Below are 72,089 nucleotides of genomic sequence, written 5' to 3' on the forward strand. Positions count from 1 at the left end.
ATTACTGTCCAGAACGGACATCGGCTTGATTAAAATAAGACAAGATAAACATTGTGTAAAATGTTCTCAACAACAGTCAACGAGTGTAACAACTGTCTAAAGTTAAGCGCATCCATAAGCAAAAACAGAAGTACGTGATGGGGAACCATCTTGCGTCTTCCGTAAATTTCCGTCCTCAACTGTCCCGCCCCTTTTGTGAGAAGAACGAACGTCATTGGTGGATGGTGATCGCTGTTTAGCGTTGTCACTCATTCGTCAAACAGTTACGAAAGCAGGCAGCGTGTCCTGTTGGTTCCTGTTTTTATTGTAGGTTACATTCATGTCAGTTCAAGGCCAGCAGACTTAGTCCAAATTATTGAAGCGTTATAGTAACCTGCGTCGATAAAACCGCAGTCCCTCAGTTGCAGGAATTGAACCTGCTGTGTTACAAACGGTTAACGTCAGTTTAGCAGTCCGCTAGCTAACGTGACGTTTCACCGAGGTTTGCTGAGAAGCTTGACACAGCCTTTCAACTGGTAAGGGCACCGCAGTGCACACCGTTATTAAATGGCTTATTGGAAACGGTATTATTTCGTGTCAAAACAATGGTTAAAACTCGGTGACGCAACCTCGTAGTCCCAGTGTCTTCTCGTGAAGGCTGTTCTGTTTCCATTAGTCCAGAGGAGTCAAGGTGAATGCACGTAACGTTGGGTTTCCACACTGTTACCCCCCTCCTCTCATTCTGCCTCTCTGTGTTTGCAGGTAAGTGTCCACCGGAAGAAAACAAACAATCCCTATCATCTCAATGACAGCTCAGGAAGGAGAGGGATGGGGAGGCATGAGTATCCTTTAGGAAACATGTCCGTTGCCTAAGTGTAGCGATGCTCAGTTGACATGGTGTATATAAAGCAGCGCTGAGATAAAATAGTCAACCAATCAATTAATAACCGGTGTATTAAACAAACACATGCCTTGGTTCCAGATATGAGAATATATCCTGCGTTTCTTTGTTTTTATGTCATTGTTGGGCTTGTGGACTACTAGCCAGGCAAAACGCAATTTGAAATTGTGATGAGACTTATGACACATTTAATAGACAAAAACAACAATGAAAATAACGATTTGTTGCAGCCTCAATATATTCTGCGAATTCCAATGCAACAGAGAAGTGCAGCAAAACTGTAGGCATATGAATATTTTGCCACCAAATAACAAATCTTCCAGTAATATTCATTGACCGTAACCGTCAACTCAATCCCCATCAATCAGTGCTCTTCTCGTTTGTGGATTTTCAGTATTGCCGCAGTGGTACAGCCCTTAACTCAGCATGCACCCTGACCTGTCACCTCACCTCCACACAGATGAGTGTAATGAATTGATAACTCGCCTGATGCAGTGTCACACGGAGGTATGCCACGCTCTAAATAATTGTATTGCTTTATCTGTCATATACACAAAAGACAAAGCAATGCAAATCTTGTTTCATCTCACCCGCAGCACAATGTCCTGAAGTTCTTTGGCACGTGTAATGATATGGACCGCGCTATGCGTCACTGCCTAAAGAAAGAGGTCTGTCAGTTGTTTTTTTGCACTTTGTGAATGGCCTGCAACAAGGTCTCTGACTTTTAAACTTTGGTTTTCTTTTTAAAAGAAAACCAAAAAATAATCAATTTCCTGGTTTGTTCACTATTCAACAGAGACTGGAGAAGCGGGAGCGCAGCAAGCAGCATGCACAAGAGATGAGACGGAGGCTGAAAGGAAAGCCCATGGAGCAGCTCTGAAGGACATTTTTACTGCAACTTTGCCACTATTCAGATAATGGGACATTGAATTAAGAATGACACGGTGAAACATGCCTCCCCTGGTGTTTTTATAAACCATCATGGTTAAGATGCATAGCTTACTCCTTGCGTGAGCCCTCCTTTTATCCCCTGTGAGGACTAAAACTTGCAGTGTTACAAAAACAATTTTAGAATTACATAAAGACAACAGCATCTAGTACTTTGGATCAAAGATTGCTTTATGGTATCATCATTTATTCCCCCTCTGCAGTATTGTACAGCTCCATCAAAGAGATAAGTGTAGCTGCTTATGTTGGCAGGACACATCAGGAATATTCTGGTGGCTGTTTTATTCATGGGAACAGGGAAAGTCAATTTCAGGGTATCAGATGCATGGAATAAAGACCCAAAACAGGACGGCCAGTGGCTGTGTTTTACTCTCAAAGTAAACATACACCCATGGACATGCATATCGAACACACTCATTGATGTGTGAAGGTTTTATTTGAACTGTATTAAATTGCGTTTTAATAAATTAAAATTATCAGTAAGTTTAAGAATCAATGCTTCGATGTAATGTGTCATTATTGTAAAAAACAACAACTATTAATCGGTATCTGCAAGTTTTGAAATGTCCTAAAAGCCCGCACAGATGATGGTGTAAAAAGAAATATAAGGTCACAGGTCCAGTTAATATTTTAGAGTTTTCAACTGCATCGCATGGTCTTTACTCATGTCACCTAAACGGGATCCTGTGGTCACATGTTAAGTCGTCGCACCGCTTGCTCATGGGAGTGTTTAGTCTCTGGAAATAGATTATGGTCTAGACCTGCTCTATAGTGTCGATTAGTTGGCACTATACAAATACAAATTTACTTGACTAGTCACTTGACCCCTCTTTGTCTCAGGATTGCCTCCATGGTATTTCTTTGGCTGTCTACTTGCTCTGGGTCGATGACCCAGAGCAAGTAGACAGCTCACAGGACTGAAGGTTCACATTTAGGTCATGAAATGACACCTGATCTATCTCCATTTGCTAAGTGAAGACCAGGAGACACTGTTGAGGGCTCAACATCATTAATAGTTGGACCTTTCAGCTTGGACCCTCTTCCTACATCATTAGGTATTGTTTCCAAAGGTCTTCCTCTGTGTTTATTCTTTTGCTATTTTAGTTATTTCAGAGTAGGCTTCAATTCCAACAATTGATTGCAGCAGGCCTGTTTTATCTACATTATTGGCTTTTACTTCCTCACACCTCAGGAAGCATCAAGTACTTCTGTCCAGCAACTGGTAAAAGACAAAGATGTTACCAGAAAACAGTCCAGAATGAAGTTCATGTCCTTAATATATATGAATAATCAGTATCGCATTCAGAGGCTGACTGTAAACATGCATTATATTGAGACAATTATTTTTGTGAATATTGGCTTGATAATTATTTCTAGGAGGTATCGTAGGGACTTGATGTGTGACCTCACTCTTCTAAATCAAAGTCATGTTGGGTAAGGTTAGGCTGGAAATTAATATCATTTATCAACAGACGCCTAAAACGTTAGGACAAAAGCAAATGGTGGAAGCACGTTTTCTTTATTGACGCAGCTCACTACCCATCACAATGTGTGGATCAATCTTTGACATATATTGAAATTGTAAGGCACAACCAGGTGTGCTGTTGGAAAAAAAACATGAATGATGAAACACACACAATATTGTGGTCATAAAAGACAAAACACAGAAACCTGTCAAAACCACAGTCATTTGCAATAAATAATGGAGCAAATATAAGTAGTTGTTTTTTTTCTTTTAACTTATTTACTTCAAATTTCAAGCACACTTCAAACATGCTCAGGTGGGAATTTGGATTAAATGCGTATAACAGAAACTAACAAGTAAAGAAATACATTCGATATCTCAGATGGCACACTGAAAATAATTTTAAATATTGTACATACTAAATAAAATGAATAAATACATAAAGACCCACGTGTTAAAGGATCAGTGATTAATGCTCAGTGAACCTGAGAAATGAACATTCTGACATTAGATGGGTTCTTCTCGCCTCTCCTTGGCATCCTAAAGGCGGGATTAAGTGTTCTTTAACAACAGAAAAGAAGTATAGTTGAAAAAGCAAATGTAGGAACCCCCGTGTAGAAAATAAAAATAAAAATCCCAACAACTACTGAGAGATTATTTAAACCTATAGTCTTTGGTCACCAAACTGCCTGTTAGTTTCTTCAGCTGATTATAGATCTGGCAAATTAGGATAAATTACCACTTCAAGTGCACTAAAAAGCAACCACAAATTATTGTATTTTTCATAAACTTAAGTGAATGTGTGCTGTTTTTTTAAATTGCATTTTAGTTGCGAACGCTATGATTTAAATGTCATAAATGCTTAATCCAACCATTGCAACCATTCCTTGCAGCCCCCTCAAAAAAATGGATGAAAAATTAATGATCCAATGTGCTTGAAATGGTCAATTCTGAAATACAATAACGAACATTTCATTGATCATCTGTTCAACTTCTAAAGCTCAGTAAAATACAATATTATACATTAAAATAAACATGGTTTTGATAATTTACAACAAAATACTTTATCTGAAAATGTAAAATGAAAAGGTAAACATTCAACTGACAGTAATGTTTACACATTTGGGTTTTGAAAATATAGGTATAAATTATCTGACCCATTTTGCCCTTCAAAGTCTTTATGGGATAATTTAGAAAGGGTGATTAAGAGAGCCGGGGGCTTCTGGAGCAAAAGGAAACCACGTGGCACTGCACATCCAAACAGTTATCTCTAATAAATACAAAAATACACTGCACCATTTCTAACAATACGTACAATGTTTATACAAAGCATACCCTGGTATTCAGGCAGGCAACACATTTATATTTACAGTATGTTACATGCAATTAGTAACACATGGCAGTCTACATTATATAATAGTATGTGCTGCATGAGTACCACTGCAAAAATTGACAAATATCTTCTGATTTTTACAAAACAATTTTCACAGACCTACATTTTTCGGCATGAAAAAAATAGATCCCTAGATATACTGTAATGCTCATTGCAGTACAACATGTCTTGATATCTTGACTCATCACATGCAGATAAGGACCAAGTTGTCTCCAGCTACATGACCGGACTGTTGCATTTGCACAATATCGAACACGGACAATTAGTGTAGTCAATAACTGGAGGACCAAGCAATTATTATCACTTTTGAATGCTCTTAAAAAAAAAATCACAACTAAGAAACAGTCAGGTAATATCAACATGATGATCACGCATTTCACACAATAACCGTCTGCATTGATAACTAGAAGCCATGTTAAACATATATGAAACACCGCAGTGCTGCATGTACTATATGTAGCTGAAACTATATGGGATAAAATCCACTATTAATCCTTCCATGTCATACGTGTCAAACCTTAATTGAATCCTCTAAAGTAATTTTGTACTCGACCCAAAATGCCATTTGATTCAAATTGGACACAGTTGTATATTTAGTGCGAGCATTCCCACGAGGCTTTCAGTATTCTCCATTTCCACTTAGCAATCTGATTTGCATTTCAATTCAAAGTCTCCATTGAGAGAAAAGTCCTAACCTAAATGATATTTCATTTGTATAAATAAAAGATTACTGAAACTCTTGTGGTTTTTGTTGAAGTTGATAACTAAAGACAGAGAGATGTTGACAACAGGAGGATGATATGTATACACTTCTGCACTAACAGAAGCAAATTTATGGTGATTATGATAATGATAACACAATATGTCTGTCATGTGTAATAAAGACTAACAGTTTGAACAATAAATCATTTTCTATCAATTATCCATTGTTTCATGAAGTTTCAAACACTGAATGTGATCCACTGACTTGAATGAGCTTGTACAAGCATCTGTGGCCATATTTCTTGCGTCCATACAGAGGATGGAATGAGCACGGAGGAAGAGAGAAACGGTGTCCTCATGCAAACTTTGATTTACACTTCAGCTCAAAACAAAAAGCAAGTGAAGAAAACCCTTATTTTCAAAAACTTTTTTTACACACTTGAAATTAATTTATAATAATATATATTACCACATGCTATCAGACATACATTGATTTCATACCTCCTGATAATTTCATAAACACATAAGTGTCACATATGTACTGAAACACCTTGTACCCCCCTGAAGAACCTCCGTCAGTGTTTATTCAAGCAATGCACATTTGGCCCTTTGCTCTTAGACTCCCAGAGAATAAACATCTGGACAACTCTGGTTCCAATAACTATGAAATACGAGTTGATGACAAAGGAAGAAGATGATGAAGTTGTTGCTGGAAGACATGTCAGCAAACAGAACTCCAGAGAATCCCCTTTCAAAAGACCCTTAATGCAACCATTCCTTCAGTGTGAGATCACGCCGTTGTCATCCTGGATATTCCTCTGTAGATAATCTTTGTCCCACATCGATTCAGCTGTCTGAGTGTGGATGATCACTTCTCATACGCCTTGTTCTGCAGGTAACTGAAGAGTGCCTCAAGTCCTTTGGTTGAACACCACAGCTGCTTCAGCATCTGACACTCGTTCTCATTCACTTCCTCCAGGACTGACATGAGGATACTCCTCACCAGGCATTTGGATTCTTCCAAAACCTTTTAATAACATACACAGAAAGGCGAGAGGGTCATTTGGTTATATATATTGAAACAAAAAAAGAAACCGTTGCCCTATGTCTCGTCTGAATCAGGACCTACCACTGCATTGCATGATGCCATTTCCTTGACACGCAGCATCACTTCTTGGTTAAATGTGGTCGGCCAGAAGACCTGTGACACCAGACCTCGACTGCATGCTTCTTGTGCTGTGAGTTTTCTTCCACAGAACAACATCTCGTTGGCCTGTCATTGGGGACAAGGAGGGTGATTTCAATATGACATGCAATCCAAATGTTTGATTTGGGTAAACTAATACCGGCTAATCAGGTGGTTCTAGAAATAATCAAATTACATAAAATGGAGTTTGCCAGAGGCCTTTGTATTGCTGTGACCCACCAGAGCTACGCCCAGGATCTGGGGGAAGGTGTAAGAGGAGCATCCAGAGGGGGTGAGATGGAGGGCTGCACATGGAGCTTGGAACCAGGCCCTCTCACTAGCCCACACCACATCGCACAGGGGCAGGATGGAGGCCCCTAAGCCCAGAGCAGGTCCGTTTATTGCTGCCACAATGGGTTTCTTGAAGTGGATGAATGCCAACACAAACTCCCTAAAGGGGCCACAGAACAATCAGTACCAACTCTGTCAGGTCGAATGGCAAGTGAAAAGAGAGTCAGTGTTCATAGCGGAGACTTTTTTTTTTACCGTACGGCATCTGCGATGCGGCTGCTCTCTTTTCTGCGATCAGTGGACAGACGGCCAATCAGGTACGAGGGCTCCAGGCCACTACAGAAAACAGTCCCTACGGAGCTGAGCAATAATAGTTTACTATCATCAGCAGCTGCATTACCCAGGGCTCGACACACTTCCTTCATGATCTGAAAAGAAATAGGAGGAGAAGCATATTATGTTCTAAACTCGATTATGTATCGATGAAACCCTTGAAATAAGGCTCCACATCCACTAAAAAATAAAAATTCCCAGTCAGGATGAGAAATAATGACAAACACCAGGGATGCATGCATGCTTATTGCTTAATGCTGGTGACTTTGTTTCTATCATGTCAACGTTTGCAGCTTTAACTGCAGATGAGATGTTGACATGACATTATTGAGGCAATTAACTTGTAAGCTGTAGCGTGAGAACAATTGGAGTAAGAAAAGTTGTACATCAGATGCAATATACGTCTCCAATGACCTTTTTCTTTTAATTAATTCTGAGCAAATAGTCAAAGAAAAAGCAAAGGAAATTAATCAATGGCCAGCACGTGCAGTATGATACCTAAACAAAATAGATTTCTGTGCAGATAGAGATAATTCAGCATCAACAAACAAGTTTGGCATTTATCTCATGTGAAGGAAGAAGAGCAAGCCGACATTGTCAGCCAGCCGGCCAGATGAGAAGTCTGGAAACCCACACCACTGTCTGCAGTCAATCTGCCCACACTCTTGCTGCATTTTAATCAGATTACCACCCGTCACCCAAATTAACCATTCAACCTTAAAGTGAATTTAATTCTATGTCTCAGAAAGCACATAATCTGTTCCATTTTAACTGGATGTGAGTGTGTGAGTGTGTGTGTGTGTGTGTGTGTGTTCTATAGCGAGGTGAAATAAAAATCACGCTCAGATTCTAGAAGCAGAGATGGGCAGATGCTGGTTCCAGTCTGTGAAACAGAGAGGAAGACGAGAGCAGTCAAAGTGAGATTCGTGCTCATGGAGCAGATGCCTTGAGAACATTCATAGACAAACAAAAGGTGGTATCCACAACAAAGGAACTTGCAACAGCAAGCATCAGCTCCCTAGAAATGAAAGCACCACCTTAAGGGGTGGGTATAAGTCAATCAATCATGTTTTTTACTTTTTATTTGAAGGTCTGAGATTATTTATATTTTTTCTGTTCTTTACAGTTTCCAGCATGCCTTTTGATATTATGAGCTAATTAATTTATTAATTTGTTTATTTATTTTCTGTAGGGTAGTTTTTGATTTCTCCAAGCAGAATTAGCTTGCCTTTCTCCGGTGTATACCCTTATGCCCCCTCGTTCACTTATTCACTGCTTCCTAAAGAACAGACAGTAGTTTACTCTAGAGAGCAGTAGAGTGCCATGAAGATGCCTGAACTCAAATACAATAATAATAGAATTGGATATGATGACACAGTGAATGGGGAATGATTGTGGACACAGTCAAGCAGTCTCAGAGAGATCTGAGCAATTTCCAATTTGATTTCGATCATTTCAATAAATAGTCAAATACTTCTCTTTTCACTGACATGCCAAAATATAAATGGCAGGTTAGTGTAGTCATTGTGTTGCTTGCTAGAAGAAAGTCATACAACAGAGGAATGTGTGTCAAGCCAGACAGGTGAGAGAAAGAGGACCAGTTAAGAGCTCAGGGCAGGGCGTGTTTGGATAAAAGATGTTCAGGGATATTTTTGAAGATTTTGAACAGGCATTCAGTAGGCACATCGGCAGACTCTCTTGTTCCTGTAGCTTCAAAGACTGAGCGACAGAGAGGGAGCCATCGGACCTGTTTGATAAACCCACAGCTTACAGGGCTTACTGTCACACATGAAAGTACACACACGTGCACACACAGACACAGTTTAGGCCACTTCAGTGCCTATGAAGTGCAGCCTGTTGTGCACACGTCACTGTATCAAAGCAAGAACCCCCCTCTGGAAGATCTGAGACACATCCTGCAATCTGAGGGGAGTAAAATCCTGTTTACCTAGATTTATGACCCAGAGGTGGATGGTTATGACATCTACCATTAGCTGTGGCTACTATATTAACAGACCTCAAAGGAATCTGTATCAAACTAAACGTCAACTTGCAATAGAATACATTTTCAAATGTTTACTAAATTTACAAGCTAGAATTGTCTTGATGACATGCTTCATTATTAAATCAGCAAAGTAAACTGTAAATATCGACCTGAATGGCATATGGCCTCTCCACTTTGCAGGGTCAATATCAGTTAGTGCAGAGGAAATGCAACATAAGGAGATGTTGATCGTTAAAAAGTAAAAATTCATAAATTATATCTTTATCAAATTAAACAGAAGAATACAAAATGTTGCAATAGTTACTATAAAGAGTCCCAAAGCAAACAGACTGGAGAAAGCCTCTACTGAACGGTGAAAGCAGTTCAGTAGAGGCTGCAATTTTAATGGAGCAGCTCGTTGTTGATTGGAGTGGAAATGAGCAACCAATCACAGGCTGGTAGTTTCCTGCAGGCAGCCTCTACAAGTGGATCATCACAATGCAAGAAGCTACAGCATCAGAGCAGAGAGACATTCAACCACATTGCCTGCTGCAGACATCCCAGCATCATTAAGCTGTCTTCAATGAGAATGGCTCACCTAAAGCGGCACATTGTGACAGTGGCATTGTGACAGTCATACGTCTACACATAAACACTCAAAAACAGGAATCGTGTTATAATTATAGGCTTTGATAAAACGTACGTACATCCCTGTCCATCACTGTGACATATTATAATAAATCACAGCACAACTCTTGAATAAAGAACACCCACATAGATTTCACCATGTGGGTGGAACAAACAGAGAGGTCTGCAGGTAAAATGGAAAGCCTAAATTGGGGAACTGTGTTAAATTGTGTGAGATTTGGTTCAAACCGCAACACCTGTGCCTCATTAGACGAGCGCCATGGGAACCCCAGGCAGTCCCTGTGACACAGCCATGATGTCACCAAGGAGATACAGCCCGGTGCTTGCCTTCACAAGTTGCTAAAAAGGGGGTTAAAAAACGTTGGTGCCTTTAAAGAAAAATAGTCTATAGGAAATAGTCCTACATTCACTGGTCGAACAACAGCTGTTACTGGATCCTGAAAGAGAAATGGTTAACTTGGCCCGTGCTCGCCCACTTTAACCTATTCTACATTAAACAAGTATGGCCGTGCTACCATTTTAAAGTCTTGCATGACCGCCATCTTGCTCTCTCTCTTTTATTCCTCCCCCCTTCTTCTATGCACACACCTTCTTGTTTTTTACCAATATTGTTTGAGATAAATAAACTCTATAACAGTTTCAAAGAGGAGTTTCCTGTGATAATTTCATGCATATATGTTGTTATAATGAGTGCTTGGATTCACTCTGAAGGTGGACTAGCACTTTCACTGACATTTTGAGTGAACATCGATTTTGAGACTTAATCCACAGTTTGGTTATTAGTTCCTGATCCCAGGATGGTGAACCGTTATTATTAATACATGTTAATAATCCTATTGATATTAATAATTGTATCAATATCAATATACAATTGTCATACTTAATAACTAAATCCTGCCGGATCCCAACATTACACACCCTAAATGTCTGCAGAGAAAACTCATCTCATCTCAATCATCAGTACTATGGATGTAAAGACGGGGGAAAGGCAAATAATAGAACAGCCTGGTAAGTTCAGAAAATGACATCACTTTACTGTAATGCAGCCTTTAAAACCCGGAAAAGACAACACAGATTACAATATTAAGATATCCAAAATCTAAGACAGTATCTACTAGATACTATCTAGTCTCATATCACTATATCCATATACTATTGGTATATTGCCCAGCCCAATCTCCATGTTTTCAAGGTAATAATAAATCATCAATCTCTCAATAATTTACTGAACACTTTTAGTATGTCAACATTTCATCAAACATGAACATTTGTTTTCACTTCTCATAAAAAAAATTTAATGCAAGAGCTAAAGTAATATTTTGTTGACATATCTGGACAACATTGTAAAAGTAAAGCAAACAAATGGTAAATATGTATTACAGTTTCATGATTCTCCTTTCTTCTCTGGTAGTGATCACTATATGTTGTTGCTAACTTTCTGTTTGAACCAAAAGAGCTGACACTAATTGGACAAAACAGAAATATTTGCGTCAAAATTGCAATCCCTTGCATAGCAAGCAGTGGAAATGATTGAAAATATGATCATTTCTAGGGTCTCCAGTTCTCTTGAAGAATAAGTACAGAACTTCTGCATCATTCATTCTCTAGTTCAACTGATATAATTGCTAAAATAACACCAGATGGCATAATGCTGGATTATATGTACCCCCTAATTACTCTACTTGTTTTGAAGAAATGATGTATCAGTATTAAGGACAGAGCCCAGCAGCTATGTCCTAACCTTCTTTTGCTTAGTACACACACTCTTTTCCAACAATGCCTTGTGTAGGATTCATGCAGCTCAACATATTCAAGTTCAGTTTTCTAAAGTTGTTGGCATATCTAGAACCCTCAATGAGGAAACTTTTCCCAAACCGAGCTCCATGGCAATGATACATACACTTGATACGTTGATGCATCCCGGAGCAACACAAAAACATACACTAGAGGACAAACGTACATTCCGGATCTCACCTCTGGTGTCAGAGCGTTGTTGTCTGTCGTTTGGCTGGAGAGCAGGACATGCGTGAAGCCTTCCTCCTTCCTGACCACGATATCTCGAAACCGACAGTTGCTCTCATTTTGTCGCACGTTGTACCTGAGCCGCTTGTCGAACACGTAGCCTTTCTCCTCGGCCATCTTCCGCTTTACTGAGCTGTGTAGATGCATCTTGCCATTGGCCAGAGGGGAGCCTGACACAGGGGGAAAGACAAAACAGGTCAATGAGTCTTCTCAGACGTGTGTAGCTGTTAAGACACCTGCTATTAGAGTTGAACATTAACACTCCCCCATAACAGAAACATTGTTTGAAATATTATTTTAAAAAACACTGTAAAATGCTTTGTATTTTTCAACCTGGGTTGTTTAGAGGACCATCATGAATCCAAAAACTATTGTGATTTACTACATTCAAGAAAGCTAAGTAACCACATCTCAGGTCTGCACTATCATCAGCTGAATGGATAAAAGACTAAAGAACCACGAGTTAAGTAGTGTGTGTGTGTGTGTGTGTGTGTGTGTGTGTGTGTGTGTGTCTTTTATCTAAGATATAACAATGCAGTAGTAAGAAACAAAGACCCCAAAATAAGCTATTCATCACTCAGGAACACAATCACAGTTGTTCTAACCAGAGTAAGTGATGTGATGCCTTTGTTTAAACAGTTCTGAAACATCAATTATGAGAATACTAATAGAAAAGCTGGAGTTTTAACACAAAAGTGCATCTGATATGTATGAAAAATGTCAGTGCAGACTTTAAACTCACAAAAAGCCCTCAATGGGAGCCTTCATCCATGTTTTTAAACCATGAGTGATTTCAAAATGAATAATGCAGTAAAGCTTTAGTCGGCCCTTCAAAAATCAGTAGAACTTGACTTTTGAGTTCGTCAGCAATAGCATACAAAAAAAATTAGAAAAGAACAGGTCGTATTCTTCTATAAGATATGATAAATTGTAATTAGATGTTGAAATTCTCAATAAAAAGGTTGGTACTGTATCATCCCTCTTTCTCAAACCTAACACAACATATAATAATTAAAAATTCCAGTTAAACTAAATAAATCTAACAAACAGAATTATCTGGAGTTTGACTGCATTACAACATTTATTATGAAAGTGAATTTCAGATGAAGAGTCTGTTTCAATTAAATTCTACAAAGGAAGACCATAAACAGGGATCCGCCTGGATACACGGCGCTTTTACTGGCAATAGTGATTTCTAATGGTAGTACTACAAGAGGATGTGGCTTTGGTCTCACTGACCGTGCTCCAGACACGTGACAACACCAGACTTTACATTTATGGACAATTAAGAGGTGCTTTTGGAAATTGGTGCAGAGTGCTACCATTAGCTAGCTGATTGTCACGGAGATGCCAGCATCTCAATCATTGTTGTTAAATGAATGACATTTGCAACATCCATGTGTGAGCTTCCAGCATTTATTGAAAGGTAACGGTGTAATGCCAGTATGAATTGATGTCCCCCTTAGGTTATGAACATTGTTTTTCTGTGGTGAGACAGAGATTTGAAGGGAATGCTTCATGAACAAAAGACAATTAAAATCGGCGTCGAGAATTACATCTGCTTGTTGCTGCGATGCAAGCAAATACTGTATATAGCACTCCTTTTCTTTCAATCCATTGCAAACAAATAAATAAATTGTATGACCTTGTGTGCACATTTTGCTGCAGTCGACAATCACAGAAACACCCTCTGCCAGTGCAGCAGATTAATGGGTGGAATGAGGGTGCAGAACGAGGTGAGCAGGTAGTCTTTCAAGGATCAGGTCATTAGGATCCATAATGGCTGCCAGACCAAAGCGATTAGGTTAGGTTGACAGTCCTAATGTTCTCACACAGAGAAGATGAGGTCTCACTATCAAGTTGTGGTGCTTTGAAATGAGAGCACATCGGACTCTATATAGAACTTTAGTGGACGTTTTCTATTTTCAACTTCATATTCTGAACACAAGTTATAAACATGTCTGAGGTTTATGGGAGTTTGTCAATAGCACATCATAGAGATAGCATCATAAACACAAAATTCATACCAATAGACACATACTCTCTGTATCTAAAAAGAACAGTTAACGGGTATTATGCACAGTGGGAATGGACAAACTCCATATTAATTTTACCACTAACGGTGTATTGTTATTGGGATATGAATGAAAACCGTTCTGATCCGGATTTTAGGTTAAGCAAGCTGTCAATGACTTTTCTAAAACGCATGTAATGATTAACTATAGTGGTGCAGGCCATGGACTGTGACCCAGAAGATACATTTAAAGGTGTTATCAGCGGCTCCTGTAGTAAAGAACCATAGTAGGAGCTTTTAAGAGTGTATCAGCACAAGTATCTATAAAAGTGTGTCTGCTAGAATATACTGAATGTATCTAACATGAAATAGAAAATACTCGTGATGGAAATTTAAGTTTATTTTAAAATGTCTATGTATGTAGCTACCTTATATAATAGGAACGGTTCGGGAACTGTATCATTCATATCCATATAGAAAGGTCCCGAGATATATTGAGATGTGCCTAGAAATGTATGACATCTAATACCCAACAATATCTTGCTATACAGACAGGTCAAATACGTATTAGAGTTTCTTTAGAAACCAGTCACCATAACAGAGATTGCTCACAGTTTCACTGAACTATAAAAATCGCTGATGTTAGAAGGTGGTAGAGATTCAGAGTTATGAACTGCGAGGGCATTGGCAATTGCTCTATGTTATAATCATAAAATGAGTTCTTTATTTACTAAATTTAAGTCCACATTTAAGTTCAAAAAGATGTTTCTATAATGGTAATTACTGGTGTTTAGAAACACCAAAGACAAGCTGGCAACTACAGCATTTGCTTTTTGAAATTGAAATCTCTTTGGGATTTTAACAAAGTTAAATGATTACTTCATGAGAATGCAAAAAAGATCCAAAGAAGATTTACCAGAACTTCTAAACCAGGGTATTTATGTCATTGTAGCATGCTTTTTGAATATCCACCAATACTCTCTTCTTATGTTTTAACTATAATCTCTGATGTCTACAAACTACCCTCATTCAGTAATCTCTGTCATGCTGTTATTACAGAAATGAACTAATCGTGGACAGTAGAAACACCTCTTTTGTTAACGGGAGAGACCGTGTCACTTTTAAAAGAAGAAAAACATATTCTCTTGGTAATGGAAAAGGGGAATTCTTGAGCAAATAATCCAGAACAAACACACACAACCAACCTTCTTCAAATCTGTAAGTGCACTCACAGATTTTGCCGCTTTACAGCTTTACGTGGTCTGCTATGTAGCAATACCAGTAGCTTATGGTGGCTGACGTTAACACACTATAGGTAGATATTGTTATGTAACTGACACTAATGAGTCAGGTTTCTGACTTTATGACTCCTCTCTACTTACATTTACCATTCTCCTGTACTAGTAATGTCACTTTCCTGTACTGTAATTGTGACAAGTCTTATTTAAATGTGTGATGGTTATGGGAGATGGTGTCTGTTAAAGGCTGCTAAAATACAAATATTGAATAAATACAAAAGTAGATAGCTTAAATTTTCATCATTATCTAAACATGTGGAGTAAACTACTTGACTGTTGAGTAAGGTTTTGTTCCTGAGCTTGATTTGTGTATTGTATTCAAAATTAAATTATCTTAATTTGGGAAGAATTTGGGGTGTACTTTGGCTCGTAAATATTAACCATCAGATGGCATTGTCATTATCTGTCAAAAGAAAAATCCAGCACCAGCTAAGCTGTATTTTTCTTATTTCATTTAAGTAATTAACAACTTACCTAGCTCAGCAGTGAACTTCTGTCCAGTGGTATCCATGCCTCCTAGTTCTCTATCCCCTCTGTCAGAGGGCAGTCTATGGGACCTTGCTGCTGTCCGGTACATGAGAGGATCCATCTCTCCATTCTGCAGTCCGTTATGAGGAACCCTCACTGGAGGAACAAAGTGAGGCTCTCCCGGTGGAGGAGCCTTATACGTCATGACTTTGATTCTGTCCCCTAGAGCATATTTCCCAGGTCCAACACCCCCCTTCCTCTGCTTCTGAGTGGGTCCTGACCCTCCACTTCCGATCCCTAGAACACTTCCTACTCTCACTCCAACAGCCGGGCCACAAGTCCTTTTCTTCTTTCGGGCCTCAGAACGAGCTCTGGAGTTTTCTGTAGCAGATGGCTGGCTGGTGATAAGGAGCTCTTGACGACTTTTTGGAACCTTGTGCCGTTTATGTGAGTGCAGTCTCAAGCTGTTGAACTGTTCAATGAATTCCTCACAGTGCAGCAGGTGGTGATCTGGCTCCCATGTGTCTTCCTTACTTCCATAACCTTTCCACCTTATCAGGTACTCCCACTTACCCTTCTTGTTCCGCCTCTTGTCCACGATCCGCTCCACCTGAACGCAGCACATCGAAAGTTAGAAAAAAGACAGTATTGTTATTACTAAAAACATTTTTTTACTGCTCAAATACTGCTGTGTTTAAGAAATAAAAAAACATGAACCGTATGTACGGATTAACCTGATCAGCACAAATATTCACATTGCATTAGACAAAGACATTTACATGTTCAATCGTTTTTGAAAAACAAGAAATGTCATTAATATCGTGTCGACAAAATGAAACTCATAACAAATATTTTGCTTAAAAGCAGGGCTCTGTGGGAGTGTGTGGCCTCCTTGTTAGTTTATTTTCATTGCACCACACACAGCTGCATTGTAGGTCTGGCATTCACAACATTGAAGTTTGCTGTGAATGTTCATGATCCCCTGAGGAAGATTCTTTTAGTTTTGGAATTGTTTTTATACATACATAGTAAATAATGGTGGATTGTTGAATGTGGAATTGTATTTGTATGTTGAATCATAGACATTGCAAAGGAGTGTCACATCTTACAAAAGGTACATTTTGTCAAGTTTAAGATAATAGCTAACTCCCTGCAGAAGAAAGATAAGAGACCAAGATGAACCAAGATGAGCTGCAGGCTGTTATCATGAAGAAACCTTAAACATCAACCTTTTGAGGTAAAACACAAACTGGGAATGCCTGTGTATTTCACAAGTATACAAGGCCAGCAGAAACACATCAGCAAATGTTACTATTTCACATGGGGTGGGACAACATCAGTGACTGTCTAGCTCTCCCTATCATGGGGGAGAGAGAGAAAGAGAGAGAGAGAGAGAGAGAGAGAGAGAAAGAAAGAATGAAAGAAAGAGAGAGAAAGAGGTGTTGATTGTTTCACTGTGGTTACATTCTACAGCACAATCAACTCACACCTCCGCACGACCCTGCACGAAGGTGCTGCATTGCCGGATTCTATGAAGCGAACGCTTCACCCTGTCAGCTCGACAGTGTGTCTGTGTGTGTGTGTGTGTGTGTGTGTGTGCGTGTGTGTGTTTCACCCTGCTCTGGGTCATACAGACACACAACCCCGCTTCTCACATCCTTGGCGCAGACAGAGAGCAGAGGAGAGACAGAGACAGCGATGTGACCTGGTCGCTATGCTTTGATTAAGTCCACTGCTATCGGCTGGGGGCTTCACACCCACTGCCCAAAGAAACAAACACAGCTAAATAAGAAGGAAAGAGAAAATACGTGCAGTCTATACATTGTGTGGACATTTTGAAAAAAGCTGCATAATATAAAAGACCAGGAATTATCATGTAAGAAAGATCAAAATCACACTTTAAAACGTATCCTTTATTCATGCATGGAGACTTGTTAATACTGTATTTAATTTGATTGTTTGGTTTTCACAATAAAACGATGTTCTCTACAAAAAGATGTCCCATGCAATAAAAAGAAAAAGGTTTCTTAACAAATTATACGGTAAAGTGATTGCTGTATGTTTTGGCCACTGTAAGAGTTTTAAGCATATTTTCATGATTAGTGGATAATATTATTCATCACATTTATTTTAGCCAGGATAACCGTGACATCATAATGCTCCCTGTCCACTTAATTGTGTGAAATAACTGAATAAACCAAAGTGTACAAAGTGACAGTAGGCAGAAACTACACCAAGCATGAAATAAGATCTCTAGTTCAGTGGAAATATAATAGTAATATTAAGGGTGTCTTACTCCATTGTTTCTGTGATAAAATTATTTAAATTAGATACATGGACTATAACACCAAAATATGTGTTTTAATTAACGTAATAGCTGTTGTTGCAACAATAGGGCAATTACATATTCCATCGTTTGCTAAAGGATTTACTATGATAGAGTCATCTACAAACATATGTGTCTTATCACTCCAATAATCAGGTATTCAATTTGATTGTGTTTAGCTGGTTAGATTTGCATATCAGAAGGTTCACTTCAGAAGATTCTGAAAGGAAGATTTCTAGGTGTTAAAACTCCACAATTTGATGAAGTACAGACATCCCTCTTTTATAACTTGGGGGTTTAAAGTCTGTGAATAATATTCATTCAACAGGTTATAAGTTAACTCAAAATGTTAGGTTTCTATTTATTGGTAATTGAAATAGACGATATTGTGACTAGATATGTTAACTCAATAACTTCTGCTGTTTTTTCAATTTACCAGATGAAATTTCACCCTCGAATCTAACCACGACATTCTTGATTATCTTTCAATAAAACTCAAAACATCTGTTAATAAATGCAATTATCAAAACACTGACTGCAGCATGTGCAATGAGAGCAGCCACAAAGGGGACAACAACAGGACTAACTAAAGGCCTTAATCAATCTACTATCCAGTGTAAAACTGACAAAAGATCAAAAATCACAAACAGCCACACACACACACACACACATCACCACATCACAAACAGCACATAAAACACAGAACACATCAAACAAACATTCATACGATCACAATAAACCATCACAGTAGACGGTCAGCATCATCCATTCTTAAATTGAGAACACTTGCACCATTGTTGATACATCTCATACATATTGCAAGCAGGTTTATGGTGGATTAAGGTGGATACATAAGGTTTCTTAACACTCCCTCACATGGTGGCACATACAGTACCATGGTAACAAACATATGACCTCCGTTTTTAAAATCACACGCAATAATATCCCCAGACCTCATGTTAGGCTCTTCTGATTTGACAGCAGTCGCTGACATTTACTCTGAAGATGAATGCTGAATACAGCTTGTTGGTCTTTAGTTTGAGTAAGGGTGTGTTGAACAATACTCATAGGAAATTTATACATTTGGGCCATGAGTCAGATGGATAATGGTTGGAAGATTTCATCAGATTCTAAGTGCAGCTGTGGTAATAACTGCTCACCATGTTCTCAGATGTGCTGCGCACATTAAGAAGAATAAACAGCCTTTGATGGGTGAGCCGCAGGGCTGTCAGAGAAATGAACAGATGATAAGGATGCTTACAGTCCCAAACCGTGTTACACATAACAGCATTGCGGAGAGAGACACATGCAAAGTAAGAAGTAAAGAGAAGGAAGGAAAAAGTTTAGAGTAAACTTGTGTACACAGACGAGAGAAGTTTAGAAACACTTCAGGCAGCAATGTTGACATGAGGACCAAACTGAAAGGGTCCTTCTACATTAAGCCTCTAAGTTATAACGCACTATTAACGTGTTAAACGGCTCGCGTCAGTACGAGAGATTCCGGTTCATTTTCTGCTCATAGTGAAAAGCCTGAACCATGGAAAGTCTTTCTTCTTCCTCCTCTTTTCAATTGGCAAACAACAACCCTGACCCTCACAGCCAACATATGGTAAGTGGGACAGATGCTACAATTCTAACTGGAGGAAAACACGATTCAAAGATGGAACAGACTTCGACAACAAGTTAGGACATTGTTATTTTGTGGTTGTTACATCAACGGACACAATTTGAAAAATGGAGAAATGAAATGGAGTTAAAGAGATGCATTTACAGATTTAACCACCTATGTGTAGACGTACTCTTCTAACACCCACCCCAACAAGTCGAGAAACTCGTACTCCAGTCCAGTGAAATGACAAAATTCAAGCCACACGAACAACCTACAGTATGACCAGAACCTCTGAAAACATTCAGCCCAATGTAATGGCCATCAAATGTAAGCCACACATTTGATGAGGATGCCCATGCAGTGATAGACCTCTTGATCAAGTTCACTTTTTGTTTCACTTCAAAATGAACATTTTAAATAACCGTTTGTTTTTTGTTTAACCGCCTGCAACTTCACTGTTCTGTTTCTGTGCTACCACTCTCGTAGTGTTGTTTTTGGCCGCAGCAAGCAGTAAAACAGCACTGATATACTAATAATAAAAATAATAATAATGTGCACTTTATTGATCCCACAGTGGGGAAATTCTTCTCTGCATTTGACCCATCCTTAGTTATTAAGGAGCAGTGGGCTGCAGTGAAGAACCCGGGGAGCAAGTGGGGGTTCAGTGTCTTGCTCAAGGACACCATGAGCTACAGCCGACTGTCCACCACCAAATGACAGAGAGTTAGTGACGACTATCTGGTGAACACGGTGGAGAATCAGGGCGCTGAGCAGCCAGCTACTTCCCTCAGGAGTCAGGAGTAATGAACTTAAATGCCCAGAAACACCAATTTGAAGCTAATTTTGCCTTGTTGCTGAATGAATAAATGGGCAACTGTTTACAACACCATAAGAACTTCATATGGTCATTATATAGTAATGCTGTTGAGTTGACCTTAAATGACAAAAACAAAATCATGAATGCAGATTTAGGTATATTATTATAACTGCGTGGCGTGGCTGACCAATTAATACTTTTTTTTAGACACAATAATTTTTCTTCTCTTTTATGTTCATACTGAAATGTCTGGTGCCCATTTCTATGAAGATCAAAGCTTCTCTTCTTTGCAGCAAGGCAGAAGATTACCATCATGTCTGTCATTAAAGGACATATTTTGGAGACATTGGCATAGAGATTAAATTAAGGTTGCTATAAGTCAAAGTTGTACACAGTAGAGTAACATTTACAGGTTGCCAGTTCAGAAAGAAGGATGCGTCTAGTGGGTGCTCCAGTCTTTGCTCATTTTAATTTGTAAGGTAACCAGAGGGAGTCGCCCATACAAGTCCAAAGTGCAGCAGCATTGAACAAGTGTAAAGTCAGGGGGTCAGTGTTAGCACTCTCTGGGCCAGTTAGGATAAGTAGAAACACGGGCTGCCGCTAGTGCTGTCCATGGTGCTATTGCCTGTTCTACTGATGGCATGTCTTCGAGTCTACTTTCCGCTAACGACCATTAACTAACTGTCATCCGCCTGTACTGAATTGAGGCTGTAAAGTGGGGAATAATCTGAGATATGAGTCAGACATGGGGGTCTACAGAAGCACTCTAGTAATAAGAGTACCACGGCTGATTCCTCATCGTTACATTACATTACATTATCTCATCCACTTCTGCAGTACCTGAATGGGGATCCCCCTAGTTTCCCCCTACTGATTGATGGACACTATCAAAAAGAGGTGTAAGCAAAGAGTGAGAGCCCATCAGCTTCATCCCTGGCATCTTCCTCAGCATGGCACTTTTTCTGCCCACCCTAACCCATCACTACTTGCCATTATAAATCCATATTTAATGTGTTCAGCGTCATATTTCCACACAAAAGGCTCAGCCTTTACTGGTGCAGGGTTGTCTCCCTCATCACTTTGTCTAAAACCACCACTGCATCTGAGGGAACGTTAGCGAGCTAATGGCCAACTATTTGCATTTACTGTCTATGGACAACACACGTTTGTCTCTACCTGACGATGCCTCATGATTAGCATGGTGACATGCAACTGATCATTAAAAATACACATTTTAATTAATTGTTATTTTTTATATTACTAGCTTTGAATATCAACAATAAAAATGTATGAATCTAACAATTTGGCGAGCCCACTAGATGGTACTCTGAGGCCCTTGACATAAACTCTTGAAAGCCTTCAGAATTTGACGTTGTGTGTCTGACCTGCCGCCCTCAGCTGGTAGAGCAGGCGTCGGGCATCTAGCAGATTTAAGCACCTCCTCATGGCTTGACCTGTGAACGGAATCATGATGATGCTCACAAGTGTGCTTGCGAGAGCGTTTATGACCAGGCCTGTCTGGAAAGCGTTCCCTCTCCCAAACCCACTCAGGCACAGAGCTGCTTCAAACCGTGGTAGTGCGCCGTTGACGCTCCTCCCTAGACAGCTGTACTGCAGGGATTATCTATGTGCTTTTTCAGAGGAGCCATCCCCAAGCATGAGGGGCATTCTCAATCAGAATCAGAATCAGAATCAGAACCGTTTATTGCCAAGTATGTTTCACATACAAGGAATGTGTGCAACATTGGACGAAACATTAAACAATCAACAACAATTAATGGGAAGCAAAAAAACAATATGGCAACGGCCAAAATCCCCAAATCGAGGCTTTAAAACAGCACAATGCGACATCATGGTGACTGTCTACTTCCTACAGTCTATGGTGGACAAATCTCCTTCATACAACTGTGTTTATTAACGTTTCTTGCCCAAAACTACATTTTACAAGTTTACATATTTTACAGTTTACATTTGAACTCAAAATTGTAATTTTTTTAATGTACCTTCACCCAATACACATTTTTACTTAATAGAGCTTGAGTGCATCATCGGTGGAAGACGTTTACCAGCTAAAAACAGCTAACGTTAACTCGTTCACTGCGTCCCAAACACATGTCATTTGACTCTAGCTTGATGGGACGCCGGTAGTCTCGAGCCCTGACTGCATCTACAGTGCCATTAATACTTGTTCATCCTCCTTTAAATGCATACTCTATGCAATGAGGAGAAAGGAGCACCCTGCAGACACTGCGCTAAAACAACACGCAAACTGTGACTCCAACCTGGTGCATCTGTTTGAAAAATACAGCATGTGTTATAATTAGTCAATGTAGTAATTGTTTTTACACTTTATTGAAGAATATTCAAACAATACTTTCTTTGTATTTGGAAAATACCACACGGACGTCAACTGTCATTGGCTGGATGTTTCCAGGGAATATGTTTGTTGTTGTGCATGTAGCTTGAGTCTTACTTCCTAGTCTTGTGAGTTTCACCACATTTAAGTGGTGCAAATTAGCATGACTGAGTGTGGTCAGACCTGTGCTCTGTTGCACCTGTAAGCACACCCAGAAGTGATGTCAGGGTGTACATTACACACCTGTCCCGATATCCCTGACAGACCATCAATGTTCCTCTCACTAGGCTTTGGGCTAGATGATGCTGAAACAGCTGTGGGAGGATGTGCCCACCTCCATTCTTGCAGCGCATACTGAAGTGCCAAGTGTTACTAAACAGCTTTTGTCTGTGTATGCAACTTGGGCCTTCTATCTGCCTTCTCCACTTTTGTTTTTCTTGCATGTGTCTCTACTATGCTGCTATATGTTAAAGTGTGACATTATCTGGGACCGTATGTCAAATTTCCTGTTTGTTTCAATGGCTCTGCTGCAGTTCACACATCTAAGGTTGTTTATTCCTGTTAATGTGATCAACACTTCAGGAGGAAAATGATGGGTAGTTATTTCCACGGCGTCATTAAAAACTCTGTTTAAACTTTCCAATCATCCTCCATTTCTGGTTTAACAAACAGCAGGTGGTGTCAGGTGCCTTCTAATTTCCAATGAAGTAAATATTCAAAAATCCAGTTCCGGCCAAAAGACACAAATTGCTTGATCCTGTGCATTTTGATGGTTGTGAACTCCACATGAACCAGCCGGCTTCTGAAGGAATCTAGCACAGAAGAACATAATACAATGTTCTTCCTGAAGCTAGATTTATAGGGTTACAGCGTGTCGTAGATACCCATAGCGTAGGTTTTGATACATGCAGTGTTGGATCGATGTGATCTGAGGGTTTTGTAACAGGCATTTCTCTTGTAGCTTTGCATGACTGTATAGGAGAAGACTAATTTTTTTATTTTGTACATCAATCTCTACCGGCAACATAAACTTGCAGAAGAAAACCAATCACAGTTCTTTGATGTGTTAAAACAAAGCAACGTGTAAGCCCAGCCACAACTCACTGGCTATTCATCCTCTAGATGCAGAAAAAGTCATGATAAATGGGAAATCCTATTTTAGTCTACATTTATTAAACAGGTGGTTAGGCTCTCTGTGTGTATCCATGTTCAAGTATTTGCTTATAAACAAAAGGTGAGCAGTGACCATCTCTGAACAGCAACTGATCCCAGCTGTTGTCTTCTTCACTACATTGTGGATTTGACAATGACATTGTTCCGTTTATTGACCATGCTCCAGCTGCCTCAATGCATTTTACAAAGTCAGCAGAAACCCTCACCGTTATCCACAATTTTCCAAAACTACTTTCAGAAATGAGCTTACTTATCAGATAGTTTGATGTCATGATATCTGTTCAACACAACTTAATACCCCTTTTCCCATTAAGAAGGAGAACAATTACTTATTTCACTGTTACGGCATGCAAAAGATCAGAGTGACTGTACATTTTAGAAACGCCCCAAACTGAAGCTCTTACACATACTGAATTCAAACAAAACCAAAAAATACTGAATTTTATCCAACTCTCTCACTCAGTCCAGGAGGTCACTGCTCGCTCATCCCAAATGCATTTCAGCCCAGGCTTCACCTCCATGAATATCTTCTTCATAAAATATGTATCGTCTAACTTCCCCTTTTCAAATACTCTCTTACAGCTCCATCAAACAACCACACCATTATTAGCTAGTTTATTGGTGCTGGCACTCCTGCACATACTCTTCAAAATCATTTCTTGCCACAAAATCCAACACTAAGAAACATATTTTTCTATATTTCAAATGTTGTTATTAAATAAAAACTGTATGGCACCAGCAAACTCTGCAGTCAGCTAATCGATTTTGGTAATCTTAAACAGAACTATCACCGATGGAGCTGCTGTCATGTCAGTAGAGAAACAATTCAAAGACTCAACAGACTGTTGATGTGCTCTGCCTGCCAAAAACATTGTTACCAACAAAAAAAAAATGTTTTGAGCAATAAAGTGGTTCAAAGATGATCAAATAACCAGCTCCACAGAAAATGAGTCAATGTCCAGTAATCACAGGGTAATACTGCCACACGAGGAAGGTTACATATCAGACCAGCTGCTTGTTTGGAATAAACAGCATTTTCAATGCATTATTCAGCTACTACTTCATTTAAATAAGGCCATATTCACACAACTCCATAGTACAAGTCAGAGGCTGACGTTATTGTTTTTTTCCCCACTTAGATGTGCGTAATTACTGAATGATATGACTTGCACGAGGCATAAACCAAACAGATTTTGCTGCGGAGTTAGTTTGTATGAATGCATGAAGATTTAACCAACTGAAAAAAGCCTAATTAATAAAGCTAAGAATGTGCAGTTAAAATCTCATGTGTAAAATACAGTGAAGGAAAGATATTGACAGTAAATAAAAATGTCAATAGCTAAAACACATGGACTCAAAGGGCCGGTGATGTATTAATATACTTCTGCCAGATCGATAGATTGTATTTCTTTAGTCCATGGATCCTCTTTGGCAGCACTGTGTTCATTTTCTAAATTAAATGGGTCTCTTGGATAAAGAGCAATAAAATAACAAAAAAGGTCTGCAGTGCTGACTGTAATTAAACATTACAAACAGTTTCTCACTTATTAATCAACCCAGTGTCTTCTAAAAGATGTCATGCTTGATTCATCAATTCAATGTCTATGCTGTTTTTCAGTGCTGGGAACAGACAATGTTCCCCAAGTTTCTTTTCAGATATACATTTGTGTTGAGGCAAGTCTGAAATGTGTTCATTTACTATAAAAAAGAGACAACTTGTTTTTTCTAACTATATTTGTTGGACCTCGTAAGTCACCAGACACCATGACCTAACACATTTGACACTATCTCAGCATAACAAAGGCTAATGACACTCAGTGCTTAATTCAGTGGGTCTAATGTAGAAATCAGGCTTCACGCACATTCCTGCACCGGGTCTTGAGTGATGTTGCGCACGAGGGCAGCGTGACCTTCCAGCCGCCCACTTGGGCAACTTTTACGCCAAAAACTGTCGGAGTCGTAATTTAAGAAATTGCCACATCAGCCACGAAACAAGCTCCCACAGACTTGTTTCTACCGCTCGGCAGCCACACACTGGTGTCTCGACGTATGCGCCACACAGCCCGAGAAACAGTCAGTGGACAGGCTGCGATGGCAACATATCGTTGGTCATGTATGCGCACCTTGACAGCCATCACTCCGTCTGGAGCTATTCACCATGTTCGTCCGCTCAGCGCCGCTGTCACTTTACCACGACTTTCTACTCGGCGACAGGCTGCGGAGTTCAGCCCGTAAAGGACACATTATCTATTTACTAGAATGATCTCAAAGTATATCAGAAGCGCCACAAAGTAGAAGCAGACAGTAACGAACCTCGTCTTCGCAAAGCACGATACGGGTTAGTTTCGCCTGTTAAAGGGCTAAGTACACCGCTTTTTACATGCGCGACGCCCTCCCCTTTACTTCCTAATTCCATTATTCGTCAATATTGCAGAGCATTTCCCCTGGACGTGGGGTTATCCTACCTCGTAAAGGTCTCCTGAAGCCATTCTGGGGTGCGGACTCCGGCGGCGCGGCGTTCTTGCCTGCCTTGTGGGCTTTTTTTTTGACCCTATACTCTCTCGGTGTTTCGGCGAAAGCCCCGGTAGACGGGAATTAGCGAGCAGCCGTGTTATTCTGAGCAATCCGCAGTAGCAGATCAGCAGACAGTGTCAATCGAGCCCGGCGCTCTGCGATGGATCGTTCCACACTTCAAAACAAGCAACCATCGGGGCGGTGCTGTTTACCCGGAGCTAAGTGGAGGACAGAAAATTAGTCCCCAGCTAAGAATGCGCAGCCCGGCGGTCTATATGCGCCCTCTGTTGCAATCCAACTCCTCAACGGGAGAGGACACGCGAGATGTCTTGTGTTCAGAAAGACGCCAACTGAGACCGCTCACTCTACCTGTCCACTTTACTGTCAGCGGAGGGCAGGATTTCACCTTGATGCAGGAACCGTCAGGAACAAATGCATTGGAACTATTAATAATGAATGATTAGTTACTGGAAGCTACACACTATGCTTGTTGATATTCATGCGTTGGCCTACCCCTTTTATTGACCTGCCTGTCACCACAGGATATATATTTATATAGACATGGATTAATCATTAAAATAAATAATGTGCACCATTCGCCGTACGAGATTAAAAAACGACATGTACAATGTTACAATCCTTTTACAATCATCCTGTTGCACCTACTAAAATGACCTCATGCAATAAGGACACATGTTGTACTTATTGGTTATGCCTATTTGTGACTTTAAAATGATGTGGCTCAAACGGAAATGTTGAGAAGTTCTTCATCGGTGAACAATAAGTAGATTGATACTTAATGTAAATGTACTGTAAATTATTATGAGCGGACTTACTGTGTCTGTCTTATTACTATTACAATTAAAATCCTAAAATATCAACTTATTTATGCAGTGACTTGACTTTCTTTCTTTCTGTCATTCATTTTTTCTTTTTCTTTTTTAAATGTTGACCACACATGCCTCGGCACACATGACCGACCACAAAATCAACAAACCAAGGGAAACCCCCCTTCTAGGACATTATACCACACATTCGGATATTCAATTCTGTGTCTAGGAGCATAAGTGAAAGCAAAGTTGGCCTGCTTAACCCTATTGATACTGAGACTGGGGCTCAGTGCAGATGAAGTATCTCCCCATGCCGTTTTAATAGAAATATATACCATCTTTGTAAAAACTAACATTGACACACAGACTCACTTTTAACATAATGAAAGATGTAAACTACATTTCTATTAAAAACAATATTGGAAGTTCAAGGGCAGAAGATGCTGAATTTATAGATATTGTTTAGAATATATTACCAACATGAATAGAGAGGTGAGATGCCTACTCTCTACCTACTCTCTCCTAACATCCTGATGGAGCTCACAATGTATTTTTTAAGAGCTCACGTTTGCTAAAACACTTCTATATGAGAATATTTCTCAAGATTAACTAGTATTCCATCATGTCACAGAGTATACCGGAGTCTTTAATATAGATATATGCTGATATATATGCTATATATATATATAGGTCTGTGATATGATGGAATATCAAGATATAGATATATAAAAAACAGGACTTTCCTCAATGGAGTCACATTGACACAAAACAACAGTTGGAGAAGGCGAGATCATGCTGATTCAGGAAATAAAAAAACATGTTGTGTTTTCAGGAAACAGCAGGAAAACAGTTTTTAACTGTAGATATTTGAGAAGGATGAAGAAATGGCAAAACAGGAAGTGTTGTCTGGATAGATTTCAGTAAGCTGTTTATCGGGAGACAGTTTGTTAAAGACTTTATCCATCTGGGAAAAAATAAGCTATTTATAATCAAAGAACAGTTGGATTGAAGTTATCCAGATCACGTTTCTCAATACAGAACAAATGCTGCATTTTGCCATATAAAGATTTGTAGTTTACCTGCTGTTGGGGCCTTATTTTAAATGATGAAGGTAGCCTACCGTATGTCTGTGAAAAAAGGGAATGAATGCTTTATTTTCCTATCGTCACAGAGATGCTATTTCCTCCGTCATTACTGTTGAGTCAGTTGCTATTTTCTGTTGCGACAGGTGGGATTGTGACTTGTCGGTCATGGTTAGCTGGCAGTACAGTGTAGGGACACTAAGAATATCACTTACAATATCCTTATTATTGATACTCAATACTTTAACTTGAACGTTCACTCTACATCTAATCACAATTATCAAGTGATGGACTATTTGTTGTTTCTGGCTTTCGATTTTACTTTTAAATTATCATCAGTGATGAATATTAAATGTTTTTAGCCATTGCGTAATGCCGATTCATGCTAATGTTACAACCAAGAGTTCAGATGTTCTGTTCTTGTATGTAAAAAAAGCAGTGTGTACTCAGTGTGTACTCTGAAGCAGTGCCTTTCTGAAAATAACATCTTCATGAATAAATCATAACCTGAAATGCAATTTATTATTTACAATGTTTTTACATTTTATTGATTGTTGAGTTTTCCGGAAATTCTTACAAATCAAATTGAATATTATGGTGCCTTTATGGTAATCAAACAAGAGAACACTTGATGATAATCATAATTATCAATTGAGTTAAACTTACACCATTAAGTCATGGCCATTTAAAGGTATTCTGTATTTAACAAGACTTTCATCATTACTGTTACTGTAATAAACACTTGATTAAGATTCGGGAGAAATCATGTTTATTGTCAGAAGAAAAAAATGTGGACTGTTCTACAATCACTTATTTAAATGTAAAATATTATGACAAATGTACATTATTTCACAATCACTTAATCATGGCATATCCCAAAAATATTTAATTTAATCGTGAGCTAAAATGCCCAGTCAAATTTAGATCTGTCGTGAAGTTTGTCCACCACTCAATCACCAAGACAAATTCCTTTTATATGAAATGTACTTGGCAATAAACTTTTTCTGATTCTGAAACATCCTGCTAACTAACAAAAACAACAACAACAACAACATATTTGTTCATGAAAATATAAGCTCCTCAAAATAATATAATATCATAAAGTGATCATTCTTGAATAATACTGGTTGGATCAGGTTACTCTGAGTGGACTTATTTTGCTGTAAGGACCAGCTTCTTGTTCATCACATTGCTTATGATTGCTTACATATGAAGAAAGAAACATCCGCAGTGCATCTAAGAGTATTGCTGCTTTGACATCCTCCCTCTAAATACCTCCAGTTGGATGACCACCACTCGGCCTTCAAACAGTCCACACTGCCAGCTCTGTGCTGCTTGCTGTCACTGGAGCTTCACACCACTACAGCTGCTTGTTTCTCACGCCTTCTCCTCTTCAACATTTCTTACCACCTTAGATGGCGAGGCGGACATCTGGACTGTGGTTTACCTCCCATGTTGGTAACCATTCTCTCCAGGTGGTGGAAGAAAGTGTCTGTGTTTTCTGTGCACAATGTTCAGTTACTTAAAAGTCATTCTTGGGTGTGTCCGTTCAGATGTTTGCATAATGTTGATTTTATCATATAGCCAACCTACAATCAGACCAATCACAGTGAGAGCATTACACTGTACATTTCTACTCCGAAACATGAACTGAACCCGTTCTTTCCTTTGAATGTCAACTAGCATTTATCCAACACTTGGAAGCTTGTACCTCAGTACCCATGAACTACTATTATATACTGTTTAAGGCTACACCTTGAGAATGTAATGTAATTACTACATGGCTTATATATAGAAGAGAAGATATCTTGCAATTAAACAAAGCTTTCAGACTGCTGTCAATCAAAAACAACAACTTTATTTTCAAAATATTATGACTTTTGCCTCAAAATATTAAAACCTTTTTCTTGATTACTCAAGGAAATATTTTGAATGTGCAGAAAGTTTGAAACATGATCCGAAATTTTTCTGTACCCCATACTGTATATGAGCTATTTAAGTCCAGGGATTTATCAATGAATTATGATGAATTAATGTATCATTAACAACAATAGTTGCCACATTTATAGAGGTTACTTTACCAGAGATGAGGAAAGACTCAGTCCTACATAGATGTAAGTTGACTCAATACAATTCAATTCAGTTTATTTTGTATAGCCCAATATCACAAATTACAAATTTGCCTCAGAGGGCTTTACAATCTGTACACATACGACATCCCTGTCCCAGGACCTCACATCGAATCAGGAAAAACTCCCCAAAAATAACCTTTCACACGGAAAAAAGGGAAGAAACCTTCAGGAGAGCAACAGAGGAGGATCCCTCTCCCCGGATGGACAGAGGCAATACATTTCATGTGTACAGAATGAACAGCATTACAAAGTTACATAAACACATTACATGAATATGACAATGTATGAATGGAGCTCCAATCCATTCAGCAGAGATTATATTAAGGGAGAAAAGTTGATCTACAGGCGAATACATATTTGTAAGCAACAAGAAAGCCTTCCTGAATTCCATTCTTTTATATTGTATTATATTTTTAATCATTACCTATAGTCTTTTTATTTATTTTTACCATAAATTGATGGACACAAATCCCCCAAAGGAAATTAAGTGTTTGACACTCAATATGTTGTGGAGGAGGATCCCCTGAACCTTCGATTCATATATTTCCTCCCAATGTTAAAAAGAAACCTACGAATTCAAGTTGCTACAGCTGCAACGCCTCCAGAACTGTTGCCCGCTCTCTTCTCCACAAATTAGTCCCCCGGCGACAGGGCGTGAGGCAAAGGGACCGTGGGGTGTAATTCTTGTCTCATTTGTTATTTAAAAAACAGTGGATCCATCAAATTCACTGCCCCTTGACATATCGCTATTTTCCAAGCTACTGAAGCTGTTATATGCAAACTCTGTGTCGAAGCTTTTGTCATACGGAAGTGGGTTTGGTTTAATCTCTCAGCCCATGCCCAATTATTTGCATTTTTCAAAACAAGTTACACTTTAAGTTTGACGTTAGAAGAAGAAGGCTACCTTTTACTCCATCCATTGACTTTATAGTTATAGTATATTAATAATTTACTGTCAAGTTAATTAAAAAAAAATTTACAAACTAAACAACAATAGTTCAAATTTAAAACAGAATAAGGCCAGACCAGGAACCTGGAAAAAACCCACACTGCCACGAGGGAGTACATAAACTCAACACAGGCCCATCTAGCCCGGGAATATAACCCTGAGGCGACAGTGCTAGCCACCACACCACTTTTCAAATCTACCACTGTTATTGCAAACAGTGGGAATGCAAATGCTTGACAGGACTATCAAGGTGTTTTGGTTACTGTGACTGCAAGGACTGCAAGGATAATAATAATGGTTGATGACAATAAAGTATGATAAGAAGCTCTTTAACTTAAAACTTGTGGAATGTCGTTTGTTAGCCTCCTTGGTATGTCAGCTGCCACAGTGTATGCCTACAACCTAACCCGGTCCATCTCTTATTGCCACAGTACATAAGGAAGAGCGCCTGAGAGTGAAGCACCCACGTTCCTGTAACTATGGATAAAGATCTAGATCTTGTTCAATGCAGACACCTTAACAGGTATACATAATAGCATTACCAATGTCACTGTTGTATTCAAGTGCAGCCCAGTGAGCCAGCATGCACAATACCAGTACCAAGGTACACCAGCTAAATGGCATTTAGCCATTACTCATTTTATTTTTCAAAACTGTGCATTTCCTTCTGTGACATCTGAAAATGACTTACAGGGATGTAAATCAAACAGTCTGTCTAATTAGCGAATGGCAGTAAAACCACCGGTGTGGATGTCCCATGAGTGTGCATGGCCTTTGAAAATGAACTAAATTGTTATAATGATTAATAATCATTAATTACATTCAAGAAAAAAAAATGATTTACATAGATCTTTATGGGAAATGTCATTGTTCTATCCATCACATGATCTGCAGTTTTGACTGTGGCCACTTTGTCAGGGGAAAGCCTAGTGCTGTTAATGCCAGTTAAAAACAGTTAGTACCCCCTTCTGGTGGACATGGTTAACACAAACCCACTTAAAAGCACTGAATTATATTGTTAATCTATCTTTCTGTCTTACAATGTTGTACCATAATACATCAAAAAGCTCAATTTGCCTGCTGTCAGACCTACTGCAGCTGCAGCTAGAGACCGTGGGTGAAGGTAACATCAAAGACGATCAAACATAACCCAAACAAGCCATGTCCATGTCACCACAAATTATACAACGGCATGTCAGCTGCTGCTTTGGAGTTGATGAAGGGCAGCTGAGAATCTGATGCAACAACAAAGAAAAAATTCCTTTTATCGGGATTCTGTATATTTGCCAAATCAGATAATAACTTTAAGGACTTTAAGGAAAGATCAGTAAGGCCACCATTAAAGTGCTATAGCCTATTGCCTGCATGCAACGGCCAACAGTGTGATTTGTATTTATTATACACAGCATTTCTAAGACAGGCTTTTCATGGCTGTCATTTTGACTTGTCACACAAACGTACCTCGTTGACCATAATAATAAGGCCTTTTGTAACAGTCCCGCTAAGCTCTGAAGACATGCACAATGACCAACGTTCTTGTCATCTTATATGTCTGAATGTACGTAAACAAAAGTCCAATCTGACCAATACTATTTGTTTTCTTTGGTGTAAACAGGCTACTTAATCAATACATTGTGGTGTGAAATAAGGGAAAGCAAATAAAGAAAGAGATAATTGCAACAATTACACCAAGGAGGATGGTAAAAGCACCAATCTGGAGGATAACTCGGATGATGCAAACAGCGAGGCAGCGGTGGTAAAGTTAGCTGCAAGCAACTCGCTAATTAACACTTGCAAGGAGCTCTCTAACTAATACTTGCAGGCAGCTCGCTAACTAACACTTGCAAGAAGCTTACTAACTAATACTTGCAGGCAGCTCGCTAACTAACACATGCAAGCAGCTCGCTAACTAACACTTGCAAGCAGCTCGCTAGCTAATACTTGCAGGCAGCTCGCTAACTAACACTTGCAAGCAGCTCGCTAACTAACACTTGCAGGCAGCTCGCTAACTAACACATGCAAGCAGCTCGCTAACTAACACATGCAAGCAGCTCGCTAACTAACACTTGCAAGCAGCTCGCTAACTAACAAATGCAAGCAGCTCGCTAACTAATACTTGCAGGCAGCTCGCTAACTAACACATGCAAGCAGCTCGCTAACTAACACTTGCAGGCAGCTCCCTAACTAACACTTGCAAGCAGCTCGCTAACTAACACTTGCAGGTAGCTCGCTAACTAACACATGCAAGCAGCTCGCTAACTAACACTTGCAGGCAGCTCGCTAACTAATACTTGCAGGCAGCTCGCTAACTAACACTTGCAAGCAGCTCGCTAACTAACACATGCAAGCAGCTCGCTAACTAACACATGCAAGCAGCTCGCTAACTAACACTTGCAGGCAGCTCGCTAACTAACACATGCAAGCAGCTCGCTAACTAACACTTGCAAGCAGCTCGCTAACTAACACTTGCAGGCAGCTCGCTAACTAACACATGCAGGCAGCTCGCTAACTAATACTTGCAGGCAGCTCGCTAACTAATACTTGCAAGCAGCTCGCTAACTAACACTTGCAGGCAGCTCGCTAACTAACACATGCAGGCAGCTCGCTAACTAACACTTGCAGGCAGCTCGCTAACTAATACTTGCAAGCAGCTCGCTAACTAATACTTGCAGGCAGCTCGCTAACTAACACATGCAAGCAGCTCGCTAACTAACACTTGCAGGCAGCTCGCTAACTAACACGTGCAAGCAGCTCGTTAACTAACACACGTTCCATGTCGGCGTACCGTTTCAAGTTTGGACATGTGCTTTGAAGACTGAACTGAATTATCGCATATGGCGGTGAAAGCATCTATCTGCGTGGAGGACAAGAAACCCCTGGAAGGTAAGACCCAGTGGCTGCTGGCCAATAGATGGCCACGGGGCCTGGCCTCACCTTGAGCCACGAACCCCAAAAATGTATTTATAAACAATTATATAATTATAATAATAATACATTTGACACAATGTCAATATTTGTGTTATTTAAATATGGAATATACCGAGGTCAGTCATATTTGTAAAATAAGATATCTGCGTAAAATATATGCTTTTCCTCTGCGTCCTCTCCACCTGTCTGCATGTCTCAGCTGCGCTGGGGCCAAATCGATTTTGCTCAAAAGAGGCACGTATAAGAAGCAGTTTAGCCAATTACTGATTACAGATATAAATGAGTGACATACACTTTAGCCAATCAGCGTCCCAAAATAGATTCAGCTTGGGGCCAAAGACATTTAGCCCAAAGCTGCGCATTCTTGTCAGGGCTAGTTTTGCCAGGCGACATTTTAACGACATGACAATGGCGAGCGCGAGCACTGCTCTTCCAAGAAGACCCAACCCTAACTCTGTAAAATCTCTCCTCCAAGACCTGTTTGAGAGAAGAACTTTGGTGGAGAAACTACATGTAAAACAACTGGGCCCAGATCAACCAGACCTCACAATAAGACAGACTGGCGTGAAAGGGAAGCAGCACATGTAAAGCTTCTGTGGAGACTGGTACAGCAGGAAGGTTTAGCTAGCTGGATGCAGTCGTGCTAATGCCGTATTTTGCTTTCGATGATTGCTTTTTAAATCAACGGGGTCAAATTCAGCATGGACAGAAACAGGAGTAAGGGACATAAAGCACTTGTCGGAAAAATTAAGAAAACATGAGAACACCAGGACACACATGGATAACTCTCCATCAAGCTAGCCATATTTGGCAAAGTGTACATCGCTACCCAGCTGGACGACGAACACAGGATTGCGGTGAAAAACACAACGAGGAGGTGGATAAAACAGGTATACTGTAACGGGTTTCCCCGTTATCCTGTGAGTCTTGGACAGTGACAGAGGAAGCAACGCCAATTCTGGGGTTCACAAAACCTTTCTTTATTGTTTCACATACACACAGTTGTATTTGCGCACTCTTCCCGCACCGAGCTCCTCTTCCCCGTCGCTACTGCTCCTTTTGAGGGAAGACACACACACACACACACACACTCATTAATCCCAGCTGTGGCAGATTAACCCTCACCCCAGCTGAGGTTGATTAGACCTGTCCCGACACTGTTCCCTGAACCACACCCCCGCTCCACACACTCTGCAGCCGAGCCTAACCACACCCCACTGCCACAGGTACATTTTATCAAAAATAATTAATTGTGTGAAATTGTGAATTGTGGGGCTTTTGAGCTGGCCTTGAGTGGGCATGACGAGAATGACTCCTTGGACAACTCTGGCATTTTCAAAGGATTTGTGGATTTTGTTGCCTCCCTAGGCGATGTGCTGGAGGAGCACCTTAAGACAGCCAGCGGTTTGTCAAAGACGGTACAAAACGAGCTGTTGGACTGCATGCTGTCGGTTATAAAGGATTACATTCTGGAGGAAGTAAAGAATGCTGATTGTATCGCAATTCAAGCAGACGAGACGACTGACATTTCCAGTCACTGCCAGCTGGTGCTACGCTACATCAACGCCAACAGTAAAGTCCAAGAGCAGTTTTTCGAGTACATTATCATCCAGAATGCAACCACTGACACCATCGCTACATCACTTATGGAGAGGCTGAGCATCATAGTCCCAAATGGACAAAAGGCCAAACTTATCGCCCAAGCTTGCAACGGGGCTGCTGTAATGAGCGCATCAGCTGAACCTCATAATGCAGCAGGCAACAGCACCCCCCCCCCCTCAGACCTTGGTGGAATTTCTGCCTTCTTCTCCAGGTCACACAAGTGAACCACCGTGCTTGACCAAGTGGTTGTGCATAGACTTCCTAGAGCCTCCACAACACGGTGGAACTTCCACAGTCGCGCTGTAAATACTGTGTACGAGCACAAGGATGACCTCCTAAAGTGTTTCCAGACCATCAGAGACTCTGGGAACTTTGATCCCCCAACTGTCAGAGAGGCAGGGGGCTTTGTGAGGATGCTTGAAGATAAGACTTTCTGTTTTTTCCTGGCATTGTTCCACAAGATCATGCCAAATGTGGACATGCTATTCAACCAGCTGCAGAAGAGGAACATCGACCCTCTCTTCATTAAAGCACTTGTCCAGAGGTTAACAGACAACATTAAAAAAATAACTATATTTACTACAAGCTGATAACACTTTTGTTGTTAGAAAGTTGCTCACTTTTAACAGTCTGCAAAATCCCAAATGGGCCTCACAATGATAACATCACAATGACATTTCAATATTTTAAAAGAAAAAATATTAGATTTCTATAAAAAGGCAGGTAGTTATTAAACACCATTTGTAATGACATGCTTATTCAGGTGTCCACCAAATACATTTCTAGAAGAGGCCTAGTTGTTTTTGAAGATAGCAAGTTAGCAACTGAAACTTTAATTTTTGGACCAGAGCCTCCATTTCCTCTCTATGTGGGGACAGTGAATCTGACCAGCAGCACCAGTCCAACAAGCAACAGAGGATGCTGGGACCAGGTGAACAATACAGGCTGGCAACAGAGGTACGTTGTGATGTACTTGTTAATATGAATACTTTTACACTCACACAGACATGTCTCCTGAAAAAGGGAGGACAAGCTGGTAACTGACCACCTGATACATTTTGATGATGTAGTTATAATTTGCCATTATCTAAAGTTCTTTGTAAGATTTTACATACATTGTATTATTGAATTTTCAAAACCTTAATACCGGTAGTCATAGCCTATACTTGATTCGGACATAAGCATGTGTTCAATCAGAATCACTTTCATCAAAATAGCTTTACTGCTAATTTAAACTGATGTGTCTTTTACAGGATATGATACCATCCTAATGCATGCCAAGAAGCCGTTCTCCTTCACTAAGCACCTCATCAGCACAACACTGTTGCATGGAGAGTTGTTCCCACAACACAGTGTGAAGTTCCCTGATTCATTTACTTGAAACAACAGTAGAGGCTTACCCCATGTTGAACCAGGCCAAGCTCAAAACAGAACTGTCCCTCATCTATGAGAACAGTGAGTTCAAGGCTTGCAGTGGCCGCAGTGCTTATGTACCAGTTTTCCATTGAGAACAACCTTCAGAGCACCTGGAGACTGTCAGTCTTCTCAGGATCCTCATCACCACACGCATGACAACAGCTGAATCCGAGAGGTGTTTCTCTACTTTGAAGAGGATCAAGACCTTCCTGAGAAACACCATGACACAGGATCGCCTTAATGCTCTAGCTATGCTGTCCATGGAGAAGAAACTTGTCAGGGATATTCCTGACTTCAATAAGGAGGTCATTGAGAGGTTTGCCATTCCTTTGCCATTCCTTTACAAATAATCTGCCAGGAAAACATGCAGGTTTCCTGACCACACTGATTGGGTGTTTCCTCAACAAACTAGGTTCATAGGGGCATCTTTATATTATTGTGTATATATATATATATATATATATATATATATATATATATATATATATATATAAAAATATAATATTTATATTATATATATATATATATATAAATATGATAATATATTAATGATATTTATATTATATGATATTTATATTTTATATTATATAGTATATATATATCAAATTATACTGAATATTATTATATGATATATATATATATATATATATATATATATATTAATCTACTGAATTGTATCAATAAGATGTCCTTTATTATGTAAAAGTGTTGAAATAAATGTAAAATATTTAACTGTAAAGTAGTAATGCATGTTTGATACCTTTTTTGCATTGAATCATACTGGAATGTTTGCTGAAATTGATTGGATGGCCCTACCAAAAAGAAATTCCACCTGCCGCCACTGGTAAGACCGCTGGTTTGATGAGCAGTGCAGAGGTTAATGGCTCAATGCTCTGCTCACTAATAAAAGTTAACTGTGCAGTTGAAGGTACCAGTCATTGTAATTCAGGTTTGTTATAGCTCGATGGCTTTAGACTGAGGACTTTGGTTGAAGGGAAGAGCTGTTGTATTTCTTCAACAGGTGGTTTGCGAGTGATTCCCTGATGTGCATACAGCAATTTTGCTTTGTCTCTTTTGATAACCTGCAGCTAATTTGATTTGTACAAATCTTGCATAGCTCTTCTGGTTGGGTAGTGCGTTGTATTTGTGTTGTTTGGCAAACAGCATCCCATCTGTGGTTGTGTTTTCTCAAGTTGAAAATGTTGCAGAATTGAATAATGCTTATTTCTTTCCATATGTGTCTTTCAGCTCCAAAGTTAAATCTTTTGAAATCAGCTGTTTGAACATTGGTGTGTTGTCTAGATATGTTATGAAGTAGTTTATCGTTTTAAAAACATTGATTCAATTCTGAGTGCTGAGAGTCCATGCATTTTGAAATATTGTTTTTCGAGTGTGACATGTTCCTGAGTTCTGCGTGTTTATTTACTCAGATCTTAAAATGACTGAATTAATTGATGTAATTGCTACTGTACATTGTACAGTAGTTACATGCTAACATTTAGCTATTTTGGTGAAAAAAAAAATATATCACATTCATTCATTTTATGTACATAATTTGAAACAATGTCAGATTTTAAATCCATCAATTATGAAAAAAGGCTTCCTTTGCCAATGACATGCGCACGTAAAAACATTTGCACACAGTTGGGCTGCAAAACAATATTTTACCTAAAATACCATTACTGAATGAATCCCATCCCATGTTGTGGTTGGCATGTCATAACACAGTTTATCCTCTAGATAGTGCTCTAAGCTTGTATCAATTTCTGGTCTCACTTATGGTTGACGTGGAAAAAAGTGGGGAACCAGAGAAAATGGCAGAACAAGCTCACTAATCTCTGTTGGGTCGGTCAAAACATGTCTATGCACTTATAGATTGTAACTTCTGGCCTATATGCAATGTTGGTAAATTGATAGTTATCTTGTGATATGTTGCTGCTCAGATTAGGCCAATACTGTATGGGTTTGGTGTGTTTTGTGCAATTTTTGTTAAGTTTACATATACTGTGACTTGTTTGCTTGCATTCAGATACAGTATTTAATTAGCATTTAAGATAGTCATATTTAAACAGTCTCTCTGTGTTGTCTACTAAAACAGGACCAAATGAACACATGTGTATTTATTTGTACTCAGTCAAGTGTGTTTTAAAGATCAGCTATGTTGTGTAATTGTTTGTTCTTCGATAAAGAATGTCTTTATCTAACAAGTATCTAATATGCATATGTCTGAATATGGGCATTCTTTTAAAATGTCAACTTTGACCGTAATGTTCTTCAATGTCTATTGGTGCTAAAATTATGTAAAATTCATTCAGAACTAGAGTGGAAAGCTTAAACTATACTATCAAATGCAATATGAATACTTTTTTAGATAAGCTTTCATGAACTTATTGGTATTATTAACTTGCATTTATAATTGTAACTATACACCAGCAGGTTTGCAGTGTATAGTTATCAGTTTCCCAGGTGACGCCATCTGCAGGACAATTAAGCCCAATGACATCTTATTGTTGCTCACATCCTTAGTAGACAATAGGGACTTTAACGCATTCTGTGTAAAACAAAGCACTACAAGCTACTATTTGTTATTGCTCCTATTCTTTCTGTTTTTACCATGTAAGTGTCTTGAGTAACTTTTTACGGCGTTATACAAATAAACTGTATTATTGTTATTATTTAGAAAAAAAATAATAAAAAAAGATGAATATTGGAATATATTTTTCACTAAAGGTGAGAATAAATGAAAACTATTTCTAGGTGGAAAATGTCTCTTTCACAATATTCTTTTATTAAAAAAAGGATTTTTCTTTGTTGCTCACTAGATGGCAACATTGTCTTATGGTAGAGGGAAGCCATGAGGGTCCCATTTGTGCTAATCTCAAAATGTTAAATCTTACTCTTGTTTGTTTCTTTAGTGAGAAAGAGGAAATGCATTTGTAACTTTCACTTGCATCCAATGTTAGTCTTGTGTGTACACCAGTGACTCTAGAGGCAATGCTGTGATGAGTCAACTTTCCACTGCTAATGAAACCGCAAGAGGTTGTATGGCACCATTCTGGATTAGTATAAGAAGAGAATGGACATAGATCACAAGCTGTATCACTCATCTGTGTTGAGCAGGATGAATCACCTTCTCCTTCCGCTGTCGCACGTCAAACGGCATTTTCACTTGTAGATTTTGTTCTGCTGTATGATCAGAGGTCTCATGCCCTTTCAAACCACATTAGACTTTACCTCGCTTCATTTCCTGTCAGAGTATTTTGAAAAGAGCTAATCCGATAGAGAAAATTAATGAAGGTTTGAGAACATATTTATTTAAAAGAAAGTCGGATTGATGTCTATCAAAATGGATGTACATTTTCTCATGTAAGAATGAGACAACATGCCTTGAAAAAAGTATGATTTCTACACTTTATTAATATGTTAGACTTTGTACAATAACTTTGAGATTGTTTTCCCTCAAAGAGAGAATACTACTACATTTATTATGTAGGTCTCAATACATTGTACAAAATACGTGTCTTTTAGAATTCCATGAGAATATACAACATATTTTATTATTTTTTATTAGTTTAGTTGTTTAAAACACTATATGATAAAAGTTACTTTTTATCGCAATGCATAAAAAAATCCTATGATATCTTGGTCGTCCTTTTGAGACATTTTTGTGTGACTTCAGGCAGGTCAGAGGTGAGAGAGCTATTAAGTATAAAGGAAATATTTGTATTGCTCAAGGTAACTCCTTTTCTTGCTTTTTCCGTACTCAAAGCATCATAATGTGGCTTGTCGTCACCACAGTGCTTTTTTAGAAACAATATAAAGGGATTTTACAAATATGCATCATACCCTATACAGATTGACTTGGCCTAACTCATTGGGACTACTGTGACTTTGTAAACATCATAAAATTCAGTGTGATTACCCAAATTAAAATGTATCAGATAACACATTGCGCTGCATCCTCGGATGAAAGCGACATTTAAATGTTGTGTCCAGTAGATGGCAGACAAGTGCTACAAATTGAATCGCTTCTCTTAGCTCATCCACTTATAGACACTACAATGTTTTCCTGATGATAATTCAGCATTGCATATCCAATAATTGTGTATATACTGTATGGTTAGCATCAAGAAGATTGTGTGAGGATATTTGAATTAATACTGTAATAGTTATTAATTGGTATGCTGTAGTCTTGAGAGTCTAATTATGGCAACTGTGTCTCTTTAAACATGACCTTAACTGGAATAGATAATATTGTGATTGTCCTATAAACACAATGATCCTAAATCCAATTAGTTGCCATTCTACTGTGCAAGAGTTCAGCTGTGCCACTTCCAGCTCACCTTTTCAGCTCCTTGTACTCCAGAACAGTAAGGATTAATTATTCAGCTACAATTAGCGTGATGTCAATAGTAATTGCCACCAGTGCAGGGCTCCTCTGACATTGAGACGGCCTATTGTGAGACTGAGATTACGCTTCTCTCATGTTAAAATTCCCAATTTCAATCAAGTTACTGTATGTGTTCAAGCTCTTGTGTGCGCAGACACACTCACATGCAGAGGCACATCCCCACAACCACCCAGGGGCAGTCATGCATGACTGCACTCAAATAACCGACACTAATGCACACATACACACACAAGTACTTTCAGTTACATTTGAGAAAAGTGAGTGTAAAACATAGATAAGTGTTGCTCATTTTTTCGTTTAACATTTGCAATGTTTATTATTAGACACATGTTTACTAGACTGTGGTAAGTGTCTGGTAATTGCTCAGTCCTTCCCATTACAAACAAGAGATTGAGGAGGTTTATGCACAAACTAAAGTATGCTACTTCTCTTATTGACATTATTTGAAATTACATGCTATAAAACTCTCAACAAATTGTTAAATAACCCCTCTGCGTTGTTGCTGTGGACACCCTTTCCATTCGTGATGAGCAAATTAATCTGCATTTTCATTATAAAATGCATTTGATATTTAGATAGAATATGAAGTCCCAGTGTCTTTTTTAAGAAAAATGTAAAACATAGAATTGCCGAGTTACAATTTGTGACAAATGTACACAACAAATCTCACTTACACTTGGCTTGTATTCTGGGAAGGGCTTCTGGGAAGCTGGCAATACCTTTTTATTTTTGGCCATTCATTTTGCCCTTTTAATGTTTCCAATTGTGCAAATAAACTGAACTGATCTGCAACAATATACCTTTGTGACTGCCACCTCTGGTCAGGAAGCCAAAACCACAAATGTCACATTTTGATATGATTTGAAACCTGCACCTCTATTTGCACACACATACATTGAAAGTGGACTCTGACCTTGGAGTTACAAAATAGGCTCTGGTTGTTGTTTTGGCTGGGAGAACTCTTCCCTTAATGTCAACTCTCTCTGTGCCATCTCCATATTATGCTTTTATGTTGGTATAATCTCTGAGTAGAAGTTTAGCTGTCTTGTTAAAAAAGAAAACATTTAAGGTTTTAATGTAAAGTGAGTACAGAGATAAAAAGGAGAAAGCAGACAAAATGATAATTGTGGTTTTGTGGTACAAAATATAATTTTTAAAATGAGATGAATGCATTCTTACAATAAAAAGCATAGACATGCAGTTATGTACAACCCAGTACAGTATATAGAGATCTTCTTCTTCCCAGCTGCTTTTATATGATCCGCCCCTCTTGTTCCATTGGCCCTATATGCAACTTAATTTCACCACGAATATGTTTTATCCATTAGACTGTGTGATAGGAACTGCTGCCTTGTTTCCATTGATTTCAAACTGATTTACATTTTGAGTTAGGGGACAAGGAATCTCATGGCAAAATTCACACATGCTTGGTTAGTCAAACTATTGAACTTCCGTTGTCACAGATATCATCTAGGTCCTTAGTGAAGTAACTACTACTTTATAAATGATGCGTAACAATGTTGATTATGTTGAATTGATAAAAAATTAACTTAGTTAAATGTCTATTGTTTCAAGTCTCTGTCCAGCCAACGCTACGCTGCAATGTTGTGTGTGTTGAAGATTTGTGGGCTCAGCTCATGGTGTTTATGCCGAGTCTGGATTGAGTGCTGAAACATCTCACTAAGGGGTCAGGATTATTGATAGCGGTGATAAAGACATGTAATAATGTCATAAAGACAGAGAAGACAAGGAGCTGTAAGTGGAGATTGGCTGAAGAGTGTAACCGGTAATCAGTCAGCGGGGTGAAAAATGACGTGGCCAATGTGTGTGGACAGAAATGAGGAATAAAACACGGCGCTCGTGAAAGCTGAACAGACCAGCACAGGAAGTGGGCGGGGGAGTAAAGGTGACCTGCTCATAGAGAGACAGACCTGTCGCATTTCCTGATTACAACCAATAGGTCTCAATTTCACATGACAACAACAACTACTCATTTGGGGCAGGGTCTGTATTATAGAGCTCGGAGGAGAGAGGAGAGGTGGGTTTAATGACCCATTGGGTGTGCAATACCTTCCTAAAAGAGTAACCTCAATGATGAAGAGTATTTTTTGTGCCAGCACTTTCCTTACCTGCTCCATTCATTGTTCTCTGTTCTCAGTCTTTTAGCACATTTCAAGCTGGGTTGAATGCAAGTCTTTTCTATTGCAAATTGATGCCTAATTATTCTTTAATTGTGAGATTAATTTGTGGTGACTAAATTAAGTAGAGTTCACTCGCTGGAATAAACTTTCACACATTTTGACTGACATAGCTTTTGATGCAATGTGACAACATGGTCTGTGGTTTGAGGATGTTAAATATTCCAGTTTACATATCAGCAACAAAAAAGGTCTGCAAGTATGAGAAAGCGGACGAATCAGTCCAGCTGGCGTTAATGGACTGTAAAGGTGGGCCTGGTTAGAAGTCATTGGGTACAATTTTGTTTCTGTTTACCAGTTATAGGCTATAAGCTACTGAAATCTTACATCACAGCTAAACCTCAGATGTGCTTTCTAGCCCATAAATGACTTGGTGATTTAATCTTCTGTGAGGCAAAGGTAATGTGTGAGGTGAAAGGGACAGGTATGGGACAGGGTTTCAAAAACAGGACGTTTGTGATTGTAGTTTCTGCTGATTTGACCCACTTATCAACGCAGCGACCATGACACAGTGCTCGTAGAGGCATTAAGGCACTTAAAACATGACTAATGCAATCTTCTTTCTTTTCTACTTCTATGTCATAATCAGGTCAAATCTAAACACACAGATATGAAACACATATTTATCGACTCAGTGTGATTTACACATTATGTCCATGTCAAATAAATGCCGAATAAATTAAGCTTAACTATAGAAAGAAAAGATGCTCCTTATAACTTCAGAACTGGACAGAGAATCACATTTTCTTCTTTATAAAATGAATCAAGTGGTAGTTTTCTGTACATCCGTAGGTTCACTGCAAACATTACCATTGGCTATTTTAGTATACTATTAATTGTGACAATTTTCCATAACATAAAGCAAAAATGACATGTATAGCTATAGGTCTGCCTCCTCTTCATCGATTAGTCGACTAATTTGTTGTCTTGGTCTTAGTCAACTGAGATCTCTTTTGGTGATAAGCAATTTCTGAAAATACTTTTTAAAACTGAATGAACATATGGTAATCATTAGATTTAAAGTGGTGTTTCTGCATGATTCACTGTGGAGAAACTCCGTTTTACAGATCTGTCGATTAAATCAAGTCACGATAAGTTGGCAAAATCACAAAAGTGTTAGTTGAATAATAATTTATTTTCTTTACTTTTTTACGCTTGATTGTTTTAAAGGTTCTTCGTGTCACCAATTTACATTTTAGACTAAGATGTTATTGATCGCAGCAAAGCTGTGATCGTCAAGTATAGGGTTCTCTGGCTGAACAACTTGCCTGATAAGTAAGGGCGATTGCTATGTTTAATACCTTGATGCTGGTCCTTACAATCAGTCTTCGCCTCTCAGCTTTGGCTAAAGCATCTCAGGCTGTTCGTTTCATCTTTTAAATCACTTCCTAAAATTCACTTTTATTTTGTCCCCCTTTTTATTGGTTCCACCTTGCCTTAATTGTTCTATTGTTTTATAATTCTGGTAAGTAGTCTTGTTATTTTTCATATTATATTACACATGTCCTTTTATTGTGAAGCACTTTGTTATTCCATTTAGAGGAACTCGGTTTACGTCTGGCATCAAGCAAAGTGTTACCAGTGAGTCTTTTTTGCTTTACCTCTAAAAGTTTATTTAAATCTGTTGTATTACTTGACTAAATTATGTCTTAAACTTCTGATTGATGCAACGAGGTGTCAATTTGCACTTGCCTGTCTTGGGGAAATGCTCTGGTTTTTAAATTAAAGTTTGGGTAGTTGGTTTGTTAGTGGACACAACCTATTTCACTGAAACCCGTCTTTCTGCACAAAGTTGTATGCTGATAAGACTGAAGGCATTCCCCTCCTAGAGCTGGGCGGGTGCCCAGTATGCAGGAGTTTATCTGGCCCGCATGTCCCTCCCTCCATATTTCACTTCTGGTTCTACTCTCTCTTTCTGATAGCTTTATCACTGTGGAGGGGTCAGATGCTGACACCAGCATAAGGGCTGCTTAAATCGCTCTAAACAACATCTATCATGGACCCTATAAAATAAGCTTCATGGCATGCACAATACCCTGGCCTCGTGCTTGGAAATGCTCGTCTATCATATGGCTGCTTGACTCTAAAAAGCCTTTTTTTGATGATATGTACAGGATTCAGAAGAGGACAGTTCTGATTTGGCCTTAATCAGTCTTTATGAGTAATTTTAGATTGCAGACTGCATGGGGGATCTATCACTCATCATGAAGAAGGTAGGCTATTTTGGAGGTGATAAATGGCCCTAGCCTACAGTTCTATTTATCGATCAGGAAGAAGCTTGATATTGGTAAAACCCCTTTGGATAGCTGGAAAATGTCATTGAGAGGCAGTAACATTTGTTCTCTAGTTCTGGAGGCATGGCAGGGGGAAGGCAGAAGGACGAGGTGCAAAAGAGAAGGGAGGCGGACACTAATTGACTTTGATTATTGGCCTAATATTGTGACATGAAAAACAAACAAATGGAAGGCAGATACTTGGGCACAGAGAAGATATGCTCTTATGGTCCTTGAATAAAAACAGTCCTGCAGGCTGTTCAGCAACCACTAGATTAATAGCTGGATGCCAACAGATTGCTGCAAATTGTTGCTCTCTGAGGTAAAAAAAAAAGGAAAAGAAATGATGTGGCTAATTTTCCTGTTTTCACAGTCTCAATGTGTTAAACAAATGTTCCTATTGCCACAAATCTATCAGTTATTTTGACTGGCTTGAATAACTAAACATTTTAGATACCAAACATAGCTGCTTGTTTCTGTTTTCTGAATCTATAAAGAGGGTATTATGGTTTCTGTGGAAATGTGAAGTAAACTTTAAAGATTAAGACATTAGCGGGATTCAAGTGCTGCTCATGACGGGTATTAAAATTAGGACACATCTCCATAATTTGATGGAAAGGCATATCATGATCTAATCAAATCATGATTTAATGTGATTGATGTTAAACATTGTTATTCTGATAGTTGTGACTAGAGATGTTTTAACTGACAAGAGCATTTAATAAAACTGTCTGTTAACTAATGTCATATCTCTGTACATTGCACAGATGTAGACACTTAATATTGGCATTCCTTAGTGAGCAAGGGGACATCATGAAGACACATCTACACTTGAGATGGTGTTGATTGTCCTTCTTGAATTTAAGTGATGTTCTGCATACAAATAGTGCTGAATAGCCAAATGTACCCAAAGGCATACCCATGTATTGTTATCTATTGTGTTTCTTGAACAATTACAGTGGTTGAGTGAGTAACTTCCAAAGAGATTAAAGTTCAAGGTAAATATTTCTAGGACTACATTTCTCAGCCTTATGCTTCCCTTTACTGCCTTGACTTGTCTTCGGTTATAGGGATAAGGCGAGAGTCCCTAAGTGCCAATCTTAAGTAGAGGAGCAAAATGTGTCTGGACGAGCCAAAAAAGAGAACAATCAATGACCCGGAAAAGAGGAATTATTGTCCAAGCCCATCGCTTAATTTCTTTAAAAGCCTATTGAGACGTCAGAACCACTCAATGTGCATCCACTAAAGTTAACACTCTCGGTATGCCATACAATTTAATTATTAGGACATGATTCATTCAGTGAGTGGTCACCCATTCGATGGGACCATTTAATGCCCAGTGTATTCTTTACAGCTCAAGAATCCTCCTTTTGGTCAGTAATCACTGAACTGTACAAATGTAATTTAGATACTTGATTGAAGAAGAGATTTAGCTAATTAAGAGTTTTTGTAGAGTGCATGATCATTTTGGCTGGTTATTCATCAGGAACAATGTGATGATTAGCCCTCGTGGCAATCTCAGACCTGCTTATCTGCTGGAAAGAAAAGTAAAGTCTCTCATCATACAGGATCCTTTAGCTTATAACTAATCAGCCCATGGAGTGTTTTTTTTGTTTTGTTGCAAACTGTATAACTGCACAAATCATATCAGAAACATAACATACACACTGGGAGACGGTGGCTCTGTAGTAGAGCGGGTCGTCCTTCAATCAGAGGATCGGTGCTTTGATCCCCTGCTCTGGTAGTTCTTGTGCTCTTTAAATAGACAGTCCTGATGGGCAGCTGTCACCTTGCATGGCAGCCCCTGCCATCAGTGTGTGAATAGGTGAATGACATGTAGTGTTAAAGCGCTTTGAGTGGTCGGAAAACTAGAAAAACATTATATAAGTACAGGTCCATTTACCATTACGCAGTACATTTCATTGAACATAGGACTCTTCCAAACACCCGGGTTAGGGGCTGGATGTATACATTATTCATATGTACAGAAACCATGCATACACTATTCCCACATATTACTGGTGTGCCTGTGTGTACACATGCAGAGGCACGTTCTAGAATGCGCTGAGTGTGACACACTACGGTACTTTTATGATCTCTGTATTGCTAGGCTGGGCAATAATATTATGGTGAATCCCTTGTAGACCTTGTCATTTCAGGAGGTGGTAAAGGTCCAGCCCACTTGCCTCCAATTCTCTGAAGTAAGCGTTGGGCTATATGTTACATTACATTAATTTGGTTGACGCTTTTGAACAATGGGTGCATTAAATCTCAAAACTAAAGAGCTAGATGTCATCAGTAATGGGAAGTTCAACCTTCCCAAATAAATGGCTAAAAGCATGGTAGAGAACTATATAGCAAGTGGCATTTAAACATTTTTATGCCTGCACGTGGCCTTACTGTGGCTGAAGGCATATTTTCGGGTTGTCCGTTTATACGTCAGACAAACGTCCGTCTGTCTGTCTGGTCTGTTCTAGTGATCGCCATATCTCAGGGAATTAGATTTTGGAGGTTAAAGGTTCATACCGTTCATATATCGGGATCGCCTTGAATGAATTTGGCACAAATGTCCAGTTGTGAACAGATTTTGATTTTGGATGTCATACGTCAAGGTCATTGCGATCTCAAATCCTTTTCATCCTCTGAATGCGATATCTCCAAAAAGGGGATTTCAACTTTTTTTCCCCCAAATAGCCACCTGGACCCATTCTGAGGATATCTCAGGAACGTCTGGAGCTAATTTCTTCAGATTTGGCATACATGTCCAGCTGGACAAGGATACAGTGATTTAGAATTGAGAGGTTATAGGTCAAGTTCACTGTGATGTCAAATCCTACCCATCCTCTGGAATGTGATAGCTCAGGAGCACCTTGAGGGGATTGATTACATTTATGCACATGTAAGTAAAGTTCCTTGTATAATAGCATCAAAAGCTGTCCAGCATTACACCATCTCATCCAGAATCAGACAATATTTAAATGTATTTCTGTCTCAACATAGCTGTCAACCAGGGCTGGACCAAAGAATTGTTTTCAGTATTGATTGATCTGCCAATTATTTTCATCGGCATTTGCTTGCTTTGTCTGACCAATAGTCTAAAACCCCCAGATATTCAGTTTTCAGCCATTGTAACAAGGGAAAAAAGCAGCAAAACCTCACATTTGAAAAACAGGGACTTGTTTGCCAGTTGTGCTTGTTAGGTAAATGATGAATTTATCAAAATGGGTTGCCCTTGAATTGATCGACTAATCAATTAATATATTCATTGTTTCTACTTCCAACAATGTCTTATGTTACATAAGAGACTACTTATTAAGTCTCTGTGTTCAGTTATTTAAGCCTATGTATTTTGTTGTGAAAGAAATTGACGTTGTGAATATGAGGAGCTGCCCATTGTACATGACTTGTTAGAATGAAAGGCCACTGAATTCACTATTTGGGAAACTCTAAGAAAAGGGAGTGACAGAGTGAAGAATAGAGTAAAGGGGAGTGTGTCTTGGCACCAGACCTTTCATTCTATTTACGGCTTTTAACAGAAATCTGATTAACGGAAGCATTTTAGGCAGAGTGACCTGGAGGAGGAGTGAGGAATGGGGGAGAGGAACAGACGCTTTCATTAAATCAGCAATCGATGCCAGAGCTCCTCAGAGACCAGCGCACAGGAATAAAGAAATAGAATGAAATGAAATAAAGGAGCCCTTTCCCATGTTTAGACTGTTTTTGTTCAAAGAGCACTTTGGATGCTACATTACTTTACCTGAGGGAGTTGTTCTATCTCTAACCCAGATCTTGTGTGCCCACACTGTTAGTTTTGTTTTGTACTGTAGTGACATGATTATATACATTACAAGATAACTGTATGTTTTGATTACTTGCAGGAATCATTTTAAGGATGAACAAAGTGGATGATCTCGGTTGTCAAACAGACACCTTCCTCCTAAAAAAGAGATAATGCTATAGCTCAGTGATCAAAACAAGCCATTTATGAGTGGAAATTCTGAAACACTTGAGAATGTCCTCTGAAATGGACCTGAGGCGATGGCCTAAGGGGCTGCTGAGGGGGCTGTCCCTCTGCAGCAGATAGAGCCATTCAACCCTGCATTATAGCCCCATTAGACATGGCTATCGCACTGAATGGTTTGCCTACCATTGATGCCGTTTCTTATTACGGTTGTACAAAAGCAAGGACACGTATCAATTTCCAGGATTAGAGCTCATTATATAATGGCTCAAAAAACAAACACGTACAGTAGTGCTGTTATTGCATGGTACATCTATTTGTAAGGGCACTAGCTGATCATTAAAGGTTAGTGGTTCAAATTCAGCCTACTAGCACAATGGACAGATTCACTTGAGTATCGTGAGGTTCTCTGGTGTAATTCACCTGCTTCACCAATTCAGTGTTGAGGAGTAGAGGAGGAAGAGTGGTAATGATAACAATGCTGATTAAACAATACACGGTTGGGCCCAACATTACTAAACCTCTGAGGCTGAAGCTCTGAGGAGTCTGTATAATGCTCATAATGAGACAATTTTGTCGGTTTCAAAATGTCCCATTATGCTGGTTTCTAACTTTTCCCCATATTCTCTTTCCAGTACGATACATTGGTAATGGGAGGCAATTACTTATACAGGCCGCAATCATCATTTTATTTTTTTTAACATATGGATAATCACTTCTGTTTTAATACCACTTTTGGAAAAGGGGGACAACTTCGGCAGACTGTTGTGGCGCACCGTACCTTTATACCTGTGACTAGCGCCACTGTAACACAACAAGATTGCCCCCTAGAGAGGGTTAGTCTGGTGAAAATAATGTGTCTACCACAATGGAGCCGTGTCAATGTAGCAGCAGGAATCACTCTTTCGGCTCGGACAAGGATTTAGCTTCTGGCTCCTCCCAGGATGAATGGAGCGTAGAAATCCCCTCACTATTGCAAGGATGAGCATGGTCATGGACATGTAGGGGCAGGGGAACCACCGGTGCTTACCGTTGACCATCAATGACGTGTTCTTTGGTGTTTTTGATGGTCTTGAGTAAATCCTAGGGACTTTCCGTGATTGGATAATGGTGTGGTTGCCGGGTCATTCTGAAGTGTTTGGCCAGGCCGCGGGAATGTCCTTTACAAACATCAACATTCAGGCATAACTTTTAAAGTTTGTGTGGTTCAACATAATAAAGTGCAATGAAAGTCAAATGGCAACTCTTATGTATTATTGTGTCCTCTTGGCCAGCTGGAAAAGTAATTTTTGGCTTACTTCAGCCATGCTGCTCGTCCTGATTTATGCATCAGATTTGCTTTGTGTAGGCTGATGGCGCTGCCATGAATGAATGAATGGTGAAATGGAGAGGAGGCGGGGCGAGGAGTGACACGTTGAGTGGCTTCTACACTGATAAATAGCCTTGGTTTTATTTAGCTTCATCTGTTCAAGAGAGGCTCAGCACTCTCTTCCTTTCAGCTTAAGAGTCCCATGGAGATTCTTATCCCTTGGCAAGTGGGATTGGTACACTGCTCTCCTCTTTGGGTAAGCACCTCTCCTTGAGCCACACGCCTAATGATCCTAGCCAGCATCTGGTGCAGGTGGCCTCGGTGATTCTTTATACTGGAAGAAGAATTGACAGCAAGCAGAACATGTGAGGGGGGAGCAGGAGGATTTGGGGTTGAGCACAGAACAGATATTTTGGTGGCGTTGCAGCGTCCCATTATTTCTAGGGATGCCCGGTTCTAAACGGGAACAGCTAAGACAGTAGTAAATACCCGGAGTATCGATAAGGTCCGGAGTTAACGGTTCTGCTATCGATACTTTAAAAGTTACGGAGTGAGACCGTGGAAAAAGGAGCATTGCAAAACCTCTTCCTTCTGCCTCTGTGCCTGTCTTTGCACAAGAGGCGGAGTCGTGCTTTACTTAGACACACACACCGATTCCGGCTCAGTACAGCGTGAGACGCACATTGTGGTTGATGTTAAGAACTCTTTGCAATAAAACCCTCAAAAGTAAGGGAGGAAACTCCAGCAATCTATGAAAACATTTGGCCAACAAGCAGAACATAAATCTGCAGACATGCACAGTTTATGACTGTTTGTCTAGCCTACGTCTGTCCTGTGACTGTATTGTAAGGATGTACTCTCTACCATCTCTCTATCTCTCTTCCCCTCACACAAGCAGCTCCAGGGAAGATGACATGGGGGAGCGTGGACGAGTGTCAGAGGGCTGTTTCCAAGTTTATTGTTAAAGGCCAGCGCCCCAGTGTCAAAGGGATTTAGGTATAACAACTAATAAGTCTGTCAGTGTATATTGAGTGATTTGATACAACGTTATTATTAAGGAGAGCAGCTGTGTTGTTCTAAGTTATTTTTAAGCTGCTATAGTCTCACTACCATTCCAGCCAACCTTAACATAATTGTTTCTTTACTGTAGGGAGATGACAAAAGCTCTCAACTCAAAATATTCTCCTCCCTGTTACTCCTCCCTGTTCTAAAATGTACATTTTGTTTTTGACATTGACATAGTATAGTCAACAACAGTGACTTATTTACAGTGTCTGCTGTTTTCAAGAAAGAATATTTATTAACATATAAATAATAAAGCAGTGTTGATTCTTTTTTAATGCATGTTTTGTTTGTTTTTATCTCACAAAATAATCAAAGGGAACTGATAAGAGTATTGATAAGGAGCCAAACCTATAAGCAGTATCGATAATAGTACTAGTATTATTAAAATGTAGTATGCCAGTGCGAAGCATGCCCGGACCCGACCCAGAAAGCATCTATAATGCACACCCACACTATTTTGCCAGTCCGATTATGTGATTTTATAAGTAAGACTGAAGAAATATTTACGTCATGAGTCCCTTTTTCAATACAAGTGCTGTTCCACTTGTTTGGATGGGTATGCAGGTGCAGCTTTGGCCTGTGCTGAGACCTCCATAAACTCTGGTGGATCATTAAAGCAGCAGATGTGCTCCTAAGGGAGCTCAGAGCCATGCCAGGGAACCGGTTGAGAAGAATGCACTTATAAAAACAGGTGGGACCACCGTTGGGATCAGTAGCATACTGTTGTGGTGCAGTCTGCAAATCGTCACTAAACCATTCTTTCCTCAAGGAAGGACATAGATCTATGCCCACAAATATGTAGCTGCCTTTGCTTAAACAAGAGAAGCTAAACAGAATGTTTATTAATGCCTAAAATAAAATTCACACTCACTACTTTTAGGATCATAGAACATTCAATTATGTGTCCAAATGCCTGTTGAATCACCACCAGTGTTTTGCAAAGTACATAATTTGGTCCCCTATCGCAAAGCGTCTTCAGGATTCCTGAGAGAGTTGTTCTTGCTCACAGTTTACACTGTGCTGTGTGAGATAATAGCATCTGTAAATTAGGTTTATAGGATACTCCCACAGCACCTGGTACCCTATATTTGTTGGCAATTAGCATAAATACCACCAAAACCCTGACAAATGCTTAATTTATTGCAAAAGACATGGTTGTGATATGTTTGCCAAAAATGGTGGACTGAAATAAATTTACTCAAGATATGCAGGGCTTGACATAAACGTTTGCTTAGGGGCAATTCAACTCTAAGATCTTAGAATTTATATAGTGATGTAATGTATGTCTAGCCATTGACAAAGAAACAAATAATTGTGATATCCTTCACACATTACGTACACAATAGTGTTGATAACATGGGTGCAACTGTCAATGAATTATCAGCTGTAAGTGACCGCTACATTTTATTTATTTATCGTTGTTCTTTTCTTCGGCTATGGTTTAATGGTTTCCAGTCGGAAAAATAGCACCACCAGCTGTTTATCTTCATGCACTCATCTCAATATTGACATAACATTAGTGGATTCAAACGCACAGTAATTAACATTTTCCTTTGCTGTTTTCCAGGGAAAGAATTAATAAATTTTTGATGGCATGCTGACTATTGCAACATTTGAAAATCTGGTTTAACCGAACCACCACATCACTTACCAACATGATTGTCACCAATTCATGAATGGATTCAGGAGTCCATTGCTCATTCTTTTCAGTCCGTTGGACACCGAAAGGTTGCAGGTGCCTGCTAGGGTTATATAGATATACACTGTATCCTGGGAAAGACTACCATAAGGAGAAGAAGCCTATTTTCACATGTGACTAAAATAATCATCAGTTTTCTACTGTGTGTTATAATTAGCGGTTGACATGTGAAGAAAAGAGTTTCCCAATAGAACGTTTGTACTAGTTTGTCTAATTACATCCGTAAAACAAATTACATTATTCAGTTAAACTCACTAAAAACTAAAAATCATGAACATATTTGACCTGGGAAGCACTGCTACTATTAAGGGGGTCAAATTGTTAAAGCTGCAGAGAAGCTTTTTGGCCATATTACCCAGCACTTACACTCAACTCATCAAAGTCCTGAAACACTTCATTAATGAGTCTTCTCCAAGAATTCAAGGCACTTTAGACTCAATTTTTAGTTCATGTTGCCATTTATGACTGTAATTCCCCCCCAACCCTGTCCAATTTACCCCTATCTCTCCCTCTGCTTAGTTTGATATGCGTAAAGAATGCAAATTAGCCACTTAGTAACCACATCAATTACCCACCTGGCCTCTTATCAGCCCCACTGTGTTGTTTGCAAAACACTCGTTATGGTCCTGTGGTGATGAAGGCGGACAGTCGTTGGTGGAGTCTGTGTTATGGTTCGCTCTGGAACCAATTAGTACTCAATGCCCGTTGTCCTCTGAGACCAGTAAAACAGAGCAAGAGGCCGAGGCTTAAAACAATAATGTGCAACCAGGCCACACCTAAATAATGTGTCTATGTAAGTATAATATTAAACAAGGCTCATGGTCAACACTACTAGACTTTATCATAAAGCCTGTGTGTGTGTGTGTGTGTGTGTGTGTGTGTGTGTGTGTGTGTGTGTGTGTGTGTGTGTGTGTGTGTGTGAACCATCTATCACCTTATGAAAGAAAAAGTCAACAAATAACATACAGAGAGAGAGAGAGAGAGAGAGAGAGAGAGAGAGAATTGCAGAACAAAAGCCATATTTCAATTATATTTTTAGATGCCAGTAATCTACTCGCTACCTCTCCCATGTGTCTCCTGCTCTCGAGCACATAGGCTTTTTCCGGCCCTCCTCTATTTCTAGAGGGAAGATTGGCCTGGTGTGATCCGGTTGTGAACCAAGATAGGCCTGGGTATAGGTCCTATATCACAGAATGGCAGAGCAGAGAGATGTGAAGACTGAGCAAGGGGAGGAGGAAGAGGAGAATCAGATGGAGGTGAAACTGATCTGTTTATCATTATGTCCTCTGTCTTTGTCAGATAACCCAGGATACATCTCAGACTTGTATGTAGCTTTTAGAAGCTTGATTTAGATCCACTCTTCAATGAAACTAAATAATTCTGGTGGTATTGTTAGACACAGGAACTTGTGTGCAAAGTATGTGAGTATCACTGAGAGGGAGCCATGTGTCTGCACCTGTGCGTGTGTGTCATACAATATGTTGTAGAAGCTGTTTCTATCTTATGAAAGGAACATAGCTTTGGTGAGCCCTCAATAGATTTAAAGTAATCTCTGGCGTCAACCTCTCATCCTGTGACTTTTACTGTCCTGTGTGACCACCTTCATGCAAAACGTACAAAAGGTGAACGTTATAGTGTGTGTGCATGTGTACCAACAGGCTGATGGCCCTGGGTTACTCTTATATACAGCTGTAAGTGACCGCTACATTTATTTATTTATTTGTCAAGGACAATAAAATAAAATAACATAACAGGTTACAATAACAAGATACAGATGTGTTGCATATAGGATTTCTGGCCATTGCTAATTTGCTTCCCTGGTTAGGCTTTGTCTTCCTCAATAGGCATGATGTTCATTGAGTAAATTATAGTCCCATTAAGAGTAAAAATAGATGATAAAGCAGGGTACACTTTAGGGCATGGCTACCTTGGGATTGACAGGTCGCTACCAGAGCTTTGTCCAGTGTTGTCCGTGTTTTCGTCTTACAATTCCTTCACAATGCTTGAAAATCAGTCTCAACGTTCTTAACAGATACAGCAAGGCACTGCTTTAAAAAAAGTGGAAACGTTTTTCTGCTTCAATGGCACTCAGCCGTAAAAATAGCACTTCTACCTGTTCATCTTCGTGCAATGAATTGCTGACAAACAAGGACATGAAAATGGCAGTTGCTGTGAGATGGGCTGTGCAAAATGGAAACAGAATGGTTTCTATTTAAAACAGTAATAATGATTTAACATTTGTTTTGAAGTTAGTCAGAATATATACCACTACTACCAAGAAATACCATACTAGGAAAAACCATTGGTTGAACACAGCCAAGATATTTCTGAGGCAGCCATCTGATGGCTAATACACACAGCTTTGGCAAGAAAGTATTTTTTCTCTCACTTCGGGCTTGTTAAAAAAGTGAAAAATGTTGACCTGCTACTGTACATTTCCCCTTTCCTTTTATACAACTTCATTAGCTGCACCTGTACATTGGAAGTCCCACTCCATTCAGCCTGCTTTTTTCTTTTGAGCTGATGCTTCAAATAAAATGCTATTTCAAAGACCACGCCATATGTGTATTTTCCACACTTTGGAATATGTAATATATTTGGTTGAGTGGTAATCACTCACATATTGGGACAACAGAGGCAAAGAAAGTACTGACTGAGAGAACAGCGCGCAGAGAGTCACTGATGTTTTAAAGCATGTATGGATGATTAATTACCTGGAGCTGCTGGTGGAAAATACTGGTTTTAAAGAACACAGAGAGAGACTGCACCAAAACCAGTGTTTTCCTCTCCTCCATTGGAATAAATGAAATTTGATTAAAAGGGAAATCAGAACCATCTTCTGCCTCGTAAGCAGAATATCCACAGTGAAATCCAAAAGTATCCTTCACCCTTCAATATGGTTACATTTCCAACAGAGTTTGTACAGGGTCATTTGCCAAAAGAAAAGAAGGGAAGTCATTATTGCCTTTCCCTTTACCTGTAACCTCCAACAAATGCATATTACATTGAGTGAGGGGCAGTCAATCAATTGCGACCATACAATTACAATCTATCAACAAGGCTGTCAGGTTGAGCAGGTCCCCAGGCTGGAGTTGGTAATGATGAGTTCAAACCCCTGAAAAATGTCTTTCAACTCCCTTGTGTGTGCGTGTGTGAGTGTGTGAGTGTGTTTGAGTGTGTGAGAGAGAGAGACCGACAGAGACCGACCTCGCCACCAAATACATTGACAGAGCTCCTACACATAGACAATGGTCCTAACATTGACAGAGGACCTACGGATTGATAGAGGTTCTACGCATTGATAGAAGTTTTATGCATTGATTGAGGTTCTTTGCATTTCAGTAATGAAAGAAGGGTCTGACCAGCCGATAAACCACAGCTTTTTGTAGGACTGTCCAAATATATGGTGATTCATCCTCAGACCTGGTTGTGCAGTGAAAGTGCTGTGAAACAAATAATCATTCACTGAAGACAGAGCCTCCTTCATCAGGAAGTACACTGACAATGTAACATTGATTGTGGGTTAATTTCATTGAAGCTGACATGCCATGAAGTTCATAAAATAGTGTTATGAGGTAGAATACATTAGATAATTTGCTTTCATTCTGTGCTTTTTTTGTATTTGTTTGAATAATTTTTGTGTCTGGCTTTGATGTTTTTCCATCGGTCTGAAGATCTTTTCAGATAGAAGGATATAAACCCTTCGAGGCTGAGCCCTGCTCCGATATGTGCTGTTGATGTGGACTTACAGGATATGTGTTTCTGGGGTGGAAGTGGAATTTTATGACTTTGGAATAACAACACCCCACCTTTCACTGGCATGTCTTAAAGCAAATTCCTCTCGGTTTGTAAATCTTTATTTCCTGTCACAAACCCACAAGAACATATCAGACACTCCTCTATAGACCCTACGTTTGAAACCAAGCTCCATAAATCCCCAAATTATTTTTTGCATTGGTCCAAACTGCACAGGATATAGCAATGCTAAATAAATAAATGTCTGGCCTGGACGATTGGGGGAGGTAGGGATTCAGGAAATGGTTTACTTGGGGGTCTGAGTGCTTCCAGGTTGTCATTCCCTATGATGGATCAGTGTGTTTTTAAATGTCCAAGTGATGATCTGAAGTGTAGCTCTTGTTTCATATGGCTTAATAGGCTGGAGTGGGCCCAACTGTAACCATGCCCAAATGGCCTTGATCATTGGAGCTCTGTGCATGCTATACCAAATCTCTGGACTCCACCTACGGATTAAAGAGTGTGGGTAGACCAAGGACTATGTAATGGTTGTCTGTTTTTTAACCAGGGAAAGTCAGGAAATATTATATCAGTCTCTCAACATGTCATAATAGGTTGTAAAGACCTTTCCCGCATAAACACCTGCAGCAATTCCCAAAACATTTTGACTTTACCTTTTAAAGAAAGACTGAATGAGTTAAAGCAAACACAACTATAGACCTAATATACTTGTATTCTGCCTCAGGCAAAGTCATCACTGTATGTGTGTTGCGTGTATGAGAATGTGTTTGTTTTGTGCTTTTCTGTCTGAAATACCATGGGGAGGTGTTTTTAAAGACTTTATGAGCTACTATATTAGTATACATATTTACAGTTGCAGACTGAGGGAGACGCTCTGCCATAAGAATCAGAAAAAAACCTCCACATATCACGCAGCTTACAAGTTAATCCACATTTTATTATGGCGGCTGAGCCGGCGAGGGGTAGATTAAAAACAACATGTTTTTGAGCAGGTTTAGGAATCAACTATATTAAAGGGGAGATTAGTTTGCTTTAGAGATTAAGTGTGGACTCCACAATATCATCTGCAGATTTACATGTATGCAGGACGAGTGCGACCCAACACATTGTTATAGCTCTTCCTGTTGACTGATAAACTGGTTTAGTAGCATGTCGCTGATTGTCAAGAACTTCTTATACTCTCAGATTAATGAGAAACTTTTCTTGTATTAAACAGGTTTAAGATTAGATTTAAAAAGTAACTAGAGATTGGCGAAGAGTCAAGCGCAGATGGAGATCATCTTGTAGAATCAAGTTCGGAAGGTCTTGATTCCTCCCCAATGAAGATGGAAAAATAGACCTAATTTAACGCCTCTATTTAAGAATTTACTTTATAAACTGGCTGTTGAGCCATCTGGCGGGTACAGTGTGTTTCTAAGCACTGTGTACAGTTCAAACAGTCACTGTGCAGCACCTCTGCAATAACAGTCCAGACACTTTCATCACTGTGACTGCTGCACTAGGAGCTCAGCCAAAATGATAACAATCCAACGCAGGCCAGCACGGGGACGAACCAACCACTCTACCTGTGAGTTGTCTTTCGTCCTTGAGAAAAGACCGAAATATAATTATAAATACACATTAGCAAAGGAGAATTTTTCAACTAAGACAATGTTGTCTGTCAGGAGAAAATATAATATTATATTAAATCTTCCGCTGAAAAAAGTCTGGACTAGCATGTGCAGGCCAAAATCCACACACATTGGAACATGCACACATTCACCCCACTCTCTCCCAAATCAACCCTAAACAAACCTGCTCTAACACCTCTCTGGGGGACTTGTCGGTTGGCAGCTTATGGACCACACACAGACATATACACACACTCTCGCAGACTCACGCAAACACAAGTGCACACACAGGCAAATCCACACACTCTAATTTAATATCCATAACAACATAACCTTGAAGGATAAAATGCAGGAGTCATTTAAATGCTAATTTGTTTGTTAACATAACATCAAGATTCTGTACGGGACAGGTTACGGAACTAGGCTGTCACTTGATATGTATATTTTATTCTACTTTGTTATTTTTATTGGAACTTTGATTATGATAATACAAAACACTAAATAAAACATTAATATAAACAGGAAGGACTTGAGCAACATCTTTTATGTATTCAGGTGCTTATTACCAGGCAGGAAATAAAGAATGGGCAGAAAGAAACTTGAGGAGTCTGTGGATATGTCAATATTGAACTGATGTGCCAAATCATATTTATTTGTTTGGTACTTCATATGCACACACTTTGACCTCTGAGTCTATGAACAAGCACACCGTTCCATCAACCCTTTTGGTGTATGAGCATGGAAAATGAAGAGCATACAGATCAAGCTATGCTGATGGTAGTATATATTTAATCTATTTAGTCCAGTTGTGGCTTATGTAAGTATTTTAGTGTAGTTTTTATTCCTCTTTTTCAGTAATTGTTATCATTCATGATATTTCATTCTTGACTAATTTATAGAAGGGGGCAATTTCCCAGACCAAATGCCAGCAGTAGCTTATCTGTAGTATCAGCCATAATACTGGTATGATCAAAACTGATTAATCTCATCAAAAGCCTTTAAAGTGGTCCAACAGATCATACAACTCACGGTTCTGATTGTATATTGGATCAGACTCACGGATCAGACTCACAGATCGGAATCACAGATCGGACCAGCACAAAAGAAAAAAGTTTTTTTTTTGCTGCCCTTACTAATTGCCAACCATTAGTGATCCACATTGGCAGATACAGATACATTTTATTGTTTGATTATAGCAGCTGGTCTACACGACTCCTCACTATATACATATTTTATTTCAACCACACAATTCAAACTGTTTTTACTTTGTTAAAGTTATTCATAGTCTCTTTCTTTGTAAAAGCACACCATTTAAATGATAAGGAAATAAAAGATTGTATTTTTAATTATTAGTACAAATCCTGTCATCAGTAGTTTTAATGATGTATCATAAGCTGCTTGGAGATAGCATCCGCAAGTTAAACCGCTCATAATTTATGTCTAATATCTGTATATATTCATGTCAAAAAATCTCCTTCAAACAACTGGATTTATTCAAATATCTCATCAAAACTACATTTGACAAGATTCCATTTAAACACATAACGTTATAATTTACCTTCGCTCAATACCATAATGTAACCAAATAGAACATATGTTTTCCAATTGTCAATTTAAACACGGTGGTTGTTTACAATGTAACATTATCAGCGATCGGCGACAAGAAAACATAAACTCCAATTTCCTGATCGCATAAGTGTGACACTTTATTTCACACTGATGGTAAACGTTAAACTGTGTAATTAATATGCGGTTCACACGCATGCCGAACCGTGAGGGGGGATCCGTACGGATCGACAGTGGGTGTAAACAATAGACTTTTCTAAATGTTTTATGAGGAATGAAATAATTTCAATATACTCTTTCAACCTCAGGGATACACATACAGTACATGTTGGTGAGAACTACATAATTTCTTCACTAGAATTGAACTAAGAATTGTTTGAGGAATTTATCTCCAATTTCCATGTTTGCATGTCTGCAGATGAAAAAGACTTGACCTCTGGACTTTATATTCAAAATATGCGTGTGTGTGTATATATATATATATATATATATATATATATATATATATATATACAATCACCTGTGAGTCTTTGTTTTTTTTCATTATATTTTATTCTAGCCTCTAGTTTTCTCATGACCAACAATGCCCTCTGCATTAGAAACAAATAAAACCTCTTGACTTCAGGCAGTTAAGATAATAAAGCTGTTTTTTGAGAATTTGCCAAAACACTATAGCCCTTATGATTGTGGTCCATGTATGTGTAAGGCATGCTGCGGAAATGTGTCTTTTATGCTCTGCAGAGGGGAAAAAGAGATATCTCTGTTGGAGACGATGAGAGCAGATATTGCTTGCAGCAGGTATGGGTGGTGTCAGTTGGGACAAAATTGGTGTCGATAAAATGGCTTGTAAGGAGCAAAACTATAATGAAAAAATACAGGTTGAATTTTTTTTTCTTCTTTCTTTTATAAAATTGCCCATCTACTTTATTGTCTCAAAATTAAGCCAGTGTATCACTGCCCTTCATGGTTGTAGACCCATAGTGAGTTATGGGGCATCTGAAGCATTGGTCGGAGAAATGATCAATTGGGGTATTGTGTGTGTGTGTGTTTATCCAATTTATGTTCACCCCTGTGTGTCAGTCTGTCTCTTTGTCTGTTTAGCCCTGTGTCTGTCTAAAATGCTCCAGTCACACAAAGCCCTCCAGTGTGCTCTCATCAGAGACGGAGGGCCTTGGTCGGTGGAAGCATAAACTCCCCTCCTGACTCCAGCATTGACGATACCACTGATGTGAGTGAGAAATGTTAACAGGACGAACACTTTATCGGGAGAGTTGTGGTGGTAATGGGGAGGGAGTTGATCTGCAAGGGCTTGTCTCCTCATTACCAGTCATGCCTTTTAGGAATGGGATCTGTTTATTTGTCCGAGTCTCTCCTCGGGGCATTGAGCTAGCGGGGCAATATGGGCAAGTGCTCTGGCATGTGCCATTGTGATTATTATATCACTTACCAGAGCTCATCAAAGAGACATCACTTCTGAGAGCGTTTAACTAATGCAACCAGCCGTGGAAAATGTTGAGTCTCGTTTGCTCTTTCTGTCGCTGGAAAGGGGCGCAGCAACAGTGCAGGCCTGTGTTTCTTGGCTGGTGGTTGTGATTTGGTCTTGTTTAGGTCTTTAACTTTGTCTCAGTGGGCATATGTGTGAGTGTATTTATGCATGCATGTGTGTTGATTATTTTTGTGTGCATGTGTGTGGTCTACGTAAGAAGTATTGCCCCCCCCACCCCTTATTATCCTATGTCTGTAGTTTCCTACCACACACTCATACTCAAAAGACATGGTACGCCCACTCTGGACTGAGTACAGGCTGAGGGAGAGCTCTGTGTCTCTGATGATCTCTATAAGTGGTTTGGACAAGCCTCTTCTTGATGAGAGCACCACTCCAACCTGACTAGCAATACGTCAGTGTCGGCTGCAATACAGCAAACCATATGTCGGCTCATGGGTCTCTTACACTGAAGCAAAGACAGTGGCGGAACATTTTCATCATTATACATTAGGAGGATCCCCCTGTGTCATCGCATACAATGGGAGTGCGGGTGGATTTTCACACAAAGTGATTTGTCCTCGTTGCCATATTTTGTGGCTGAATGTTAAGTTGTTGGCGAGTAGGACGATGAATTATGTGACGACCTGAGAGGAGAGTGACACAGCGAAGTTCTTTTGTGTTCTGTCGACCAGCTTTCTGGCTCTGTTTTCAGACATGGAATACTCAACTTACTCTTCATCTGTCACTTCGCTCGGCTTCTGCCAATCGGCTTGTAGCTCCGTCACTGCGAGCTAAACACTCAAAGTCACAACTGTTTGCTGTGCTGGCTCCTCATTGGTGGAACAAGCTCCCCATTTACATCAGGACAGCAGAAAGTCTCTACATCTTCCGTCGCAAACTAAAAACACATCTTTTTCGACTATACCTTGAATAGGGAAGGTAGCGCCGTAGTAGCACTTTAGTAGCACTTAAATGTCTCTTACTGATAGCACTTTGTAGTTTAACTTTATTGAAGAAATTGTACTTTCTCGATTCATGTTGTTCTGAGTTTGTCCTCATGGTTGAATGCACTTAAGTCACTTTGGATTAAAGCGTCAGCTATGTAATGTAATGTAATGTATAGATCATTTGGACACAGGTGACAGAAAGAGTGACATGCTCTCGTGATATTTGGCCACTGGTGTGAGAGGAAGCAGTGTCACAGCGGTAAGATGCAAATGTAGGATATGAGGGAAGAAAAGCGTTTGTTTTCTTACAAGCTTCATTAGTCATGGAATTTAATACTTATTTTGCTGCCCAAACTAATGGCCATTGCATGCGCATTCCTGCTTCTTACAGTAATCTCTCTAATATTTTCTCCTCAGTTTCATAATTTTACATTCTTAGCTGATTTTGGTCTGTTCAAACTCTGACAGTGCACAAGTAAAGAATGATAAGACATTTATTCAGAACCATTTTCTCACACGCTGTATATAAAGTATTTTGCTTGATATTCATTTATTCATCCATGCAGTTGGCCTGAATTAACATTGAAATATAGAGAGGGAGTACTTTTTCGATTGTGGCTATAGAAAAGTTTTTTTTTTTTTTTTACCTCTTTGACCTGTGCAATGAGGGGAACAAGTATTTGCATCACCTACACACCTTTTAAATTGGCACACTTATTGGGTTTGTGGCTTATGAAACAGAATTTATTTTCTTTGTCCAGAAGAGAAAATCGAGTGATACATTTATTACAGCACACTTCATAAGGCAGAATGAGACACACGTGTATCGCACAAATGTTACAGGAACGTTACTAGTAACGTAACTCAGTACAAGTGAGTTGTAGAGCTGACACCTTTTGGTAGATTGACTGGTCCAGATGCTCTTGTTCAACTAAATTCCTATTGTTTGGACAATCCCTGGTACTACTTAAAGTACAACAAGCAACAATTTCCTGAAAAATAATGTATTCTAAAAGAATCCCTCTCTTATAACCCACTAGAAGTGTGTGGTGGTGTCTGCAGTGACCTACCCTCTGCATGTGTTTTGGCTCTTCTTATTTTGCTGTGTTTTGGACATTTCTGTGCAATGGCAAAGGGCCTTCGGGCCCCACTTGGGGGTGTTCCCCTGTCCGTCTCTCTGCTGTGTGATGACGAGCGGAGACACATACACAGAAACGAAGAGATCCCTGCAGGTTTGTGAGGTGTGAATGTGTTTATTGTACTTTAGAACGTAACCGCAGTGTAGCAATCAGAAAATAAAGTTTTATTACTTTGATTCAAAGCTTTGTTGTCATAACGCTGGTCCCTCTCTTCATTCACTCTCGCACGCTGAAACACGGCTGCTCTCTTTCTCTCTCTCTCTCGCTCGCTCGCTTGCTTGCTTGTTGAGCTGGAGGAAAAGGGATAATTTGGGTAAATGGTGTTCATTTTGTGCCCTGGTTACTTGTTTTACTTCTATTCATCAATAAAGAACAACATGATTCTTACTATCATTTCAGATAGATCATCCCACTACTGTGTGCTTGGGGGAGAAAGAGAGTGCTTTGGACCGTTTTAGCGTCCCGCACTTTGGTATCACTGTCTTTTGTTTTCCCATCAACCGATCAATTGGTTGAATAGTAGGACAAATTACAGTCAAACAAGAATTTCTTTAGTTGACTACCGCCCCAGTGACACTCATTCAACCATGTGACGGACACATTTGCGTAACAAGATGCATGTGTGACAGGAGGTTGTGAGTGTAGCTACTAAATTAAAACAATCCGGTGTAATTATTGAGACGGTGGCATGGTTAGATTTTTCTGACTGGTTGCTCTTGTAAATATGCCTTAGGAGTGAGCAAAAATTAGGCTAGGAGTGAGGGTGTGAAAAAGCAGGAATCGTGTATCCTGCCAACATCGTCAGGGTTTCAAGATGGTATGCACAGTCACACCCAAAGTTACAGTAGGAATACCCTGGCACACTCACATTTGCATGCATCTATGTGTTAAGCACACACGCACACACTCATACATGTGTTTTCAATAAAGCGGACAGGCAGGAGTATAATGGTAAGTGGCAGGAATGGGGTTAGGTTTCCCATAGGTCCTGCTGCACCGTGGTGGGCAATGGGTTTAGAAGTGGGTCCAGAAGTGTGTGTATGTGTGTATTTACACATGGATATGCCAGAGTGAAAGTGTGTTTGAGATTGGGTTGTTTTCACAGCAATGTGGGTGGAAGGAGCGGGACCCACCCTCAGTCTCGAACAGAGGAGTGATTGTGCAGCAGACAGAGTGGGCTGGATGGCCTGAGCCGCCTTCGGGGAGAAAGTTGGACAGAATGTTTCCCCTAAAGCCGCACCGTGACAGGTGGCAGAGAGACTGCTGTCACGTTATGACCCTCCCTACCTCTCAAACCAAAACCGCCAAGGATAAAATCCTTTCACTAAATCTTGTTATCTTCTTTTCGTCAATGTGTAACTGCTCTCTTCAATTATTGATGCTATAAGGAAAGGCATGTTTGGAAGTATAGTCATGAAAACTGAAATATTTAGCCTGGTCTTGTGATTCTCTGATCTAAACGGCCATCTTTCATCGGCTGTGCTCAAAATCACATCTCTCCCTCCTCACTTCTCAGGCCTGAAGTGTAATTTCCCAACTCTAAATCCAGAAGTGCTACCGGGGGACACGTTGGGTAGATTACAAGGTTAAGGCTTCATTTTGTCCCTGAGCTGTAGAGAAAACGAAAAGCAACAAACTTGTGTGTGACCTGTGCTGGTTTGTGGTTCCAGGGAGAGCCCAGAGCAGCCCCCAAGGCCCTGAGGTGTCTGAACCACCTCCACTCACTTCTCACACAGCCTCAAATTGTTATTGAGCTGGGGGCCTGGAGGGCCTGGAGGGCATGCTGGAAATATTGTTTAATGTTTTTAAACAGAGAAAGGCAAGATACAGGACAGCTGCACATGGCCAAATGCCACAACCATGATCGTACAAGGTAACAGATGCATTTCACACTGTGCTGGTGTGTGTGCGTTTGATCGGTACATGGGCCACGGAGCAAAACTAAAAAACTAAACATTGATCGACAATTATTTCCCTTCGACTCTCTATTCAAAATAACTCTTTTTCTTTATAGTTGTCAGGCAGAGTATTTTTTCTTTCAAGTCCGGCTCAGTGAACTTGTTATTCTAACTTTGGTTTCTATCAAAATGACTTTTTGTGGTCAGTAAGCTGATCAAAGTTCTCCAGCGAGTATCAGAAACGGATACGCTGACCACATCAGGAGAGAAGAGCGCAGTAGTTTTATAGTATATCTGCTTAGGCCATCTGTGAAAAATGTTGCTACTGGCGCCATGCAATCTCTGTTAAAAAAATCATGAGGAGATGTTGAATGATGTTTTAGGATATTACAAGGGAAGTAGAAGTAGACATTTTTTTGTCAATGTGTTTAGTGTATTAGGATTTATACAGCGCTTATTACAACCAGCGTTACAAAGTGCTTTTCTGAGCAGCATACAACGGCATAAAACAATGAAAGAGAGCGATGAAAAACAATAAAGACAGAAAAAAGAAATTTAAGATAAGGTACCAAGAATCTAACGGACAGGTAGAAAAAGTGAAATAGCCAGCAATAAAAATATACAAACAACTATAATCCATCAGCAGGGTTATTACAAGCGATATCAAACAAAAAAGAAGTGCAAGACTTAATTTAGCACAATTTGGACCAATAAAACATTATGGTTGAAATTCAATTATAAGAAATAGCTGCCGGAATTCACACAGATTTAGAACAATGTCACATTAGACCTTCTTCTACATAAAGAATTGTTATTCACCGGCGTAAAGGCCCTCTTATTCTTGACAATCCGAAGCAGTCTGCTTAACTTTGCTGTCTGTCTTTTGTTCGTCTTATCAAGTGTTATCATATCTCGCCTTGCGAAATCGTCTTAGCGCTACTTTCATCATTGCTGCAATTGGCGTTGTTCAGCTGGACGCATCACATAGGACAGATGAACCAAATGATTCAGATGAATCTTGGACCATAAATGAGATCCAAACGATTTCCACCTTTTAACAGTGTTCTGTTTATAGTTAAAGAGAAAACTGTTACTGACAGCAGGACATTACACACCAATTCCCCTGGTCTCCCCTTAGCCTTCCCCTGCATTCATAAATATCCCCTCGCCTGCTTCCCCTAATTACCTAGCATGAGCATGGCTGTTTCCACTTCCCTCTCACACATAATAGAAACTGCTTTTTAATATCCAGGCATCATAAAATGTCATGCTGACTTAACAGACACGAGGAGCAGAAGGAGCAATAACAGAAGGGAAGGCAGGGTGGGGGAAGGAGGAACGGGCAGGAGTTGTGCAGACGCAGGATAGATCCTGATTTGACCTCTCCTTACTTTCTTTCGCTCAGGCCTCCTTCTGTCATCCCTTATCGTTCTGCTTTTCTTTTGTAATTTGTCCCTTCAGGCATTCAATTGATTTTACTTTTTAGTACTAAGATGTCATGAAACTGATTGAAGGACAAGTGATGTTAGGTTTCTCCTCCAGTGGAATAAAAATAACTTAACATAAGATAAGCAGCGGCTGATAAATAGGGTTGGGGTTTGATAGCATTTTATTAAAGCAAATCCAGTATCAAAACCCATCAAATCTGAATCTTTGAAACTCTAATCATATGGAATTTTCCTATAACATATGCAAGTAACTTAAGTTATAAATAACTACAACTCTAAGATTCAGTGTGGATCTGTGATCAACTGTTGTTGGGTGAGAGGCCGTAAATACTACGGTTTTCAGTGGAAGCTCTTAATCATGATTAACTTTAATAAAGCTGGCCTCATGACTTTTCACGACCTGCAGCCACAACCTGATCATGAGCAGCAGAATGTATGAAATATTGACTGTTGATTTGATATTGATTGTTCTTACAAACCAAAATGACAGCTGTAATAGATTTGTAAGAGATTTTTGCCGTTGGATCTTTAAAAATAACCATACGGTCACCGTCTCATGAGTAGTCTCAGTTTGCTCAATGTTTAGTGGTCTGTTGACAATGAGAAGACAGTCCTAAATAATTAGTCTTCACATTGTTAGGTCATTTCATTATTCTAAAACTTGATCAGCTCTCATCACCTGAAAACAGCCAGTAGATTTCAGATTAGTTGACTTTGTAGTCAGCTTAGCTTTTATAGCTTGTCATTACTCAGACATCTGAAGCATTTCAACAGGACCATTAGTCAACCTGTAGCCAACACCACCCACTGGGACAACAGAGACAAATGGCCTGCCAGTTTCCGCCACATTTTTCACAATCCTTAGGAAAGAAAGAGACATGCGGAAAGTTAAGTCACACCTCTTGTTAGAACCTTGTTTGGAATGACATTATTATTATTATTATTATTATTATTATTATTATTATTATTATTATTATTATTGTTAGTCAGAATTGAAAAGAACACCTGCTTGTTACCCGCTCTGATTCTGACATATTTTCATTAGGTCCGTCAGTTCTCAGGTCTTGTTTGGCATAGAGGGCATAATTAGGACATTGTGATGGCTGTTGAATTTCCTTTTTTTTAAAGATGAAGTGTAATAATATCCAGTCTTCCCGTTGGCTAGGCCCTGCCTCCTGTCTGCCTCGGTGGCCTTTCAACAATTTTTCATTGGGCAGTTTGTGATGGATAGGTTGTATTTATTCACTGCTGGGCGTCTGCTATGTGAATATGACTCATTTCTGGGCATTACGTATTCATGGCTTGGGATAGGCTCTATACAGGAAGTTATAATTAATGTGTCACAGTAGGAGGTGTTGGTAGATGGCAGGTTTGTTGGAGGGCGTTCTGGAGCATAATGTGATTTACAGTAAAAACAACTGGGAGGATGTTTGTCTGCTGTCCAAAAACTGAAAGGCAGGGCTTCCTTCTCGATGCAGAACTGGAAAAGTCTTCCAGCTTAATCATATTCTGCAGAACATGACCCACACTGACAACATCACACAGGATCTTGAATGTTGACAATAGTGTTGTAACGGACCCCTGATCCCCCCCTCTCCCCTCTCCCGGTTCGGCAAGGATGTGAACCTCAAATGAATTACAGTTTTAAAGTTAACCACCACAGTGTGAAATAAAGTGTTGCTGATGACTGTTATCCGCCAATATTTTGTTAAATATGCGATCAGGACATCGGAATATATTCTTGTCGTCAGTCCCTAATATTGTTACATTGTAAACAACCACCTGTGTTTTATTTGACCAGATGATAACGAAGGTGCTGTTCAGTTTCATTATGATGCGTTCAGGCTCTGTTCAGTGAAAATGAGTATTGGACGAAGGTAAGTTATAAAATTATCATGATGTGTTCACGTGTGATCTCGTAAAATGTGTTCGTAAGAAACATGAATAAATACAGTTGTTTATCTATTATCTATTAATATAAATAGATATTGAAGATGAATTATAACGGTGAGTTGTATAATCTGTCGCACCACTAATTGACAATATTAATATCTCTTATTTGTTCCTTTACCAACCTGTGAAGGTCCGTTCACTCAACTTTATTCTGCGTGGGTACAATTAGGTACTTGAGGTCGAATTAACCTCAGCGAACATTGTGCTCTCGCTCCAATGATTGAAGACACATTATAGTGTGGACGCACAGCCGATTTTGTTTATCAATATGTGTATTTTATGTTGATTTCATCAATTAAAGTTCATCATATGTATTTTATTTACATGTTTTATTTGTGTTTTCATAATAAATGTTATAATTATGTCCAGTGAAGTTCTTATTTTATATGGTTGATTTTTAAAATATCTAGGGTTGCAACGAATGATTATTGTCATTGTTGAATTACCTTTGTTTTAATAAATTGTTTAGCATACAGTATATGATGCCATAAAATGTTACAATTACTCAGCACAAGGAGACATTGTTGACATTGTTAAACAAATAATAAATTATTGAAATTATTACTCATAAAACATTATAATAATAATAATGATGATAATCATAATTATGTAATAACTTGAATTGAGCTTGAGTTGTTTTCATGTAAAAAAGTGGCATTGCCAGAGACTTGGGCCATACTGGAAAAAAGCAACAGCAACAATAAAAAAGCCAACTTCCTGTTATGGAGGTGCCAAGAAAGCCTCAGCATCATATCTTGATAAAAAAGCAGGTTGTTACCTGGGTTCACCAGCAGCCAGAGGGTATACAGATAAGCACAAGTGCATACCTCTGTATGCCAAATATTTTTTTGTGTCAGTCTGGGTGTGTTTCCCAACACCTGTGTTTATGTTATTAACTTAGGTGTGTGTATTTGCAGTATGTTGGATTTGGCTCTGTGCTTATATTAATAATTCCTTCCTTTCTGATGTGTGTAGCACAGGGCTCCCTATCTCCACCTCTGTCTACCTCTGGTGTGGCCCAAGGTCCTGAGTAATAGCCAACCTTAATCACCTACAGTTTGTTAGTGTGTGTGGCTCAGACCATTTCCAGGTACATGACCTGATTCTCCTGCTGGGTAGGTGGTCCTGAGGAGGCACGGGACCGTTTATCACAGAGCAATGTTCCATTAGAGGGCAGGCCTGTGTTGATGTGTGCATATGTGCATTTACTAGAATCATTTCTTTTCTAATGCAAAGTGACAGACACAATGATGGTTGTCCTTTCTGTCATTTTTACTCACTCTCCTTCCTCATCAGGATCTTTTCCTCCTCTGTGTGCCAGTTTGTGTAAATATGACTGCTGCCTTGTATTCATGGATGTCAGCAGATCTAGATCCTCCACTGAGCCTTTTAACCTTGTGCGCAAAAGCAGCTTTAAGGCCAAGGCAAACATGGTAAAAACCAGTCCGAGACCAGTGCTAATGGTAAATGGCAACAGTTGAGGCACAAATTAGCAATTGACGTCATCAAAGACATTTCGAAAACAGGTTTTGCAACATTAACAGCTAGACTTTATTCAACATTTTTGTGGACACTGAAATTGAAAATAGAGGGAAAAGGTCATTTGGTTAACATTGTATTTTTAGGCTTGATCTGAGACTTGAGGAATGTTCCACCAAATAAACTCACTGCTGCTTGAAGCCCAAACCCAGCACTCAACCACGGGCCTTGAAGAATTAGCCCTGATCCCCAGTTTTAAGTAACCTTATCGTCCATCACAAGTCTTGCCCCTTGGTTGAAAGGGGTAACGGTACCCACTTATCTCTCTTACCCTTACCCCTCCCTCTCTTTCCACGATATCTCTATCCCTCCTCTTGCCAACATATTTTCACTGGCCATAATCCTATTAGATGCATTTATGTAGTTTATTGTCTGAGAGGATTAGATTTGGAGAGGAATAATAAGAAGAGGTTGAGATTCTGAATGGGGTCTCTGTGCCTCCTGTTGGCTTTAACCAGATTTGTT

General features: G+C 39.4%; 2 protein-coding genes across 3 annotated transcripts; one reads left to right on the forward strand and one right to left on the reverse strand.

The window, feature by feature from the left end:
- The first annotated feature begins 239 nt into the window (after positions 1-239).
- Positions 240-2,324, forward strand: cmc2 (C-x(9)-C motif containing 2). 2 transcript variants are annotated; one of them, XM_034559443.1, is made up of 5 exons: positions 240-515; positions 656-741; positions 1,275-1,387; positions 1,477-1,548; positions 1,677-2,324. In XM_034559443.1, the coding sequence occupies exons 3-5, from the start codon at positions 1,307-1,309 to the stop codon at positions 1,758-1,760; spliced, it is 237 nt and encodes a 78-aa protein (XP_034415334.1). In that variant the 5' UTR covers positions 240-515; positions 656-741; positions 1,275-1,306; the 3' UTR covers positions 1,761-2,324. The 2 variants fall into 2 exon arrangements, with proteins under 2 accessions (XP_034415334.1, XP_034415324.1); XM_034559433.1 differs by lacking the exon at positions 656-741 and having other exon boundaries at positions 241-515.
- Positions 2,325-5,482: 3,158 nt separating this feature from the next.
- On the reverse strand, positions 5,483-26,863 carry LOC117749179 (chromodomain Y-like protein 2). The gene is made up of 7 exons (XM_034559420.1): positions 26,379-26,863; positions 15,639-16,242; positions 11,805-12,022; positions 7,121-7,293; positions 6,815-7,025; positions 6,518-6,661; positions 5,483-6,415 (listed from the first exon to the last, which is right to left on the reverse strand). The coding sequence occupies exons 1-7, from the start codon at positions 26,400-26,402 to the stop codon at positions 6,257-6,259; spliced, it is 1,533 nt and encodes a 510-aa protein (XP_034415311.1). The 5' UTR covers positions 26,403-26,863; the 3' UTR covers positions 5,483-6,256.
- Between the last annotated feature and the right edge of the window lie 45,226 nt (positions 26,864-72,089).

Source organism: Cyclopterus lumpus, chromosome 3 (genome assembly GCF_009769545.1).
Source record: "Cyclopterus lumpus isolate fCycLum1 chromosome 3, fCycLum1.pri, whole genome shotgun sequence".
Taxonomy (NCBI): domain Eukaryota; kingdom Metazoa; phylum Chordata; class Actinopteri; order Perciformes; family Cyclopteridae; genus Cyclopterus; species Cyclopterus lumpus.

Coding starts and splice junctions, on each gene's coding strand:
- cmc2 (XM_034559443.1), top strand. CDS start 1,307: ATGCACCCTGACCTGTCACCTCACCTCCACACAGATGAGTGTAATGAA. Junction 1,388..1,476: donor TGATGCAGTGTCACACGGAG/GTATGCCACGCT, acceptor TCTCACCCGCAG/CACAATGTCCTGAAGTTCTT. Junction 1,549..1,676: donor GTCACTGCCTAAAGAAAGAG/GTCTGTCAGTTG, acceptor ACTATTCAACAG/AGACTGGAGAAGCGGGAGCG.
- LOC117749179 (XM_034559420.1), bottom strand. CDS start 26,402: ATGGCTTCAGGAGACCTTTACGAG. Junction 16,243..26,378: donor CTTCAGGAGACCTTTACGAG/GTAGGATAACCC, acceptor TGCTGCGTTCAG/GTGGAGCGGATCGTGGACAA. Junction 6,662..6,814: donor AGATCCTGGGCGTAGCTCTG/GTGGGTCACAGC, acceptor CCCCAATGACAG/GCCAACGAGATGTTGTTCTG.